Source organism: Macaca thibetana, chromosome X (assembly GCF_024542745.1).
Source record: "Macaca thibetana thibetana isolate TM-01 chromosome X, ASM2454274v1, whole genome shotgun sequence".
Lineage (NCBI taxonomy): Eukaryota > Metazoa > Chordata > Mammalia > Primates > Cercopithecidae > Macaca > Macaca thibetana.
The window spans coordinates 47,578,220-47,646,605 of NC_065598.1; the positions used below are offsets into that span (position 1 = coordinate 47,578,220).

General features: G+C 42.7%; 2 protein-coding genes across 7 annotated transcripts; one reads left to right on the plus strand and one right to left on the minus strand.

Moving 5' to 3' along the window:
- Positions 1 to 22,688: 22,688 nt before the first annotated feature.
- On the minus strand, positions 22,689 to 52,915 carry ZNF182 (zinc finger protein 182). Of its 5 annotated transcripts, none has more exons than XM_050775621.1 (6): positions 52,766 to 52,915; positions 52,364 to 52,558; positions 51,428 to 51,486; positions 31,113 to 31,239; positions 30,776 to 30,865; positions 22,689 to 25,636 (listed from the first exon to the last, which is right to left on the minus strand). In XM_050775621.1, the coding sequence occupies exons 3-6, from the start codon at positions 51,440 to 51,442 to the stop codon at positions 24,006 to 24,008; spliced, it is 1,863 nt and encodes a 620-aa protein (XP_050631578.1). In that variant the 5' UTR covers positions 51,443 to 51,486; positions 52,364 to 52,558; positions 52,766 to 52,915; the 3' UTR covers positions 22,689 to 24,005. The 5 variants fall into 5 exon arrangements, with proteins under 5 accessions (XP_050631578.1, XP_050631577.1, XP_050631576.1 ...); XM_050775620.1 differs by having other exon boundaries at positions 52,771 to 52,899; XM_050775619.1 differs by adding an exon at positions 36,406 to 36,540 and having other exon boundaries at positions 52,364 to 52,899.
- A 59-nt stretch (positions 52,916 to 52,974) lies between these two features.
- On the plus strand, positions 52,975 to 58,458 carry LOC126945655 (sperm acrosome-associated protein 5). 2 transcript variants are annotated; one of them, XM_050775754.1, is made up of 5 exons: positions 52,975 to 53,087; positions 56,496 to 56,726; positions 57,135 to 57,293; positions 58,088 to 58,166; positions 58,271 to 58,446. In XM_050775754.1, exons 2-5 carry the CDS (start codon positions 56,582 to 56,584, stop codon positions 58,365 to 58,367), a joined length of 480 nt encoding a protein of 159 aa, XP_050631711.1. In that variant the 5' UTR covers positions 52,975 to 53,087; positions 56,496 to 56,581; the 3' UTR covers positions 58,368 to 58,446. The 2 variants fall into 2 exon arrangements, with proteins under 2 accessions (XP_050631711.1, XP_050631710.1); XM_050775753.1 differs by having other exon boundaries at positions 53,001 to 53,087; positions 56,468 to 56,726; positions 58,271 to 58,458.
- The last annotated feature ends 9,928 nt before the right edge of the window (positions 58,459 to 68,386 follow it).

Sequence of the window (68,386 nt, forward strand, 5' to 3'; positions counted from 1 at the left end):
GGGATTTATCCTGGGATGGAAGGGTGATTCAACAACCTTCTAAATTAAATCAATGTGACACAATACATTAACAACATGAAAGAAAAAATAATCATCTCAATAGACACAAAAAAAGCATTTGACAAAGTTCAATATCTATTCATAATTAATAGAACAAAATTCTCAACAAGATGGGTATAGAGGGAACTTACCTCAAACAATAAAGACCATATATAAAAACCACACAGTTAATACCATAATCAATGGGGAAAACTGAAAACTTTCCCTCTAAGATCAGGTAGAAGTCAAAGATGCCAAAGCCACTTCTTTTCCACATTGTTTTGGAAGTCCTAGCCAGAGCAATTAGACAAGAAAAAGAAGTAAAAGACATCCAAATTGTAGAAGAAGTTAAATCATCTCTGTTTTTGGATACCATGATCTTATGAATAGGAGAAACCCTTAAAAAGCCACCCAAAATTGGTAGAATAAATACATGAATTCAGTACAGTTGCAAGATACAAAACCAACCCACACAAATCAGCTGTGTTTCTATCCACTAACAACAAACTAGCAGGAAAATAAATTAAGAAATAAACTCATTTACAATAGTGTCAAAAAGAATAAAATCATAGGAATAAGTTTAACCAAGGAGGGAAAGGTCTGTATGCTGAAAACTATAAAATGCTGATGAAAAAAAAATGAATAAGACACAAATAAATGGGAAGATATCCTGTGCTTATGGATTGGAAGAATTAATATTGTTAAAATGTCCATACTACCCCCAAGTGATCTACAGATTCACTGCAATCTCTATCAAAACTATAATAACATTTTCCACAGAGATTGAAAAAACAATCCTAAACTTTGTATGGAACCACAAAGGATGGTGAATAGACAAAGTAATCTTGAGAAAGAAAGACAAAGCTGGAGCATCACACATCTTTTTCTTTCTTTCTTTCTTTTTTGGAGATGGAGATCTTGCCATGTTGCCCAGGCTGGTCTCAAACTCCTAGGCTCTAGCAATCCTCCCACCTTAGCCTCTGGAGTAGCTGGGATTACATGCAGAAGAATGAAATTACATCCATATCCTACACCATACACAAAATATAACTCAAAGTGAATTAAAGACTTAATGTAATGCCTGAAACCATAAAACTCCTGGAAGAAAATATAAGGGTTTGCTCCTTGACATGGTTTTGGCAATGATTTTTTTTTGCTATGACACCAAAAGCACATGTAACAAAGCAAAAATAAACAAGTGGTACTACATCAAACTGAAACCTTTCTGCATAAAATATATACAAACTATATATCTAATATATTTAAGGAACTCATACAACTCAATAGCAAAAATCAACCTGATTTTAAAATAGGCAAAAGACCCAAATAGACATTTTTTTCCAAAGAAGACATACAAATAGCCAACAGATATACGAAAAGGTGCTCAACATCACTAATCATTAGGAAAGTGCAAATCAAAACCACAATAAGGTGTTATCTCACACCTGTTAGAATAGCTATTATCAAGAGGACAAGAGATAGCAAGTGTTGGTGAGGATGTGGAGAAAAGGGAACCCTTGCATACTATTGGTGGGAATGTAAACTGGTATGGCCATTATAAAAAACAGTATGGGTGTTTGTCAAAAATTAAAAATAGAACAATCTTGTGATCCAGCAATCCCACTTCTGGGTATATATTCCAAAGGAAATGAAATCCATACCTCAAAGAAATATCTGCACCCCCCTGTTTATTGCAGCATTATTCACAATAGGATAGCCAATACATGGAAACCCCTGTCGGGTTTTTCTCAACTTACTTTCAGTGACACCTTACTTCCATTTAAACCAATTCCTTGTAATAGATCAACCACTCCTTGTAATAAATCAACCAACTTTTAAGGTAACTGGACTCAATCTCTGAGAGACTTTTTAGATGTCAAACACAATAGGCCAGAAGAACAAAAAGCTAAACTCCGTATCGTATCATTCCTAAAGATGGAGATTGCTCTCTCCACTGAAACAATACTTGGGAATATTTTGTGAATTTTGAGTTTTAGAACTGATCTTTCACCAAAATGGAATTGAGAAAGTTTTGAGGAAGAGATGGTATATATTCAGAGGCTACCTCACTTTTGTACAACTTACCAAAAAGGCATATTATACAGACTCAATCCAAAGTTCTTTAGGTTTAGATCTACCTGAGGGTACCTATTACTAAAAATGTCAATGCTTGGCACCAGACCACTCTTGCTAAATGGTTCAACACATTATGATACTATTTGACACTCTATAGGGGTTATTTTATTTTGGTCAAAGACTGATCACTGGAAGACCCCTGATGACCAGTATTCAGGCTGGGTGCAGTGGCTCACACCTGTAATCCCAGCACTTTGGGAGGCCGAGGCAGGTGGATCACCTGAGGTCAGGAGTTCGAGACCAGCCTGGCCAACATGGTGAAACCCCGTCTCTACTAAAAATACAAAAATTAGCCAGGCGTGCTGGCAGGTGCCTGTAATCCCAGCTACTCGGGAGGCTGAGGCAGGAGAATTGCTTGAACCCAGGAGGCAGAGGTTGCAGTGACCCAAGATTATGCCATTGCACTCCAGCCTTGGTGACAAGAGCAAAACTCCGTCTCAAAAAAAAAAAAAAAAAAAAAATACCTTGGTCAGCAGTAGGGTGTAGATATCAGAGTAGGGTGATCCATCAGTGGATGTGTACTTGATACTGGCGAGGGTACGAGCTTCTCAGGTAAGAAAAGGGCACAGTAACAGAGTAAGGGTTAAAGTCAGAGGTCATCTGTGGCCAGGAATAGGGATCAGATTGTCCTTTGGGTATCGCTCAAGTGGTATTAGTGGTTCAGAGGTGATGAGTGCACGTCCTGCGTGTGGGGAACAGGTCCAGGTGTGTCCCATGGTACCTTTGGTGGAGGACGTGGGTGACAGATGAGGGCGTCTCTCTCTGCAGATGGTGGCAGGTGGTTTGCTGCTCCACAGGGTGAGGAGACACAGGCTGAGGATGGTCCTGGTGGGTGGTCCTCGCAGATCCTCGTCGAGATTGAAGGGAAGTGGCTCGGCTCTGCACTCTCCAGGAGGCAGAAGGTAAAGATGAAAGTACCAGCTGAAAGTTCCTTTGCTGTGGGAACTACATCAAGGCTCCTGAGTCTTGTGAAAGCCGGTAACTATCTCTGGTGTGGGCGTGTACGCCAGCAGGGGTGGCAGTGTCCTGTTGGCAGTCTCTTCATTTATTGTGAATTTCAATATGGTATAGTTATGGTATAGGCATGTGAAATAATGATCAGGCTTATGGGCAGGTTTTTGTTTTTGTTTTTACCATTTGGGGGGCTGTTTTCCTACAGGTTCTCTCAATAGCCCTTGTTTTAAAAGCCCAGAACTTTGGGAGGCCGAAGTGGGAGGATTCTCTGAGCCCACGAGGTCAAGACCGGCCTGGGCAACATAGCAAGACCTCATCTCCAATTCTTTAAAAAAATTAATAAATAAAATCCCATCATGTCTCTCTATGATATCTGCCTCTGTAGGGTAATGGGGTAGGTGGAAAACCCAAGCAATGTGATTTTGTAACATCCACTGCTGCATTTGTTTGTGGTGAAATAGGAGCCTCGATCTAATCATACACCTTGTGGCAAATCCAAATGCTGGAAAAGCTGATGCGCTAATCCCGCAATAACATAAATAGAGGCTGCTACCTTGCATGGGTAAGCCGATAGATGCCTCTGTAGGTATCCACCCGCTCTTCAGGTATATTTCACGTTCCAGCTGCTGCAGGGAGATGCCCAATGGAATTGATTTGCCAGTTTTGATGTAGCCCTTCTCTCTAAATGTTTCCTCCCACTGGTGGTCCCAATGTCTGGATTGCTGGCACCTGGTACGGTCCCTAGTGACTTTGTTTAAATGTCCCTCCGCTGGGTCAACTCCTCTCTTAACATATTTTCACAACCTCATGGTGCCCAAGTGCCTTGACCTCATGTGCCCATTGGTAGAAGGGGTCAGGTGGCTTGTTTCCAGGGTCTGAGGACTCGCCCTCCTTCGCAGCCCTGCCTGCTTGGCTGGTTGGGTTAGCTCATGTTTGGCATGGTGTCGCGCCTCCTCTGTGTCTTGTTTAATGTGAGCAGGGGTATGGTACACAACCATGGGCAGAGCAGGGTGAATTTGGCAATTTCCACCCCGCCTCCCGCCCCATCTCTTTATCCCAAATGTCTGGGCCTTGTATTTTCAGCCTTGATTCTGCTGACGCCCCAACTATGTAGTCAGCCCATTAGCCTCTGACCTGGTGCCAGTGAAATATCTTGGGAAAATATTTGCCAAGAGCACGGTCTGTTGCTAGGAGTATTGCGCACGGCTCAGCCCGCTGGCACTGGGGCCCCTCCCCCACATGGAAAGTAGACTGGTGGCCTGGGGTGGGGGCTGTGGGTGTCATTGCCTGACTCTCGTATTTCCTGTGTTCCCTCCATCTGTAAAGAAAGAGCGTTGCTTTTCTTGTTTTGAGAGTGCTGTGGCTTTCCTGCCTCTGGTCCTCCCCGAGCAAGGGGTGGAAGCATTTCTAGGGTTTGGCAAGTTTGCCTCACCAGCAGGGCATGTGGCAATTTGCTCATGGGCTTGTGGCACTCCAGGAGGGCCGAGTTCAGCCAGAGCCTGTGGAGCCCATGGAGCCCGTGGAGCCCGTTTCTATTTTGATCTGGGGTCCTCTGTTGCAGATTAGGTTTTAGGGGGAGCTTCTCCCACTGTGCAGGGCATACTAGGAATCTCGGCATACAGGGTGATGGACTGTGTCCCAGGAAGGGCTTCCGTTTCCAGAAGCACCCAGGGTGCTGCCAGGTGATGTCTCTCTTGTGGAAAATACCTTTGGGCTGAGGCTGGGAGCCGCCTACAGCAGAAGCCCATGGGTAGGTGCTTGCTTGTGCATTTGGGACAGACACTCTGGGAAGTAAATTTGGAGGCGGCTGGACCTTCTCACTTTGTGAGTCCTGCCCTCAGGGAAGGTCGGGGAGCTGACATAACAGCCTCCATGCGTTTGTGTGGTGTCTGTTGCTCAGGTCCCTGCTGGAGAGTGGAAGAGGTAAGGGAGACTCCACAGATAGCGCCCAGCAAATATTGGAAGTGGGGGATGTGCTGGTGCCAGAATCCAAACACGCCTGCCACAGTTGGGCGTCCTTGCCAGTGTGGGAGGCTGCAGCTCTGGGAACTTGTCTTTTACAGGATCGGGGACAGTTTGCCCTTCTGAGTTCTACACGTAGCTCCCGAATTCAACAGACTGGGAGGGGCCGTGGACCTTTTGGAGGGGCAGTTGCCCATCCCCTTGCAGTAAGGTACACACTCAGGACTGCAACTGCCTGTGGGACAGCGTCTTGGTTCCTTTCAGTGAGGAGGATGTTGCGGATGTGATGGCAAAGCCGAGCTCTGCTGGGTGTGCAGGCAGCACTCAGGTCCCGTGTGCAAAGCCTGTGTGCAACTGGGGACCGGGGTACTGAACAACCACAGAGGCGACCAGTATAAGGTGTCCTGTTGGCCCCCAAAGGGGAAGACGATTGTGGTGAGTCTCCTGGGACATTTTCACGGAATAGAACATGTCAGCAGCCTCTTCAACTCCAAACTATTTAGCCAGGTTATTTTGAATGTTGTCCTAAGGCAAAGATGTCTGGTAGAAGCGCTCTAAGCAAGGGGACAGCCTTGTTTAAGGCTCCGTAGTCTGGAGTTAGCCTCACACCTTAGTAGTGGCTTTCAGCACAGCTCGTACTGGGGAGCTAGAAGGTGAGAAGGTGAGATGGTAGAGTTCGTTCCACTTCCCTAACCAAGTGAGCGCGGCAGGACTTGCCTCCGCTACTATGGGGGCTACTATGGGGCGTGTGGACCCTCACACTGGCAGGGGAAGGGGCTTGGTTAACCGGCTCCCACCTGGCAGTGGCAGCAATAGTGCAGGACCCTTAGGCGGTTCTCTGAGGTCACCCGCTGACTGAGAGGGCCCGTTCCAGAGATGGGAAAAGGGGCGGATTGGGGACAACAACCAGGACAGAAACGTCTTTTAGCAACCCTGAGCCAACCTGAATAGGGAAGAGGGTGATGATGCTTTCCTGGTTCCTCCTCCCAAGCAGGCCACCTCCTGGGGAGGGCCCTTTAAAGCTGGAATGTTACCTGAGGTGAGGGAGATCCCAGCACTCCTGTTGAGAGCCAGCCTGTGGCATTGATTTGCTGGAGTCCTCCTGTAGGTGTTGACTTGCTGGAGGGCAAACCACAGTTGATGTGGTAAAGGCTGATTGTCTGCCAGAGGGACCTGCTTTCATGACCACGGGATCCGTGTGGGGCGGGTCCCTGTCCCTGGCAGAGATCAAGGCAGGTGCTGAAGGTGAGGCTGCCTCGGAAGTGGAGGCCTGCCACGGCTGTCCTCCCACCCTGGCTCGTATTGTGTTGTTCCACTGATTTATCAGAGCACGTCTGATTTGGGATCCTCTTGTCCCTTAGGGCTCCATACCACCCGTGATGGTGAACTGTACGTGTCAACTTGCCTAGGCCACAGGGGTGCCCAGACATTGGGTCAAACTGTTCTGGGTGTGGCTGTGAGTGTGTTTCTGGGTGAGATTAACCTTTCCCCGGAAAACTGAGTGAAGCTGACCTCCCTCCCCGATGTGGGGGGCCCCACCCAGCCAGTTCAAAGCCTGAGGCGAACAAGACTGCTGACCCTCCGTGAGTCAGAGGGGACTCCTCCTGCCTGAGTGCTGGGGCTGGGACATCAGTTTTTTCCCACCCTGGAGCATGAACTAAAACGTCAGCTCTTCCTCGGCCTCAAGCCTGCTGGCTGTCACACTGGACCTGCACCACCCACTCTCCTGGGTCCCCAGCTTGCCAACTACAGGTCTTGGGACTTGTGGGCCTCTGGATCCATGTGGGCCAATTCCTTGTAATAAATCCTGCATATCTCCACATAGACATAGACGTATCGCCTCCTGTTGGTTCTGTTGCTCTGCAGAACCCTGACTAATAGATGACCTCTTCCGTGCATCTCAGGGCTCCCACTCAACTGGGGGCCTGGCTGGTGGTGGTTTATTTGCACTACGAGGGTGCAGCCTCACCGGTGATGTTCCTTGTGATTTAGGCCAGGTGGGGCGTTGTCTTCATAACTGCAGGCAACACTGGGCTGTGAGTTTGTTCTCCATGAATTTCTGTTCCATCCAGGGCAGCCATGGCCTGGTGGATTGTTTAGCCTTAGCCATCACTGACAGAAACTACTGTGTGGACTCAGCATTCCATTCAGCCTCCTCAGACTACAGAGTCCTCATGCCGCGCCATCTGTCACCAGATAATCCCACTGGAAGGTGCAGAGCTGATGGAGGACATCTTTGGCCTCAGCTAACGTTTTCCATCGCTAGTCTGCCCAGGGGGTTGTGAGGCCTCGTGTAGTGTGGGCAGCTTTCCAAGCCACCACAATTCACAAAAATGCAAAATCCGTACTGACCAGGTGTATGTGGACTGTGGTGCAAAGCCTCCTGGGCGTCCCTCCCAGCTTTTGCGCTAACTGTGCAGAATCCTTTAGTAGGGAAGCCACTTTTCCATCCCGTCCTGGGGCAGCCAAGGCCTTCACTTCAGCCCCTGTCAGGTGGAGCTTACTTTCCGGGTTCCTCCTCCCAAGCGGGTCACCTCCCAGGGAGGGCCCTTTAAAGCTTGAATGTTGCCTGGGATGAGGGAGATTCCAGCACCTGTGTTGGCCACTGGTGTTGATTTGCTGGCGGGCAAACCACAGTTATTGTGGAAACGGCTGATTGTCTGCCAGAGGGGCCTGTTTCCTCTTTGGAATACATTCTCTGTAGCCAGGCAGTCGCTTTTTCATTTGGTTCCTGGGCTAGGTTCTTAAGGACAGGCAGGGCCTCCGGGTGAGACAGAGGGTGTCTCCTCCTCCAGATAAGAAATGGCCTCTCCTTCTTGACCCTCCCCTGTTGTCTCTTCTGTTCTTTTGACTTTGCAGGTGATCACTGGCAAAGGAGAGGGTCAAGTTCCTCACTGTCTCATGGTGGTATTGTGCCGCCTTATCCTCTAGAGGGCGCAAATCCTCTTCTCCAGGGTCCTCTCCTCCTGGTGGTCCCTGGAGGTTGGGCTCCCACCTCCTCTCTGTGAGGTGTCCTGGTGAGCAGTTGTGAGCAAGCCCAACACGCAGACCCTGGTTTGGATTCAATAGGACAGCCACCTTTTTTGGAGGGCCTGGAGGCTCTGGGACTTAAACTTCCTTGCCTTTGGTCACTTTAAGCAATGCTTTATCTGGCTTAGCCCAAGGGTTGGGTTATCGATATTCCTCTGCAAGGGGGCTACAAAGATGACATCCACAAGAGAATAACGGAACGTCACAACAGCTGTGGCATGCTAACTGCTTGTAAAGGCATCTCCCCCAGCTGTGCATATGGGAGTGGCCTCAGCCTGGCGTCTCTGCCTGATTAGCTCATGTACCTGCCATAGTGGTCCTCAACAATAAGCATGTCCTCTTGTCTCAGAGTACCCCAAATCACTGGCCTGGCCACAGGGAACTCCTCCCACTCTAGCCCATCCTGGGGTGAGGGTAGGCCACCTTCAGTCCAGAGATGTGTACTCCTCCCCTTTATGTGTGCCGGTCTACAGGCTTTACAGTGTTCAGCGCCTGCCTAGTGGGGCCTCAGGTGGGCAAGCTGACCTTCTTCCCCAGGCAGTACCACACCTCTGACCCCAAAAGTCAGTTCTAATGAGATGAATTCACTCAAATACTGGCATGACCATGTTAATGAAGCACAGGAAGAGACCACAAAAAAATAGTGTAACACAGGCCGCATGCAGTGGCTCATGCCTGTAATCCCAACATTTTGGGAGGCCAAGGCAGGAGGATTGCTTGAGCCCAGGACTTTGAGACCAGCCAGGGCAACATAGTGAGACCCTGTCTCTACTAAAAATAAAAATAAATAGCCAGGCATAATGGCGCACGCCTGTAGTCCCAGCTACTCAGGATGCTGAGGCAGGAGGATTACATGAGGCTAGGATTTTGAGGCTGCAGTGAGCTTTGAGTGCACTGCACTTCGAGTGCAGTGATCATGTTACTGCACTCCAGCCTGGGCAACAAAGCTAGACTCTGTCTCATAAATATAAAACTGAATAAATAAATAAATAGAGGCAGGAGAATAGACACAGTCAGTCCAAGACCCGCCTAGAGAGACTTAAGAGATTATCTCTAAAATTATCACAACATTCTTAGAGAATATAACACAGCACAGAGCAATGTCATGCCAAACTGATATGGAGGCATTCCAGAATTGAGCCCCAACTACTTGAAGCCATCCAGTATCGATCTGCCAAGTGATGATCCTACTGACCAATTCCTTGATCACTGCCAAAATCCCATCCTTATCACCCCATGTAGCAAGTTTGAAGATTTCAGGGCTGATCTAAGAAAAGACATAATCATGAGATGTCAGTATTACAAAACAAGCTGTGATTTGGGTGGCACCAGGACACATTGCACAAGAGGGGAAGTTCCCTACAGCAGGAGACCTCCTGAGGCAGTGGCATGGGGCCACTGCTCAAAAAGGGAAGACGGCAATGGAACTCCCGGTGGAGAAGGGAATTGGAGAAGGGGTTATGTGTTCAGGTGATGTGGCTCAGCAGCAAGATGGGGCGTCTGTGTCAGAGAACTCTGAGGGGCAGCAGCAGCTTGGTGTCTTTTCTAGCCCCAGAATTTGTTTTATCTATGGCTGGCAGAGGCTAGGTGCAGTTTGGCAGGGTATGCAAAGCAGGGAGGTTCTGAATGGCTAAAAATATTACTTGGGCTATATTTAAAGCAACTGATGTGTAAGAATTTGAATTTGGCACCAGCCTGCTGTGAGGAAGTGAACAACAAAGAGTCAATATACAGGGACCATCTTTGGCTTGTTTATGTAACAATCTTTAATTCTCACAGTATGAGGTAGAGATCAAGATTATTTTTTCCAAGGCTATTCAGTTGCTCCGGCACCAAAAGAGTATCTGTTCCCCATTGAATTTTACTGTGGCCTTTATTGTAGTTCAGCCAATAATCTATGTGTAGATCTATTTCTAGATTGTTTACTCTGATCCATTTATCTATTTGTCTATCCTCATCCCAGTACTTGACTGTCTGATTTAGGTCTTTACATTCTTTCAATAATATTTTGTAATTTTCTCTACAGTGGGTTTTGTATGTATTTTGTTAAATTTTTTCCTAGTTTTTTTTTGTACATTTCTTGATGTTCTAGTAAGTAGCCTTAAAGTTTCATTTTCTTATTATTGTTCCTGATACGTAGAAATATAGTTGTATGTACACAGTTTTATATGTTGACATTTTATTCAATGATCCTGATAAGTTCACTTATAAATTGTACTAGGTCATCTGAAGATACTTTTAGGCTTTTTTACATTCACAAAAATGTCATCTGCATATTATGGCACTTTTATTTCCTCCTTCCTATCCTTTACATTTTTAGTTTCTTTTTCTTGATGATTGCATTGGCCCTTTAATACAATGCTGAGCAGAAATGGTGATGGTAATAACAGATATTCTTTCCTGGCTCTTAATCTATGGAGAAACTGTCACTCATTCACCATTAACTATGACGTTTGCTGTAGGTTTTATATAGATACTCTTTATCAGATGAGGGGAGTTCTTATCGATTTCTAGTTTGCTAAGTTTTTAAAACATGAATGAAAATGCCTCTCCCAATCCCTTCATTCTGGTGGGTTTATAAATTTAAAACAATACATATTATTTTAAGGGCAGTATATTTGTGTCTAGGGAGAGAGAAGACTAAATGTTTGTGGCCAATTCCCCTTTTTAATTGGAAGACTTAGATTGTTTCTTTTTTATTTTTAATCTCCTTGTATGTGTAATAATGTTCCCTTTCTCGTTCCTAATGTTTATCTTTTTTCTTAGTCAGATGTCATTGACCTATTACTTTTAAAATCTACCCTAGTGATTTTGTTAATGAAACTTAATATTTTGTTCTGTGTGTTAATGTCTCATTTTATCCTTAATTCCTACTTTTTACATGATTTGGACTAATTTTGCTGTTTTTATATTAAATGTTTGGTTCATTTTTTTCTAGATTCCACTTATAACGTATGCAATGTGCACATTTTCAATTCAGTTTTTGCCACATTCTACATTTTTATATTTATATTATTTTATATTTAATGTGTACTCATTGTTGTTCATTTCTAATGTTCATACTTTTATTCTTGATTTTTTCTTTAATAAAATAATAATTTCTTTAATAAAATAATAATTTTATTAAAGAAAGAGACTTTCTCCATTTCTAATTTTTTTCACATTGTGCTTAAACAAAGTGTCCCTACAATTTGTTGGGATTCTCTTTGTGATCTTCTACTGAGTCATCTATGTTTGTAAATGTTTCCTGTGTATTCCTCATTGGATTTAAATATGTGTATGTATACCCATATCCATGTATCATACATAGATCAAGCTTAATAATTGTGCTATTCAAATGAGTCATTAGTTTCTGTCTAAGACATGTGTGATAATTTCTGTCTCTGTAATTGAGGGTTCATCACTGACTTTAAATCTATGCTGTTAGGTACATAAACATGCATTACCATCATGTCTTTTGATGAATGTTACCTTTTATTATTATTAAAATATCCTTCTTTGTCCCACTTAATGTTTTTGCTATCAAATTTTATGTCCATTTTTCACTGTTAGCATTTTCCTAATATTTTTTTGAGACAGGATCTTGCCCTGTCACCCAGGCTGGAGTGCAGTGGTGACACAATCTCAGCTCACTGGAGCCTCAACTTCCTGGGCTCAAGCAATCCTCCCACCTCAGCCTTCCGAGTAGCTGGGACCACAGGCATGCAACATCATTCTTGGCTGACTTTTACATTTTTTTGTAGAGATGGGGTTTCGCCATGTTGCCCAGGCTGCTCTCGAACATCTGAGCTCAAGTGATCTACCTGCCTCAGCCTCCTAAAGTGCTGAGATTATAGGTGTGCCTGGCCTTTTTATTTTTAAAGTTATTTTTAAAAATTATGAAATATTTCAAACAACCCAAAAAGTATAGAGAAAAGTAGTTGGGTAATGTGCAGATCACATGTTTGTGTCCCCTTCCCCTGTCCAACTCATATGTCAAAACCCTTAACGTTAACCTTAATGGGATGGTATTAGGAAGTGGGGCCTTTGAGAAGTAATTAGGATTAGATGAGGTCACAAGAGTGGAATCCCCGTGATGAGGTTAGTGTCTGATATGGTTTAGGTGTCTATCCCCTTCAAATCTCATGTTGAAATGTGATCCTTGATGTTGGAGGTACGGCCTGGTGGGAGGTGTTTGCGTCATGGGGTCACATCCCTCATGAATGGCTTGGTACCATCCTTGTGGTAATGACTGAGGTCTCACTCTATAAGTTCATGTGAGATCTGACTGTTTAAAAGAGCCTGGCATACAGAGTGATATAATAGACTTTAGAGACTCAGAAGGGGGAGAGGGAAGGGGGGCCAAGGATTAAAAAAAAAACAAACTATACATTAGGTAAAATATTCGCTACTTGGGTGATGGGTGCACTAAAATCTCAGAATTCACCACTATAAAATTCATTCATGTAACAAAAAAAACACTTGTACCCCAAAAGCTATTGAAATAAAAAAATAAAAGAGCCTGGCACCTCTCCCCTCCCCCTCTCTTGCTCCCTCTCTCACCATGTGACATGCTGGCTCCCCTTTACCTTCCATTATGATTGTAAGCTTCCCCAAACCCTCACCAGGAGCAGATGGTGGCACTATTCTTCATGTACAGCTTGCAGAACCACAAACCAAATAAACCTCTTTTCTTTATAAATTACTTGAGTCTCAGGTATTCCTTTATAGCAATGCAAAAATTGACTAACAGAAAATTGGTACTGAGAAGTGGGGCATTGCTATAAAGATACTTGACAATGTGGAAGCAGCTTTGGAACTGGGTAAGGGGCAGAAGTTGGAAGAGTTTGGAGGGCTCAGAAGAAGACAGGAAGATGAGGGAAAATTTGGAACTTTAACGTTAGAGACTGGTTAAATGATTGTGACCAAAATGCTGATAGATTGTGTTGAGTCTTGACAATGAAAAAAATGCTGATAGAAACATGGACAGTGAAGGCCAGGCTGATGAAGTCTCAGATGGAAATTAGGAATTTATTGGGAGCTGGAGCAAAGGTCACCCCTGTTATGCTGTAGCAAAGAATTTAGCTGCATTGTGTCCATGCCCTAGGGATTTATGGAAGGTTGAACTTAAGACTGATGACCTAGAGTATCCAGCAGAAGAAATTTTTTTTTTTTCTGAATGTGATTTTTTATTGTCAAGAGAGTAAAGAAGACATATTATGATTTGTGGATATGAACAAGTAATATGATCGAAGGAGATGACAAATATTTTCTCAGTCATATGTGATCTTTAGTTAAAGTTTTTTTGTGTGTTTGAGACGGAGTCTCACTCTGTTGCCCAGACTGGAGTGCAGTGGCACGATCTTGGCTCAGTGCAACCTCTGCCTCCTCCAGCAGAAGAAATTTCTAAGCAGCAAAGCATTCAAAAAGAGGCACATGGATAGATATGGGAGCAAAGAAATGACTTTAAAGTTGGAACTTATATCTAAAAAGGAAGCAGAGCATAAAAACTTGGAAAATGTGACCAGGCATGGTGGCTCATGCCTGTAATCCCAGCACTTTGGGAGGCAGAGGCGGGCAGATCACCTGAGGTCAGGAGTTCGAGACCAGCCTGGCCAACATGGCGAAACCCCGTCTCTACTAAAAATACAAAAATTAGCCGAGTGCGGTGGTGGGTGCCTGTAATCCCAGCTACTTGGGAGGCTGAGGCAGGAGAATCACTTGAACCTGGGAGGCAGAGGTTGCAGTGAGCCAAGATCACGCCATTACACTCCAGCCTGGGTGACAAAGTGAGACTCCGTCTCAAAAACAAACAAACAAACAACAACAAAAATAAACTTGGAAAATTTGCAGCCTGGCCATGTGGTAGAGAAGGAAAGTGCATTTTCAGGAGAGGAATACAAGTGGGCTTTGGAGCACCCGCTTGCTGGAGAGATTAGCATGACTGAAAAGGAGCCAAGTGCCAACAGCCAAGACAGTGGGGGAAAGGCCTCAAAAGCATTTCAGAAACCTTCGGGACAGTCCCTATCATCACAAGCCCAGAGGGCTAGGAGGAAAGAATTGTTTCATGGGCCAGGGCCGGGGCACCACTGCCCTGTACCACCCCAGGAGGCTGCTCCTCACATCCCCGCTGCTCCAGCTCTAGCCTTGGCTCAAAGGGCCCCAGACACTGCTCTTGCCACCATTCTAGAAGGCAAAAGCCATAGCCTTGGTGGCTTCTCTGTAGTGTTAAGCCTGTAGGTGCACAAAATCCAAGAATGAAGGAGGCTTGGCAGCTTCCAGTCAGATTTCAGAGGATGTATTGGAAAGCCTGTAGGGCCAGGCAGAAGCCTTCCACAAAGGTAGAACTCCTGCAGAGACTCTACTAGGGCAGTGCCAAGGGGAAATATGGGGTTGGAGCCCCCATAAAGAGCCCCCACTGGGACACTACCTAGTGGAGCTGTACGAATGAGGCCACTGCCCCCCAGACCCAAGAGTGGTAGAGCTATCAGTGGCTTGCACCCTGAGCCTGAAGGCACTTAACTCCAACCTGTGAGAGCAGCCAAGCCACAGATGCAGAGTTGCCCAAGGCCTTGGGAGCCCACCCATTGTACAAATGTGCCCTGGATGCAGGACATGGAGTCAAAGAAGGTTATTTTGGAGCTTTAAGGTTTAATGTCTGTCTTGCTGGGTTTTGGACTTGTGTGGAGCCGGTTGCCCCCATTTTTTGGCTGCTTTCTCCCTTTTGAAATGGAAATGTTTACCCTATGCCTGTACTACCACTGTATCTTAGAAGTAAATAACTTGTTTTTTATTTTTACAGGCTCATAGGTGGAAGGACTTACCTCACATCTCAAATGGAACTTTGGACTTCTGAGTTAATGCTGGAATGAGTTAAGACTTTGGGGGACTATTGGGAAGAAGAGTTGCAATGTGAGAACTCATTGCACATTTTGCAATGTGAGAAAGACATGAGATCTGGGAGGCCAGGTGGGCAGAATGATATGGTTAGGATGTTCGTCCCCTCCAAATCTCATATTTAAGTGTAATCCCCAGTGTTGGATATGACGTCTGGTGGGAGGTGTTTGGATCATGGAAGTGGATCCCTCATGGATGGCTTGGTGCCATTCTTGCAATAATGAGTGAGTTCTTGCTCTATGAGTTCATGCAAGATCTGATTGTTGAAAAGGGCCTGATACCTCCTCCTGTCTCCCTTGTGGCATGCTGGCTTCCCTTTACCTTCCACCATGAGGCCCTCACCAGAAACAGGTGTGAGCACCATGCTTCATGTACAGACTACAGAACCATGAGCCAAACGTCTTTTCTTTATAAACTACCCGAGTTGCAGGTATTCCTTTATAACAATGCAAAAACAGACTAATACAGTGTGCTTATAAGAGAAAGAGATTAGAGCTGTTTCTCTTAGCCATGTGAGAACACACGAGATGATGCCATCTGCAAACCAGGAAGGTGGCCCTCAACAGATTTCAGATCAGCTGGTGCCTTGATCTTGGAATTCCCAGTCCCCAGAACTATGAGCAATGTCTGTTGTTTAAGCCACCCAATCTACAGTATTCTGTTATGGCAGCATAAGCTGACTAAGACAGGTTCTCTCTGCCCAGTGTTGACAGATCTTTATATATTTTTTTGCCACATTTGCTTCAGATATATACACACACATATATATGTACATACATACATATACAGATATACACACACCATTATAGATAAATGCAGTTGAAGCTCCCTGTATACACCTTCCTTCTTTCACCTCGTTCTCTCCATAGAGTTCATTTCTCCATGTCTGATATTGGTATAAACATACCTACTTTCTTAGGTTAGTCTTTGCATAACATATCTTTCTCCATCTTTGCTCTCTACCTTTTTGTGTACTCATAATAAAGGCACCCTGCTGTCCTCAGATGCTGGAGACCAAGGCAGCACTACAGTCATAACATTAACAGATGAGCCAATACATGAGCCCACACATGTATCTCAAGCCCAAGGATTGGTGGCAGATCCTTTATAAGCCCAGAACATATCCTGTGCTCAATGTGAGCCTCACCCCAACTTGGCATGAGCACCATTCTAGTGGCTTCATCTCACAAAATCCTATGAAAGAAATATGGGACATGCAGCAAAAGCAATCTTCTTGCAGTACTAGAACCAGGTCCAGTGACCTATCCAGATGCAAGGGCCCAAGCTAGTCTTAGGCATTGGAGAGAGACTTAGAAAACTTAGAGGCAGGCCCTTGCACAGGGACTGGAGCCCCGACTTGTGGGTAGCACTGAAGAAAGCTATGACTCTTAAGGGTAGCACATGCTGTAGTCGGGCTTAGTCTTCATTTGCTCTGACAACCTTGGTCTTTAAAAAATTCTCTGGCTTCTTGGCCCCTCAAATCTCAGGTGCCTCAGCAGCTTTCTGATGACTCCAAATAGTTTTTGTCTTTTATCCAGTTGCTCTCAATAGGAACATTGGTATGCCAACAGCTTGTCTGTCATCACCAAAAGAAGTTTCTCTAATAAGATTTTTGTTTCTCCTCCAACGTGTAACAAAACCCAGATTGAGTGCAAGCATCCTTTGTGTAAACAGAGAAGAATAAAGATCCCATATATCTTTTTCTTATCACCCAGGGATACAGCCATCATGTGTTGTTGCAGGATTAGTAGCATTGGAGGATGAGGAATGAAGGTAGCTTTTAAAACCTCAGTCTGCAGTGGGCCGTCACGTGTTGATGCAGGGACCAGTGACATTGGAGGATGAGACTGAGGACTTCACCTGGCAGCAGTGGCACCTGGACCCTGCTCAGAAGACTCTGTGTGGAGACCTGATACTAGAGAATTAGTCAGCTGGTGTCTGGGGAGGGAAGACTTTCCAGGGTAATTTGGTATTTATGATTATTGTGTCTAGGTTGATCCCTTTGGCATACCATTGACATACCGTGTCTTTCTTAAAGGAAGTGGGTCTCTGGTCGTTAGGAAGTGGGTCTCTGGTGGTTACAGGACATGGATACAAGCTCCTCAGATGAAAGGACACCTCCACGTCTTCCCCCATTCTTTGCCTAGCTTTGAGAAAGAACCCTGCTTCTCTTCCTTGTCCTCAGGATCTCATCCCTGCCTCCTTCAGCTGGAGCAAGTCTTTCTAGGTCATCCTTCCTTTCCCTAACTTTTCACTTTCCCTCCAGCCACTTGTCATCAACTCCATTCCTTATGCACTCAGACATTTATAGATCTGTCGTTTTTCAAATTTGTGACTTGTACTTCTACTTCCTTTTCTCATTCTTGTGAAAGGCTCAGGTGTTTTCTACTTGTGTTATACAACCAGATTCCACCACACCCCTTAACTCCTCCTTTCAAGGATCTCCATTAGGTGGCCCTATCAGTTGTTTCTGTTCTCCCAAACTGAAGTTATGTTATTGTATTAGTCTACTCTCCCACTGCCATAAAGAACTAACTAAGACTGAGTAATTTATAAAGAAAAGAGGTTTAGGCCGGGCGCGGTGGCTCACGCCTGTAATCCCAGCACTTTGGGAGGCCGAGACGGGTGGATCACGAGGTCAAGAGATTGAGACCATCCTGGCTAACACGGTGAAACCCCGTCTCTACTAAAAAATACAAAAAAACTAGCCGGGCGAGGTGGCGGGTGTCTGTAGTCCCAGCTACTCGGGAGGCTGAGGCAGGAGAATGGCGTGAACCCGGGAGGCAGAGCTTGCGGTGAGCCGAGATCCGGCCACTGCACTCCAGCCCAGGCGACAGAGCGAGACTCCGTCTCAAAAAAAAAAAAAAAAAAAAAAAAAAGGAAAGAGGTTTAATTGACTCACAGTTCCACAGGCTGTACAAGAAGCATGGCTGGGGAAGCCTCAGGAAACTTACAATCATGGCAGAGGGTGAAGAGGAAAGAGGCACATCTTATATGGCTGGAGCAGGAGGAATAGAGAACAGGCAGAGGTGCTACACACTTTTAAACAACCAGATCTCACGAGACTTCACTCACTATCACAAGAACAGCAAGGGGGAAATCCACTCCCATGATCCAATCAGCTCCCACCAGGTCCCTCCTCCAACACTGGGGATCACAATTTGACATGAGATTTGGGTGGGGACATAAATCCAAACCATATCGGGTGTCTTTGTTTTCTAGTTGTTTGTTGCTGATGCAAAGAAAAACAATTTCTATAGTTTGAGCTTATATTTAGCAACTTTGCTAAATTCACTTATTAATTCTAACAATTTATCTATAGATACTTTGGATTTTTCTATGTACACATCATCTGCAGAAATTGAAAGTCTTATTTATTCACTTCCAGTCATTACTCCTTTTCTTTTTCTTGCGTTAATGCACTGCCTCCGACCTCCAGTACAATGTTGATTAGAAGTGAGCATACCAGGTGTCCTTGTCTCATTCCCAATCTCAGGAGGAAATATTTTCCATGTTACCATTAAGTTTTGCCGTGCTTCTTTTAAACACACCCTTCATCAGGCTAAGGAAGTTCTCTTCTATTTCTAGTTTGCTAAGAATTTATACTGTGTTGAATTTTCTCAAATCCCTTTCTCTTTAGAGAAATTAGTAATAGATCATATAATTTATTATGAATATATGAATTCATATATTCATATACATTCAACACAATATCATCAAAATAATAGGTTATATGATCTCTAAGAAAGAACATATAACCTATTAATTACATTGACTTTTTAAATTTATTGGCATATTTTCCATAATTCCCTATCCTTTTAATGTTTGTAGAATCTGTAGTGATGGATATTTATCATGGACATTTGAAAATTTGTATTTTATTTGTTGATCAGTCTAGAGTTTCTTGCATGTATTAATCTTTTCAGAGAACTAGCTTTGATTTTTGCTATTGTTTGTCCTCTAGAGGTCATGAAAACAAATGTGAAGGAGGAAATTCACAAGAAGTGCCAAGCATATATAGTAAGCTAGACACTTATGAGACATGAAGAAAATGCATAGGATGTGTAAAGTATAGATAAGCAAACAAGTAGCTTTTAGACAGGCAAAATTCATAAGATGTGTTATAGTTACCAAGCAAGCAACTTGTAAGACGTACTAAAGATAAATGGAATACATAGAATATGATAGAACAAATGAGTATATTACTTATAGATAGAAAGGGACAGGAACACCAACTCATAAGGTATCCTACCACCTTGGTTATATTATACTTAAATTAACCACCAACTGGTGACACTCAGTACTGTTCCATTGAACACAGATAAAACCCATCACTGTTCAGGCTAATTGGTAAGCTATAAGCTGAGGTAAGCAAGGTATGTCATTGACCTTGAGCACCTTCAGTCTGATTGGGGCCCTTTTTCAAACCTCAACTCTGGTCCTTGTAACCAATAAGGCTGATGGAACAGAGACAGACAGAGGCAGAGGCAGGGTCTATGAACATTCCATAACACAGGACTCAGGAAATGTAATCCTTCACCCTGTTTGTACCCTAAGTCTGTTAACTTACTCCATCTCTTTGCTTCTTCATGTGTATATATACACACATATCTGTCCTATACGTATATATACACATATATATGTATACATGTCCACATATATGTATACATATATGTGGATATGTGTATATATGGATATTTATATATGTATACATATTTGCATTTTTCAAAAAAATTGATTTAATAAGCCATGTGACTCAACAATTTTATTTTATTTTTTTTTAAGGCAGTCTCACTGTGTCACCCAGGCTGGGGGCAATCTTGGCTCACTGCAACCTCCACCTCCTGGGTTCAAGCAATTCTCCTGCCTCAGCCTCCCAAGTAGCTGGGACTACAGGCATGTGCCACCACGCCTAGCTAACTTTCGTATTTTTAGTAGAGACGGGGTTTCACCATGTTGGCCAGGCTGGTCTTGAACTCCTGACTTCAAGCAATCCACCTGCCTTGGCCTCCCAAAGTGCCAGGATTACAGGCGTGAGCCACCATGCCCGGCCTGACTCAAGCATTTTAATTTGGTCTGTGAGCCTATCTATTCTGAGACTTCTAGGGTAGCTTGCCTGGTCACATATTGAACACTATCACTGTATCAAGGGAATTTCTCACATTAACAGAGCCCAAAGGATAAAGTGGGAAGGGATCATAATTCACAGTTTGGAGTTTACCTAAAGAAACAGGACAATAATATGAAATAATTGGCTAAAATATTGGGGGCCCAGTATTGATCTGGGTGGTTATAGGGCCAATCAAGGGTCACGGGGCTGATCTTAGGAAACCAGGATAGTTTCGGGAGCCCTAAGAATAAGGTGAAGAAGGACCATAATTAATTTTATTTTAGACATTTTATCTAAAGCAGTAAGACAAATTAAGTAACCGGCATAAATAACGTGGGGGTGGGGCTTAGGGCTGGCCAAGGGGGCACAACAGAGCTGGTATGGGGGAGATATCAGGGACACCTCTTGCAGTGGGTCCTCTCCCCCTCTGAGTATATATAAGTAACAATGGCAAGGAAATTGTATTAGTCTGTTCTCACACTGCTAAAATACCTGAGACTGGGTAATTTATAAAGAAAAAAGGTTAAGTTGGCTTACTGTCCTGCATGCTGTACAGGAAGCATGGAAGCATCTGCTTCCAGGGAGGCCCGAGGGAGCTTTTACTCATGGCAGAAGGCAGAGGGAGCAGGCATCTTACATGGCAGGAGCAGGAGGAAGAAAGGAAGAAGGTGCTATACACGTTTACACAATCAGATCTCATCAGAAGTCACTAACTATATGGTACTAAGGCGGGATGGTGCTAAACCACACATGAGAACTCCACCCCCAACATCCAATCACCTTCCATCAGACCCCTCCTCCAACATGGGATTACAATTCGACATGAGATTTGGATGGGGACACAGATCCAAACGACATCAGGGATGGAACACAGAAGTGACATTCATTGAGCACTGTGTCCAGAACACAGGCTGATCCCATCCCATACACCTGTGGTCACTGCAGGGTCTTCAGCGCAGCTCCTCGTTGTGCAGAAACCCCAGGGATCACCTCCCACCTCCACCCAACTCCCCATCGCCAACAACGCAAGGTCATGCATCCCTAAGACCCCAAGACCCTATAACCTCTGACACCATAGATCCCCATCACTCACCCCAGAGTGCCTCCCATTCCAGCACAGTCTTCCCACCTTGACTGCCCGGGGTTCTTCCCCTCTTCACTCATTAGTGTCATGCCATGCTTTGCCACTTTCCTGCACTGCTCTTCACCCAACACCATTAACCACTGTCATTTACACTGTGCCTCATATCACTCCCAATTTCCTCCACTCTCCACTCACTCACTGCCACTCTACTCCCTCCTTCTCTCCCCAACACTACTCATGTTTACTTACACTCAACTGTTTCTTCTCCAGTAACTCACACCACTGGATATTTCCCCCATTTCACCCTACTTTTCCCTGTTCACCACCCTTCTGCCCCTCTTTACTCCATTCACTTCCCACTTTGCCCTTCGTTACCCTCCTCTCTCTTCCTCCAATCCCAATCCTTTTATTCACATGCTGATGTTCATCTCCATCCATCCCCGTCTTTGCTTCACTCACCTCCATTCACCCACATGTGGCCCATCAGCTTGCCATTTGTGTTCCAGGAAGCAGGAGTCCAAGATCTACCTGAAATGGTGAGATATGACCCTCACTCCCACCCCACTACAGGATGACCTTCAATGGACCTGAAACCCTAGGAACATTCTCTATAAGTAGAAAGGCAAAATAGCTTTATTTCCAGTGCCCTTGGGCATCTTTCAAGGAGACTGTACCAGGAGCAAGCCAGTCTGCCCCACATTTCCTCTCCCTGGAAAGGCAAAGAATGTGACATGTTTACTTTACATAGTTCATAAAGTGAGCCCACGGCTTGTTTCCTTGCAGTATTACTCAGGGAAAAAAGAAGGCCTGGAAGGGCACAGGCAGGGTCTCAGGTCTAACTCACCCACCCGTTTTGATAAATCCAAACATTGCCCATCCCTAGTTTTTCATAGCTTAAGTTGTCCAGTTCCAGCAAAGAGATGGCCCCAGTGAAAAGCCACAGAACCATGAGGGCCACAAATACAGTAATTCACAAGCAGGACCGCTTGTTCCGAAGCAAACGTCCTGTTATGTGGTCTTTGGCTATGTCCATTCAGACCATCACTCTCAATCTGTCTCTCACCTTAGAAAATATGTATCACCAGCACTAGTGCCACCTTAGAGGAGCAAGTTATTCAACCTCTCTATGGATTAGTGTTTTGCAGCACTTGTAAAGACCGTTTGTATGAATGATGTAATAAAAATCATTTCGTTAAGATATGGAAAGTCCTCGGTGGGCTTTAGTACAGGATCTTTTCACAGATGTCACTGTACATACTAAATATGTTCCAGTCTCAATCATTTTAGTGGTCCCAGCTGACCTGAGAATCACTTGATTTGGCAATCTCAGGAAAATAATGCCTATGTGCCTCTGGAATTGATTGAATAACTGTTGTTCTATCTGCTTGGTTATTCAATTGATTCACTAAAAAATAAACTCTACATTGAGCATATCTATATTAAATATTATAAAATCCTGTACCTAGACTGTGACTTTACTATAACAGTAGAACAAAATAGCTTTTAAAATGTTTTATTTTTGAAAAGGTAGTACATCCACATAGTACATAGTACATCCACATTTTCAAAAGCTATGAAAGGATACAGTTGTCTCCCTCTCAATTCCATCCCCACAGCCACCACTGCTCCTTCCCCTTCCAGCGTAATCAGGGTTACCAGGTTCTCGTGTCTCTTTCCAGAGATAACTTATGAATTCACAATTATGTACTTACCATTTTTCTCCTTTTTATATACAAATGGCAGCATATTATACTCACTGTCCTTAACCTTGTTTTTCCTACCTAATAACATAAACTGAAGGTTATCCCACATCACTACATAAATGGTATCCTAGTTCTCCTTATTTATTCATTGTTGTCTACCCAGGAGTAGGCTGTATGAATATACCACAATTTAGGGAACCAGAACCCTGATACGGTATCATTTAGACAGCTTCCAATCTTTTGTTTTCACAAACAGTGCATTAATGAATACTTCTGTATGTTCATCATTTTGTACATGTGTGAGTATGTACATTCCTAGAAGTGGAATTGCTGGCCCCAAAACCAAATGCATTTGTGGTTTTGATTACTTTTGAATCATTCCTCTTTGAATGAGAAGAGTTTTTCCTGGACTTGCTATTTGCTGGAGGTTCATGTGGGAAAAGAAACCAGGGCCACATTCCAAGCAGATCAGTTTTTTTTGACAACTGAGATTTTTTCCCCCCACGTTAGTTCTTTCTGACTTTACTTCTCCCAAGTCAGTAAACGGGCAGCTGTGGGGCTCTTCACAAGGAAAAGTCCCTTCTCTTCCCCCAGCACCCCCATAACTGTTTCTCCCATCAGTAGACTACTTTCTACAAATATGGCTTGTCTGAGTGACTCCTTCTCGAGGCCCCAGCCTGTTTCTCCTCGGACCCCAAATGGTCTAGGAAACATCCTACCTCCTACCTGCCCACGCACTATTACCACTGTTATATTTATGGTTCCACGCCTCGGTGTATATCCCAAACCTCAGCTAAGAGTCCTTACCAGTGCTGTCTCGCATCTGCAGCCTTGAGCACGCTCGCTCTGAAATCTCCTGCACCAGTGCTTCATTTCCTCTGCCTGTGGCAGCCCTCTTATCAGGGTTGCAGCTGTCTTCTAATTTTGTCAGATACAGAGATTACACTTCTGCTTTTTCTCCCGTAGCTTTTGGGTTATGACCGAGATGAAAAGAAGAAAGGCTGAGTTTACTCCCATATTTAAACCAGAAGTCGGAATATACTTTTCAAATGTGAATTAAATTGACACAACTTTCCTTCAATGTCCATAATATACACTGTTGATTAGCTCTCTAATGTGCCATGAACTTTGACTTCCGAGTGTGGCCTCTTCCATGGGCTTTCTTTCCTGTATGGGTTCGTTGATGTACAATAAGGTTTGATTTTTGGGTAAAGGCTTTCCCACATTCCGTACATTTATAGGGTTTCTCTCCAGTATGAGTTCTTTGATGCACAGTGAATGTTGACTTTTCTCGGAAGGCTTTGCCACACTCAGCGCATGCATAGGGTTTCTCTCCTGTGTGCGTTCTCTGATGTATTATGAGCTGTGACTTCTGGCTAAAAGCTTTCCAACACACAGGACATTCATAGGGTTTCTCTCCTGTATGGATTCTCTGATGTATAATGAGCTTTGACTTTTCTCTGAAGGCTTTGCCACATTCATTACATTTATAGGGTTTTTCTTCTGTATGAGTTCTTTGATGGATAATGAGATACGATTTCTGTGAAAATGCTTTTTCACATTCATTGCACTCATAAGGTTTCTCTCCTGTATGACCTCTCTGATGTAGCATGAGGTAGGACTTCTGAGAGAAGGCTTTCTCACATTCATTACATTCAAAGGGTTTCTCTCCTGAATGAGTTCTCTGATGTACACCAAGGTTTGACTTTTGCGTGAAGGTTTTCCCACACACATCACATTCATAGGGTTTCTCTCCTGTATGAGTTCTTTGATGCACAATGAGGGTTGACTTCTCATTGAAAGACTTCCCACATTCAGTACATTTATGAGGTTTCTCTCCCGTATGAGTTCTCTGGTGTATAATGAGAGTTGACTTATCACTGAAAGTTTTCTTACACTCATTACATTCATGGGGTTTCTTTCCTGTATGGGTACTATGATGTATAATTAGATCAAGCTTCTGTATGAAAGATTCTCCACATTTAGTGCATTCATAGGTTTTCTCTCCAGTGTGGGTTTTCTGATGGACAATGAGATTGGACTTCTGAGTGAAGGCTTTTCCACATTCATTACATTCATAAGGTTTCTCTCCTGTGTGAGTCCTGTAATGTATGATGACAGTTGACTTTTCTCTGAAGGCTTTTCCACATTCAGGACACTCAAAGGGTCTCTCTCCTGTATGAGTTCGCAAGTGTATAATGAGCTGAGATTTTTGGCTAAAGGCTTTTCCACATTCGGTACATCCAAAAGGTTTCTCTCCTGTATGAGTTCTCCAATGTACAATGAGGTGTGACTTCTTGCTGAAGGTTTTCCTACATGCAGTACATTCAAAGGGTTTCTCTCCATTTTTAATTCTCTGATGTAGACTAAGGCCTTTCTTTCGCCTAAGACCTTTCCCACACTCTTTATAGCCATAGGGCTTCACTCCAGGATTTGTTTTCTCATACTCAGTATAGAAGAATAATTTTGCACATCCATTATCATATTTATTTTCTGCAGAACGTCTACTAAATAAGTCTAAATTATCTACCATATTATTTCCAAATGATTCGTGTTTATCGGGTCTTTGTATTGAAGCAACAAGGTTTGTACTCAAATGAAGTATGTTTCCAAACTCATGACAGTCACGACCGCTCTTGGTGGTAACTGTTTTCTTGTCAGAAAATCCAACTTGCATCAGCAGACGTTTATCTTGGTCATCCTGATGTTGCCTCTCAATCTGTTCATCAACTTGACAGACTTCTAGAAAGAAGTACAATAAACCACCTTTATGCTTTGACATTATGGAACGGACCTTCTTTAGAATTATTCTGCCATATGAAAGCTGACACTATCATCTCATTTTATCAGAGTTCCTGGAGACAGAGTTTTTACTAAACTCCCACCTGCTGGTCTTTTTGTTACCAAGAACAATCTTACCCTGACACCTCAGTCTTTCTTACCTGTATTTATACATCACACCTGACTTCCATTAACTCTGGGAAACTTATACCCTTAATCTTCAGTTATCATATAAACTTTTTTTTTTTTTTTTTTTTTTTTTTTTAAGACAGGATCTCAGGTCTGTTGCCAGGCTGGAGTTTAGGGGCAAAATCACAGCTCACTGCAGCCTTGACCACCTGAGCTCAAGCAGTCCTCCCACCTCAGCCTCCTGAGTAGCTGGGACTGCAAGCACGAGCCACCACATCTGGCTAATTTTTGTATTTTTTGTAGAGACAAGGTCTCACTATGTTGCCCAGGCTGGTCTCAAACTCCTGGTCTCAAGCAATCCTCCCGCCTCAGCCTCCCAAAGTGCTGGGATTACAGGCACGAGCCACCACACCTGGCCAGTATTATATGAAGTCTTAACTGTACCTGACTTACAGAATTTCTGTCTAGGTGGAAATGCAACAGCATGATTCTCAGACTCATGTCTTACAATAGTAACACCAAATCCACATTCTCAATGAATGAAAGAAAAATATAGAATGATTAGCTTGACAAAAACAAAAAGCTAAAAATATTTGCACAATCTGGGTTCACCTGTGTATCCATCAAAGCTTCCATTCACAGTTCTTCAACACCACCTTCTCTGCTCCTGTCTATACTATTTCCACTAAAACCTCTGCCTATTCTGTACTCCAAACCCTTCTTTATGTTCCATCACCCACATAGCCCTGTGTTCTGTATTTTGCTATATTCAGAATCTAGATAACTTTCAAGAGGCAGGTCAGTCTTTTCTAAAAAGCTTACTCTGATCTTCCTATATAACTTAAATTTTTTTATTAACTTCTAAAGTAGTCAGTCATCTGTATCACTCATTTAAACAGTTAAAATTGCAAAGCCTTGCCCTTAATTTCATTTCATCAATTGCAAGCAGCACATTATTTCACATTTTAACATCTCTGAATTCAGATGCACCTTACAATCAATGTCATAGGTTAATTGGTGGCAATTTTTCTTTCTTAGTGGTATGTCTTTAAATCTATGGCAAGTACTTTTTGTACATATGGTGAGTTTTTAATCTTTTTTTACAGTTTACTTTTCTTCTTACTTTTCCCCAAATTTTTATATGAAAATTTTCAAGCATAGAAAAAGTTGAAAGAGTACAATAACTACTCATATTACCACTTAGATTCAATAGTGTTAATGTTTTGCTACAGTGATACTGAATTTTAACATGGATTGTGCAGCTGTGATTTTTCTTCCTGTGGCTTCCTTTCTTTGGCTAGCTAAGCATTAGTTCTTAGCCAGAGATGAACACAAAATCATATGAAGAACTTTTTACAAAATGCTCTCCATGGGACCCAAGCTCCACCAAAGATCTGCTGAATCTGAACCTTCTTAGGTGGTAAGAAGCAGTATGGCCCATGTGGTTAGGGTCCTGGGCTCTCTAGCCCAGGAGAAAATCCTGGCTCAACCTTTCACTTGGTCTGTGACCTCAGGCAAGTGATCTAAACTATTTGTATCTTACTTCCCCACCCATAAAGGAATTATAACAGTGCCCACCCAAATGGATGTTGAGAGAATTAAATTACTTACAACAGGGCTTGCAGGGTACACAGGAAGTGCTTTAAATTGTTTACCACCACTGTTACTATTACAACTACTACTATTATGATTTTTAAGAATCACTACATTACTGTAAAAAGAAAGAGTATCTTTATATATTTAACATGTTATAGAATATTAAGTGAAAAATGGTGAATAAAACTGTGCATACACTGTTACCTGAGGCAGGAAACAAAGGGAAAAACTGGGTGATGCTGGAGGTTATTTTGAGCCATAGGACAGGGAAGCTGAAGGGTTTTTAAAGTGTGGTGTGTGGTGTATGTGTGTGTGTTTGTGTGCTATGATATGGTATTAGTTTCATCACTTTGCTTCTTTTACAGCAAGGAATGAGATGAGATCATTTGCTAAAAGAGGGAAAAACAACTTGGAGTGGAGGTTTGAAGGAAGCAAGAAAGGTGTTAGAAGACATGGAATCAAACCTAAGTGTCCATCAAGGAATATCAATGGATAAAGAAAATGTCATCTGTTTACACAATGGAATACTGTTCAGCCATAAGAAGGAATTAAATATTGTTATTTGCAGCTACATGGATAAGCCTGGAGGACATTATGTTAAGTGAAATAAGCGAGGCACAGAAAGACAAACACTGCATGATCTCACTCATATATGGGAGCTAAAGGAGTTGATCTCATAGAAGTAGAGAGCAGAATAGTGACCAGACACTGGGAGGTGAAGAGGGGAAGAGAGGATAGGGAAAGGTTGGTAAATGGGTGCAAAGATATAGTTAGATAGGAGGAATAAGTTTCAGTGTTACATTGCACAGCAGGGTGTCTATAGTTAACAATAATATAGTGTATCTTTCAAAATAGCTAAAAGAAAAGATTTTGAATGTTCTCACCACAAAGAAACAAATGTTTGATGTGATGAATATACTAACTACCAAAATTTCATCATGACACACTGTATATATGTATCAAAACATCACACCATACTCCATAAATATGTACAATTATGTGTCAACTAAAAGTAAAACTTTTAAAAATGTTTAAAACACTGTGCATAGTAGGAAATGAATAAATATATATTCCTACAGGCTCATGTTGTAAAAAATGATGGAAGAATAAACCTTTAAATTTTAATAAAGATTACCTATGAGGAAGGAAGGAAGGGAATGGAATGGAAAGGGAAAGAAGCTGGACTTTTCTGAATATACCTTGTTTTCTGTATTGATTTTGGAACCAAGTAAATCTTTTGTAACTATTTTATATAATCATAAAGCAAAACTGAACATAAAAGATTCCTTAATAATAGTAAATATTCTTTCTGCTGCATTTGCTAATGACCATGCTGAAAAGTCTTGATTCTCAATGGCACCGAAATGATTCCCTCAATTCATTCAACTCGCTATACACAAGCAACAGTCTCAAGAAGAATACTAACAATACTACTGTCAGATGTAAGATTAATAAATTAAAAACATTTAAGCCCAAAATTTGATTTGGAAATATTAATTTGAACACATGAGATATGTTTTCTGTAAAACATTTATACATAATAGTTCCTAGCTCTGTCAATGAAAAGGCCTCGAAACAATTCTCTAACCTCTAAATCATGGGCTTAAAACATTATTTTCCACTAAAAAGAGCCAGGGTCCCTTGGAGAAATCACCAATTCTAGGTCAGAGGCAGGAAATATACAAATGGAGCCTGGGACATGTTGTAACACCAGAAAGCAAGGAAGCTACCAAAGACTCAGGAGCCAATTTGAAGGAGATTCCACCGGCCAAAGATGGGACAGTGTAATGTATAATACGGAAAATAAGACAATGGATTAAAACATAGAAATGTATACACCCATAAGTCCATAAATGATTCACAGAAAAGATATAACTTATTGGTCACCTTTGGATGATGCTACAAAATCAATTCATTATTTTGAAAACTAGTAAATAAATGGAAAAGCTCAATCACTGAGCCTGTCTTTTCTGTATGATATGTAACTCATGGTAGCCAAATAATAGATGAGAAGCAATTTCTCTTTATAGAATTATTCCAGTGGGGCCAGGTGCGGTGGCTCACGCCTGTAATCCCAGCATTTTGGGAGGCCAAGGCAGGCGGATCACAACATCAGGAGATTGAGACCATCCTGGCTAACACAGTGAAACCCCATCTCTACAAAAATTTAGCTTGGCGTGGTGACACACACCTGTAGTCCCAGCTACTCGGGAGGCTGATGCAGGAGAATTGCTTGAACCTGGGAGGCAGAGGCTGCAGTGAGCCAAGATTGCACCACTGCACTGCAGCCTGGGTGACAGAGCAAGACTCCGTCTCTAAAAAAAAAAAAAAAAAAGTTAAACATATAGTTCCTTTTATACCACCATATGGTATAATTCCAATCCTATGTATCTACCCAAAAGAAAGAAAAACATGTATCACCACAAAAATGTGTACATCAACGTACACAGCACCATCATCCATAATAACCAAAAAGTAGAAACAAGCAAAATGTCCATCAACTGATGAATGGACAAACAAAATGTGTTCTATCCTAACAATGGAATTTTATTCCTCCATAAAAAGGAATGAAGTACTGATACATGGTACAATGTGGATGAACCTTGAAAACACACCAAGTGAAAGAAACCAGACATAAAAGGCCACATTTTGTCTGACTCCATTTAAATAAAATGTCCAGAATAGGCAAAACCATAGAGACAAAATAGATCAGTGGTTGCCAGGGAGTGAGGGGAAGAGGGAAGAGAGAGTGACTGCTAGGGAGTAGGGGCTTCTTTTCAGTGTGATGAACATGTTCTAGAATTAGGTAGTGGTGATGGTTGCACAACTCTGTGAATACACTAAAAACTACTGAATTGTATACTTTAAAAGGGTGAATTTTATGGTATGTGAATTTTATCTCAATAAAGCTACTTTTAAAAAATAGATAACCAAGATGTTTTAGGAGAGCAAATCTGACAAATATCTAAACTGAACGAGAAGACTGGACTCAGGTTGTTCAATCTGAAATTAGCACATTAGAGTCCAGGCCTGTGACTAACGTGGGCCTGGCTTCAGATAAGTCAGTGACAGGTGACAGTCGTGGAAGTGGCAGGGCCAGGAGGTTGTGGCATTTAAAAGACACTTCCATATGGGACAAATGGAACTGTGCAGAAACTTGCAGGTAAGCACCAACTTACGGAGAGTGGCCTGGTGTATGGGGGACAGCGGGAGTGTCAGTTTTGTGTCTGAGGTGTTCATGTTCCTGTCCTCCAACAGTGCCAAGGGCCAGAACCTTTTCCTAAGATATTCCTGAAAGCCCTGTCAGAGGGCCTCACCTCTGACTAACAGGGTGGAACTTCATGTCCCCAGAGCCTGGGTCAAAATTCCACTTACCTGGAAAGTTCCAAAATGGGATTTTTCCTTCTGCCGGGTATTCTTCTACCTCCAACTTGAGGATGAGGTTTGGTTTGGTAACCTGCTGCCCTGTTGATGAGAAATGACAGTGATACCTCCTTGGCTTTCAGAGCCTCTGAGACAGAAGAAGTTACATATTAGGGGCAGCACAAGGAATCTATTGCTTGACATTATGGTAAAGTCAAACCATTTAACCTGCATTTTGAGCTTACAAACACTTTTTCAGGAGAGAAAAGGGGAAAACCGAGAAAGGAAATGCCTTCCATTGGATGCAATAATCATAAATAGCAAAATTACCTAAGGAAGCCATTCTTACCCACAAAGACCAAGTTGCTGTAGGTCTCCAGCATCACGTCTCTGTACAGGGTCCTCTGTGGCGGGTTAAGGTACTGCCACTCCTCCTGGGTGAAATCCACAGCCACATCTTCAAATGTCACTAGCCCCTGTAATGGTACATTCCTTTTATTTTAAAATGCTGACCACTAGGTGATGAGGATAAAATGCAGGGGAACTTCTGATTGGGTTCCTGGTTCATCATGACGACTCAATACTGGATGTCTATTTCATATCAAGTTAGTGATCTACTTTGTGGGAGAATCACAAATCATGGTAAAAAAAAAAAAAAAAAGTAAGTAAGAGAATATTTGAGACAATGCCATATCAGCACAAGGATAGACAAACAGTCCAGTGGAACTAAAAAGGGAATCCAAACATGTATAGACACCTGATTTATGACAAAGTTGGCACAGTAAAGCAGTAGGGAGAAGATGACCTTTTTAATAGATGTGAATGGGTTATTAGATATCTATATGGAGAAAACGAAATTTAACCCCTCTAGCCATACATAAAAATCAGCTACAGGTAAATTGTAAATCTAATGTGAGAGGAAAGTGTCTATAAAATAATATGGGAAAATGTTTTCATAAGCTTTGGAGTAGGGAAATAATTCTATAACAAAACATGAAAAGCACCCCTCATAAAGGAAAAGACAAGTGTTACAAGATCAAAAGTACTACAATGAAAAGGCAAGCCACAGATAGGGAAATTACTGGCAATCTTCATGAGGGAGAAAGGTATCGTATCTAGAATATATAAAATAGCCCCTTCAAATCAATAAGAAAATCACACACAAAAGAATGGATAAGAGAAGTGAACAGGTACTTCAAATCATACACAAAAGAATGGATAAGAGAAGTGAACAGGTACTTCACTAAAAAGCAAAACCAAATGATCTATGAACATAAGATAACGTACTCAACCCCATTCGCAATCAGGTAAGTGAAAAATTAAGCCACATTGAGACAGCACTATACACCCACAAGAAAGGTTATAATTAAACAGACTAAAATCACATAATATTGTGTTGAAATGAGAACTCTTACACACTATTAGCAGGAATATAAACTGGTATAATCGCTTTGGTAACAGTTTGGCATTATTTACAAAGGTTAATGGTTTGCATACACCATGACCCAGCAATTCTACTCCTAGGAAAATCAGGCACATGTGCTCTAGAAAATAAATATAGGGATGTTCATAGCAGCACTATTTCTAACACTAGATCACAGATAAAATCCAAATGTCCATCAACAGTAGAATGGGTAAATTGTGGCACAATCATTCAATGGAATGCTGTGTAGTAATGAAAATGAATGAACTGCATGCTGTGAAGCAGGTTCACTGTGCACTCAAAAAAGAAATTCTTTTTAACCTTGGGTTGGACAAGTATTTCTTAGATGTGACACCAAAATTCAAAAGACACTTGTTAAGAGATTAAAAAGACACAGAATGGAAGAAAATATCTGCAAATCAAATATCTGGCAAATAACTTGTATTGAGAATATATATTAAAAAAAACTTTCAAAATTAAAACAACTGGGCAAAAGAGATACTTCACCATGGAAGATAAACAGATGGCAAATAAGCACATAAAAAGATGCTCAACATCATTAGGCATGAGGGAACTGTAAATTAAAACCACAATGAGATACTATTACACACCTATTAGAATGGGGAAAAAACTGACAATACTAAGTGTTGGTGAGGATGTAGAGCAACTGCACCTCTCCTATCATAGGCAGGAATGCAAAATGGCACACGGCTACTTTGGAAAATGATTTTCCAGTTGTTTATGAAGTTAAGCATATACTACCAGACAACCCTGTAATCCCACTCCCATGTTTATTTACCTCAGTGAAATGCAAACTTAGGTAAACCCAAAACCCTGTACATGAACATTTATATAGCAGCTACATTTTTAATTATCAAAACCTAGAAACATATCAAAGGCTTTCCAACCAGTGAATGGATAAACAACCTGGAATCCTCCATACAATATAATACCACTTGGCAATAAAAATGAGAGAACTAATGATTTATGCAACAACATGGATGAACCTCAAATGTATTATGCTAAGTGAAAGAAGCCAGACTCAAAAGGCTGCATACTGCATGATTACATTTATATATTACATTTATGGGAAATAAAAACTACAAAGACTGAAAATACATCTATATTTTCCTTGTCAACAATACTACTTCCCTGGTCAGCAATACTGTGCATACTGTCACATCTCAATGTGTTGGGAGGGTGACATGAAGGTGAACAACAGAAGCTTCATGGCTGGGACCCTCTGAGACCTCACCCTATGCATCTCTCCCTTTGTTCTACTTGTATCCTTTTGCTATAATAAAACTGTAATCATAAGTATTTACTTTCCTGAGTTCTATGAGTCATTTTACCAAATTATTAAACCTGAGTGTATACTGAGAACTCTTAAGTTGAATCAAGGTGTGGAAGTGGAAGTGGCACCATTCACCATCACCCCTAGTGACCCACTAGCAAAAGTTTTGCTTCCTGTTCCTGCAACATTATGTTCTGCCGGCCTAGAGATCTTAGTTCCAGAGGGAGGAATGCTGCCACCAGGAGACACAACAATGATTCCCTGAAACTGGAAGTTAAGATTGCCACCTGGCCACTTTGGGCTCCTCCTACCTGTAAGTCAACAGGCTACAAAGGGTGTTGGCTGGGGTGACTGACCCACACCATCAAGATGAAATCAGTCTAATACTCCACAATGAAGGTAAAGAAGAGTATGTGTGGAATACAGGAGATCCCTTAGGGCATCTCTTAGTATTACCATGCCCTGTGATTAAGGTCAATGGGAAACTACACCAACCCATTCCAGGCAGGACTACAAATGGCCCAGACTCTTCAGGAAAGAAGGTTTGGGTCATTCTACTGGGTAAAACACCACAACCCACTGAGGTGTTTGCTGAAGGCAAGGGGAATACAGAATGGATAGAAGAAGGCAGTTATCAATATCAGCTATGACCACATGAGCAGCTGCAGAAAGGAGGACTGTAATTGTCATGAGGATTTCCTCCTTATTTTGTTAAAAATATGTCTGTGCATGTTTACACCTGTATTAAGAAAATATCTTCATTTTATTTCCTTTTTTCTTTATCATGTGACATAAGATTTATTGACTTCATATCAGCACTTAATTGTTGTTAAATTTATGTAACAGCATTTAGGCTAAGAATTAGTGTGCTTCCAGTTGTGACAGGAATAGCTGTATCGTGTTAGAAGTAATTATGACCTTATTATTGTCTTTACTTGAAGATTTATGTGTGATTTCAGGAGATGTGTACAGTTTTAAGTTGCCAAGGGGTAGACTTATAATGGTTAATATTGAATGTCAACTTGATCGGATTGAAGGATGCAAAGTATTGTTCCTGGGTGTGTCTGTGAGGGTGTTACCAGAGGAGATTAACATTTGAGTCAATGGAATGGGAAAGGCAGACCCACCCTCAGTCTGGGTGGGCACCAGGGCAGCCAGAATAAAGGGCAAAAGAAGGTGGGAGGAGCTGGCTTGCTGAGTCTTCCGGCCTTCATCTTTCTCCCATGCTAGATGCTTCCTGCCCTCAAACATCAGACTCCAAGTTCTTCAGCTTTTGGACTCTTAGACTTAGACCAGTAGTTTGCCAGGGTCTTTGGCCACAGACTGAAGGCTGCATTGTCGGCTTCCCTATTTTTGAGGTTTTGGAACTCAGACTGGCTCCTTGCTCCTCAGCTTGCAGAAAACCTACTGTGGGACTTCATCTTGTGATCGTGTGAGTCAATACTCCTTAATAAAACCCCCCTCATATATTCATCTATCCTATTAGTTCTGTCCCTCGAGAGAACCTTGACTAATACAGAAGTCATTGCAACATAATATACATAATGATTATAAAATAAAACAATATGTCAGTTTAGACCAAACATACCAGCCAAATCAATCAATGTGATTAGGCCTTAAGAAGGCTTATTAAAAAAAGATCTCCAGATTGACTCACAAGCAAGATCCGGCTGTATGTTGTATACAAGAAATACAACTAAAACAAAGTGATTCAAGAAGGCTAAAAGTAAAGGGATAGGCAATGGTCAACCAGACAAATAAATGGAAACAATAAGAAAGCAGAGGTTGAGATCCTGACATTATCCTTAGTCTAAAGATAAAAGGCATACAAACAAATTGTGTATTATATTCAGCAGGTTGGTTTTCCACAGTGATGTGGGTGCAGCAATTCTGACTCTACTTTATGTATACTGTAGACTGAACAAATGAGTGAATTATTGATGCTAGGAACCAGTGCTCTCACTGTTAAAGAAGGGAGATGCAAATATGCAATGAGGGATGACTAAGATTCCCAGGATGCTATATGAACTCAAAATATGTATGTATGTGTGTGTGGTGTATGTGTGTACACATACAGATGTAGACATATAGATGTAGATATATATGTCCATACACACATCTCTGTTCACTGAAAGGGCCTAGAAGTAACGATGCCCCAGCAGTAATGAGCACAGCTAGCACCCAGATTTTGGTTTCCAAATATAATTATCCATTAACAGGAACCAGAGCTCCTTGGAGAAATGGCTGATTCCAGGGCTAGGGCAAGTAAAGTTAAAGATGAAGGCTGGAACATCTTGTGCCAGAAAATAAGAAAACGCTCAGAGCTCAGAAATGGACCAAACCTACCAAAGCCTTAAAATTCCACTTTTAGGACTGATATAGTTTGGCTATCTCTCCCTTCAAATCTTATGTTAAAATGTGATCCCGGTTGGATGTGGTGACTCATGCCTGTAATCTCAGCACTTTGGGAGGCCAAGGTGGGTGGATGATTTGAGGTCAGGAGTTTGAGACCAGCCTGGCCAACATGGTGAAACCTCATCTCTACTAAAAATACAAAAATTAGCTGGCAGTGGTGGTGTATACCTGTAATCCCAGCTACTCGGGAGGCTGAGGCATGAGAATTGCTTGAACTCAGGAAGTGGAGGTTGCAGTGAGAGCTGAGATCATGCCACTGCACTCCAGCCTGGGCAACAGAGTGAGAGACTGTCTCAAAAAAAAAAAAAAAAAAATGTGATCCCCAGTGTTAAAGGGAGGGCACGGTGGGAGGTGCTTGGGTAATGGGGATGGATCCCTCATGAATGGCTTGGTGCCATTCCTTTGGTGATGAGTGACTTTTCACTCTATTTGTTCAGACAAGATCCGGTTGTTAAGGAGTCTGGTGCCTCCCTCCCCGACTCACGCTCCCACTCTTGCCATGTGACATACCTGTTCCCTCTTTGCCTTCTGCCATGAGTAGAAGCTTCCTGAGGCCTCACCAGATGCAGATGCTGGTATCATGCTTCTTGTACAGCTTGCAGAACTGTGAGCCAAATAAACCTCTTTTCTTTATAATTTTTTTTTCTAAAGAAAATGTTCAAAAAATTATAGGGATGTGTCAAAAGGACACAAAAGCCAGCTTAAAGGGACTCCCACAGGCCAACTCAGGGACAACTGAGCATAGAAATAATGACAGTAATATTCATTGAATAAAATAAAAACCCATAAAAATAAAAATTTTCTATTCCTGATTATAAATAAAGGAGATAAAGAAGGTTTGCCTCATAGTAAAATGACAATAAATACAGAAGAAATAATAAGAGTTAGAAAATTGTCATTTGGTACCCATCACAATAACTGATTCAGGCAAGATTCATCAATGGATATTAATACTAATAGGTGAAAAGTTTGATGAAAAATGGGACAATTATGTAGCCTCAAAGTATCATCCACACATTAGTTATTAATTACAAAGGAAAAATAGTAATGTTACAGCAGAAAAACGTGGCTAGTGACAGAAACAAGTGATCAGTAAGTTAATATCATCAAAAAAGAGACAAATTGGGCTGGGTGTGGTGGCCTCACACCTGTAATCCCAGCACTTTGGGAGACCGAGATGGGCAGATCACTTGAGGCCAGGAGTTCAAGACCAGCCTGGCCAACATAGTGAAACCCCACCTCTACTAAAATTACAAAAATTAGCCAGGCGCAGTGGCGCACACCTGTAATCCCAGTTACTTGAGAGGCTAAGGCGCAAGAATCTCTTGAACCCGGGAGGCGGAGGTCACAGTGAGCCGAGATGGCGCCACTGCACTGCAGCCTAGGCAACAGAGTGAGACTCTCAAAAAAAAAAAAAAAAAAAAAGACAAATTGACATCATTTGCCCCTGATGTGATACAACAAGGACACATCAGTTACACTGTTTTCCTGCCAGAAATGCACGAACTCAATCAAACCATGAGGAAACATCAGACAAATCCAAAGTGAGGGACGTTCTGCAATATGGATGGCCTATGTGCTTTAAAAATGTCACAGACATAAAAAACGAAGAAATGCTAAGGAAGTCTTCCAGATTAAAATATAAAGAATATATACTGCATAATAGTATTATATCAATGTTAACTTTCTGAGTGTGTTCAGTGTAATTTAATGATATAGGAGAATGTCCTTGCTCTTAGGAAATTGAGGAGTCCAGCTCCTGGCTAAAACTCTATGTGTGAAAAAGGTCTGACCAATGACAATTACAAAGACTTCAGCTGTCAGGCTTTGTAGGAGAAATCTGTCCCCACATCAGACTTGGAATATATAGCCAAGACATTATAGTCTTTAAAGAGACTTACAGTCCAGGACTCAGGCCCCTCTGGCCAACCCTACTCTTACAAATATCTGTATTCCTAGGCCAAGCACCTTCATTGGAGAATGATGATCATTATTTCAAATTTCTAGGTTTGTTTATGCCACTCCTGCTGATTATTGAGCCAGAGTAGCGTTCATCAGGAGGTCAGGTCAATTAGTCCACAACAAAATCCGAATCATAGCTGACAAATTCTCAGGCATTAAAAAAAACAGCTACTGACAAAATAATAAAAATTAATCACCAACGTCTACAAATATATTTTTGTTGATATCTACAATATCCATAAAAATACAAATCAGGTACCCTTCCCTAAATAATCTGGGCAACAGCCTTCCTCCAAAAATCTGGGTCTGGTTACTCAATAACAGGGTCTCAAAATAAGAGACTGATGGGCTTCTCACTAAAAAATTAATGGACAGGTACTAGGTTGTACAGGGCTCAACATACAGCCCCACTAGGGTCTGCACAGTGATGACTAACATAAAGACTATCTGAAGTGGCTAGCAGGAGTAAGCTGTCATTATGCTATTGCGTCTGCCATTAACTATCAAACTGTCACCCCCAAAATAAATGCATACATATGTGTGTATGCAGACACACACATACGCATATGTATACAGAAATAAAGTAAAAATAAATGTGGGAAAAGGTCAAAAACTGGTGAATCTAGATAAAAGCTATACAATTATTCATTGAACCATTCTCGCAACTTCTCTACAGGAAATGGCTAGCACATGTGGAAATTTGGTCAAGCTCATTAATAAATAAATGAAAGTGAGCAATCATCCATCAATTATATGATTGGCAAGGTATAAAAACACTGATAATACATGCTTGTGGGGAAAATATTCAGAAACAAGCATTCTGTTGCACTCTTAGTGACAGCATGACCTTTTTAGGCCTTTTTAGAAGATAATTTGGCAAGTCCTCTTAAAAATTAAAACAATTTCTTTATTTCAGAAATTCCAGTTATAGGAATCTATCCTACAGAAATGTCTCCACAAGAATACAGACATACACATTCATTCCCTTCCTAACTCTCTTTGTTAAAACAAAAATGGAAGCAACCCAAAATTCTATCAATAAGGGAACAAAAGAAAAATGATGGTTTACGCTTGAATTATAATTGTTATGGGTTGAATTATGTCCCCCCAAAATCTGTATGTTGAAATCCTAACTCCCAATGTGACTATATGTAGAGGGAGAGCCTTTAAGGAGGTAATTAAGGTTAAATAAGGCCATAAGGGTAGGTTCCTCATCCAAGAGGACTGGTGTCCTTATAAGAAGAGAAAAAGACACCAGAGCTCCCTCTCTCTCTCCCTGCACCCAAAGAAGAAAGGCCATGTGAGGCCACAGCGAGAAGACAGCCCTCAGCAAGTCAGGAAGAGCAGCCTCACCAGAAGCCAACCCTACTGGTGCCTTGATCCTGGACTTCCAGCCTCCACAGCTGTAAGAACACACTCTCTGTCCCCACTCACTGGCTAAGCATGTATGTCGTGGACAGCTCTCTGCATCCCATTGTCCCTGCGAGGTGTGCTGCCCTCTTCCATCTGGACCTGTAAGGAATGTGCTGCCTCTGTGACTTCCTGTGTTCTGTTGAGTTGCCTCCTCTGCATCTCACTTGCCCCACACACCCAAACCTAACTTCTCTCCCAGTCAGGGCTCTCCTAGAGAGTGGCTATCTTGGTAGGAATAAGCTGTACCCAGGTCAGACAAGAGCCACAAGGGTGTCTGCCAGAATAAACAGGTTTCCTGGGAGAGGAACACCTGGTCATGGGTCAGACACAGGCACTAAGCCGCTCACCAGGATAAAGAAGAATTCTCTGAAAGGCACATGTGTCAACACGCACAACCACATTCCCTGGAGCCCCACCAGGATGGGGTTAGAATTTAAAGCCAAGCATATTATTAGAAGGTTAGAACTTTCAGGCCAACCCCCAGATCTCTAGGGAGGGGACAGGGGCTACAGACTGAGTTAATCACTAATGCCCAGTGATTTAATCAATCATGCCCATGTTATGGAACTGCCATAGAAACCCCTCAATGGCAGGGTTAGGGAGCTTCTGGTTTAGCGAACACACTGTGTTGGGAGGGCGGCACACCCAGAGAGGGCATGGAAGGAAACTCTGTACTCTTCCATCCCTTGCTCTATAGAACTCTTCCATTTGATTGTTCCTGAGTTGTATCCATCATAATAAACTAATAATCATAAGTGCTTTCCTGAGTTCTGTGAGTTGTTCTAACAAATAACTGAACCTGAAGGGTACCTGGGAATCTCTGAATTTGTAGTCAACCAGGCAGAAACGCAGGTAGCCTGGGCACCCCACTCATGGCTGGCATCTGAAATGGAGGTAGTCTTGCGGGAATAAGCCCTTAACTTGGACGTTCTGCACTAATTCTGGTACTTATGTAGGAATTTGAGGAGGACACAATTCAGCCCAGTAACAATTTACAAAGATTTGTAGCAGCCAACACAAAAATGCTCCCATGATTACAAGTTCTTCTGACACAAAATCTCAGCAAAGAAACAGAAGTTATGAAACAGAGAACAAAATGGAGATTATAGAACCAAAAAATACAAGCAAATAAAAACTCACTGAATGAGATCAATAGTTTAGTGGTGATGACAAAGGACAGAATCAGTGAACCTGAGAAAAGATCAATAGAATTTACTCAATCTGAAAAACAAGTGAAAAAAAACTGAAAAAAAAAAATGAAAAGAATCTCAGGGACACATGGGACTATAACAGAAGATCAAACTTCATATCATTGCCATTCCAGAAGGAGATGAGGAGAAACAGAAGGCGGTTACAAGAGTATTTGAAGAAATAATACCTGAAAACGTCCCAAATTTGGCAAAAGACATAAACCTGCAGATTCAAGAAGCTGACCAAATCCATAATTCATGCCAAGACATGACAAAATTAAGCTTCTGAAAACTACAGAAACAGAAAAAATTTTGAAAGCAACCAGAGAAAAACAATGCATTACTTATAGGTAAAAAATCAAAACAAAAAATAACAACAAAAAAAAAATTTGAATGACAGCACATTTCTCATCAGAAACCATGGAGGCTAGAAACAAGTGGCATATTTTTCAAGTGCTAACAAAAAGGGACTGTCTACCACCAATTCTATATCTGGCAAAGTTATCCTTCAGGAATGAAGGGGAAATTAAGACATTCTCAGGTGAAGGAAAACTAAAAGAATTTGTCTCTGGCAGACCTACTCTTAAGAAAATGCCTAAAGGAAGTTCTTCTAACACAAGGGAAGTGATAAAAGAATGAATCTCAAAGCATCAAGAAAGAACCAGGAACAACAGAGCAGAAAAATGACCAATTCTATATAAATACATAGGGAGGAGAAAGGGAATCAGAGGAAGGGGTGGAAAGAATGAGAGACAAACTTCCCTGGGGACTTTTAGCAAACTGTGAAGATGAGTCCCCTCCTCTCCAGAGGGTGATTTAACCAATCATACTTTTTTATGTGTGTAAGATGGAGTCTTGCTCTGTTGCCCAGGCTGGAATGCAGTGGTGCGATCTCTGCGCACTGCAACCTCCGCCTCCCGGGTTCAAGCAATTCTCCTGCCTCAGCCTTCTGAGTAGCTGGGATTACAGGCACCCGCCATCACACCTAGCTAATTTTTGTATTCTTAGTAGAGACAAGGTTTCGCCATGTTGGCCAGGCTGGTCTTGAACTCCTGACCTCAGGTGATCCACCTGCCTCGGCCTCCCAAAGTGCTGGGATTACAGGCGTGAGCCACCGTGCCTGGCCAATTGTGCCTTTTTATATTCACATCTTTTTTAGATTCCTGAGTAGTTTTTGTGCAACCGTTCCATCTGCAATGAGAGAGTTCCATTTCTTTTGTAAGACCAGCAGAAGAGGCTGGGCGCAGTGGCTCACGCCTGTAATCCTGGCACTTTGGGAGGCTGAGGCGGGCGGATCATGAGGTCAAGAGATCAAGACCATCCTGGCCAACATGGTGAAACCCCTTCTCTACTAAAAGTAAAAAAAAAATTAGCTGGGTGTGGTGGCACGCGCCTGTAGTCCCAGCTACTCGGGAGGCTGAGGAAGGAGAACTGCCTGAACCCGGGAAGTGGAGGTTGCAGTGAGCCAAGATCATGCCACTGCACTCCAGCCTGGCAACAGAGCAAGACTCCATCTCAAAAAAAAAAAAAAAAAGACCAGCAGAGGAGAAAAAAATCCCACAATGAAACAACAATAAAAAGATATGTGAGTGCACAGCCAACCTTCCCATTGCTTGCAGAATCTGCCTGGCAGTTCAGCAGCATGGCAACTATGGTTTGTCAAAGGCCCACAGTGATGGTGGTAAAACGCAGCTGAGATGGCAGACAGGTTTGGGGCAGTGCCTTCTGGCTAGTGCGAGGCAACTGGAGCACACAAGTACATACCCAAGATCTTGGTCCTGTGGGCAGTGCAGTATGGCACAAGCAAGATGGAGGAAGCACATTCTACCCTGTCTTTCCCAATGAATACAAGTATAGAACTTGGACAAAGGCCAGGCGTGGTGGCTCACGCCTGTATTCTCAGCACTTTGGATGGCCGAGGTGGGCAGATCACCTGAGGTCAGGAGTTGGAGACCAGCCTGCCCAACATGGTGAAACCCTGTCTCTACTGAAAATACAAAAATTAGCCAGGTGTGGTGGTGGACACCTGTAATCCCAGCTAACTGGGAGGCTGAGGTAGGAGAATCACTTGAACCTGGGAGGCTGAGGTTGCAGTGAGCTGAGACTGTGCCACTGCACTCCAGCCTGGGCGACAGAGCAAGACTCCGTCTCAAAACAAAACAAAACAGAACAAAAACTTGGACAGAACACATGAACTAGCAGTTTCATGACTCTGAAAATTTAAAAAAAAAAAAAAAAAAAAAAAAAGGAGCAAGTAGATTATGGGAAAACATCAGAATTTAAAGTACCACTAAATGGACTGTGAGTTTGCCACTTATTCTCTGGTATCTCCCGGCCCAGGATCAAGGCATTATCAAACCAAGAAGAGAGCACTGAGAAGCAGAGAGAGAGAGAACTCAAGAAGCAGCCCTCTGGATCTGGCTTGAAGAGTGGTAAAAAGAACCAGGCACAGTTGGGGAAGTGTGTAGCATAGCACAGTAAGTAGAGTCTCAGTTTTCTGTCAGGAGGATGGACAAGGAGGGCCACAGGGAACCAAAAAGTACACAGGAAATCATGGAGAGGAGGAGTTCACCCCATACAATCATTTATCCACTCCCGGGCTCACCCTCAAGCTGTGCATGGATGGATCTAATCCTAAACAGAAAAGCGAACACTTTGAGAACTGAACTAAGGGACAAACCACTGCCCGCCTCTGTCCCAGAATGGCCACAGGGTCACACACAGACAGGACAGGTCTGAATGGCACTGCATAGGTTTGAAAACTGAACTGACACTGAAACCACAAACCACAGAAGGCTGATTAGAACGTGCAGCCGGAACTCAACCAGGCTGACTGACTATCACAAACAAAAACATCAACTTTCTCCTCAGGATTTAAACATAACCCCAACTTATAACAGCATCTTCAAAATGTCCAGGACACGATACAAAATTACATGGTACACAAAGAACCAATCAAATCTCAACTTGCATGACAGAAAACAATCAATAGACACCATCACTGAGATTACACAGATGTTGGAATTATTTGAGAAAGTATTTAAAATAGCTATTATAAAAACACCCCAAGAAGAAAGGGCAAACACTCCAGGAACCAAAAAAAAAAATAGAAAGTTTCACCAAAGAAACAGAAGATATAAAGAAGAACCAGGCGGGTGCGGTGGTTCACACCCGCAATCCCAGCACTTTGGGTGGCTGAAGTGGGAGGATCATGAGGTCAGGAGTTCAAGACCAGCCTGGGCAATATGGTGAAACCCCGTCTCTACTAAAAATATAAAAATTAGCCAGGCACGGTGGCAGGCGCCTGTAGTCTCAGCTACTTGGGAGGCTGAGGCAGAAGAATCACTTGGACCCAGGAGGCAGAGGTTGCAGTGAGCCGAGATTGTACCACTGCACTCCAGCCTGGGCAACAGAGCGAGACTCTGTCTCAAAAATAAAATAAAAAAAAGAACCAAATGAAAATTTTGAAACTGAAAAAGATAATAACTGAAATAAACTCTCAATTGATGGACTCAACACAACAGAGATAAGAGAAAAGAGCAAGTAAGCTTCAAGGTAAACCAATAAAGATTACCTAATCCCAAAAATAGAAAAAACACTGCAGAAACATGAACAGATTCTGAGACCTGTGGGACAATACCAAAAGGTCCAAAATTCACGCCATCAGAGTTCCAAAAGGAGAGGAGAAAGAGGATAGTACAGAAAAATATCTGGAAGAAATAATTCCTGAACACTTTCCCAAATTTGGCAAAAGACAAAAATCTGTATGTTCAAGAGGCTCAGCAAGTTCAAAACAGGATAACCCCAAAGAAATCCACACTCAGACACATCATCACCAAACTGCTGAAAACTAAGGACAAGTGAAAAACAACATATCATTTACAGGAGAACAACTATTTAAATGACTGTGGATTTCTCATGAGAAACCAGGGCATGCAGAAGAAGTGGAACAGCATTGTGAAAGTTCCAAAAGAAAACAACAGTCCACTGAAAAATCTACAGGCAGTAAACATCTCCTTCAGAAATGAAGGTGAAATGAAGACATTCTCAAGGAAGGAAAACCAAGACTATGTTGCCAGCAGACTTGCTCTGAAACAACTGCCAAAGGCAGTTCTTCATAACAGGCAAATGATATCAGAAGGAAACTTAGGTTATGAACAATGAAGGAAGAACATCAAAGTGGTAAAAATCTGGGTAAATAGAATAGATTATCCTTGAGTTCTTTAAAATACATTTGACAGTTGGAAGAGAAATAACATTTTATGGTAGAACTTTCAGTATATATGAAAGTAATATTAATACATAAGACAACAAAAACATAAAGGGGAGAGGGAAAAGGGGCTTATAAGATGGTAAGGTTCACACACTCCACTTAAAGAGGTAAAATATTGATTCTAAGCATGTTGTGTAAACTTAAATATACACAGTAATTTGCAGGGCAACCACCAAAAAAAAAATATGTAACTCTGTAAACAGATATAGTAAAAAACACAACAGACAAATAAAAATGCAATCTAAGAAAATGTTCAAATAACCCAAAAGAAGGCAGAAAATGAGAAACAGAGGAACAAAAAAGGGAGAAAAACCAGAAAACAAGTAATAAAGTGGTAAATACCTAAATCCAAGAGCATCAATAATTACATTAAATGTCAATGGACTGAATGTACCAATTGAAAGGAAGAAATTTTTAAAATGGATTAAAAAAATATTACCCAACTGTTATGGACTGAATTGTACTCCCACCTACAAATTCATACATTGAAGCCCCAACCTGCAATGTGACTGTATTTAGAGACTGAGCCTTTATAAAGGTAATTAAGGTTAAATGAGGTCATAAGGGTGGGGGCCAAACCCAGCAGAACTGGTATACATATAAGAGAAATGGACATCAGAGCTTGCTGTGTGTGTGTGAGCAGAGGAAAGGCCATATGAGGACACAGCAACAAGGTGGCCAGCTGCAAGCCAGAAAGAGTGCCTGAGGCTAAAACCAAATCAGTCAGTACCTTAATCTGGGACTTCCCAGCTTCTGGAACTGTGAGAAAATTGACTTCTGTTGTTTAACCCACCCAATCTGTGGTACTTTGTTATGGCAGCCCGAGCAGACTAATATACCTAGCTACATGCTGTCTAAAAGAATATCCTGGTGGGGCGCGGTGGCTCACGCCTGTAATCCCAGCACTTTAGGAGGTCGAGGTAGGCGGATCACCTGAGCTCAGGAGTTCGAGACCAGCCTGGGAGACATGGCAAAACCTCATCTCTACAAAAAATTAGCCAATTGTGGTGGTGTGTGCCTGTGGTCCCAGCTACTTGGGAGGTTGAGGTGGGAGGATCACTTAAGCCCGGGAGGTCAAGGCTGCAGTGAGCCGAGATCATGCCACTGCATTCCAGCCTGGGTGAGAGGGAGACCCTGCTAAAACACACACACACACACACAACATACTTCAAATATAATAATACAGGTAGGATAAGAGAAAGAATGGAAAAAAGTATACCACTGAAATACTACCAAAGGAAAACTGGAGTGACCATATTTAATAACAGCCAAAGTAGACTTCAGAGCCAAAACTCATCCAGGATAATGAATGACATAAGGATAAAAAAACTCACCAGCCAAGCACAGTGGCTCACACCTGTAATCCCAGCACTTTGGGAGGCTGAGGCGGGTGGATCACCTGAGGTCAGGCGTTCAAGACCAGCCTGGCCAACATGGCAAAACCCCGTCTCTACTAAAATACAAAAATTAACTGGGCGTGGTGGCGGGCGCATGTAATCCCAGCTACTTAGGAGGCTGAGGCAGGAGAATCACTTGAAACCAGGAGGGGGAAGTTGCCATGAGTCAAGATCGCACCACTGCACTCTAGCCTGGGTGACAGAGCAAGACTCCATCTCAAAAAAAAAAAAAAAAAATTAATTAATTCACCAAAAAGACATAACACTCCTAAAAGTGTATGCATCTAACAACAGAGCTTCAAAATATATGAAGGGATACTGATACAACTGACAGGAGAAACAGGCAAATCTGCAATAATAACTGTATACTCAATACTTTTTTCTCAGTAACTGATAGAACCAGTAGACAGAAAATCGGCAAGAATATAGAACTAAACACCATCAACCAACTGTATGCAATTGAGATATACAAAACACTCCTGTAAAACAACAGAATATACATTCTTTTCTTTTTTTTTTTTTTGAGACGGAGTCTCGCTCTGTCGCCCAGGCTGGAGTGCAGTGGCGTGATCTTGGCTCACTGCAACCTCTGCCTCCCGCATTCAAGGGATTCTCCTGCCTCAGGCTCCCAAGTAGCTGGGACTACAGGCACGTGCCACCACGCCTGGCTAATTTTGTATATACATTCTTTTCAAGTGCACATGGAACATTCACCAAGAAAGACCATGAGTCAGAAAACCAAATTTAACAAGTGTAAAAGACCTGAAATCATACAAAGTATAATATGTTCTCAGACCATAATGAATTTTTTATAGTAATAGATAACAGGAAAATCTCTAGGTACTTGATAAACATCATTCTTCTAAATAATATATTGGTCAAAAAGGAAGTCTCAAAGAAAATTAGAAAATACTTCAAACTGAACAAAAATGAAAATACAACATATGAAAATTTGTGGGATGCAGCTAAAGAAGTGCTTAGAGGAGGCCGGATGTGGTGGCTCACACCTGTGATCCCAGCACTTTGGGAAGCCGAGGCAGGTGGATCACCTGAGATCAGGAGTTTGGGACCAGCCTGCCCAACATGGCGAAACCCTGTCTCCACTAAAAATACAAAAAAATTAGCTGGGCGTGGTGGTGGGCGCCTGTAGTCCCAACTACTCAGGAGGCTGAGGCAGGAGAATCTCTTGAACCCCGGAGGCAGAGGTTGCAGTGAGCCGAGATCGCACCACTACACTCCTGCCTAAGCGACAGAGCAAGACTCCATTTCAAAAAAAAAAAAATCACCATATGATCCAGTAATGTCACTCCTGGGTATATATCCAAAGGACCTGAAATTAGTATGTCAAGGAGATATCTACAATCCCATGTTTACTGCAGCATTATTCGCAACAGCCAAGTTATGGAATCAACCTCAGTTTCCATCAGTGGATGAACGGATAAAGAAAATGTGGCATATATACACAACGGAATATCATTCAGCCTTTAAAAAGAAGGAAATTCAGGCCAGGAGCAGTGGCTCACGCCTGTAGTCCCAGCACATAGGGAGGCCAAGGCAGGCAGATCACCTGAGGTCAGGAGTTCAAGACCAGTTTGGTCAACATGGTGAAACCCCATCTCTACTAAAAATAGAAAAATTAACCGGGCATGGTGGCAGGTGCCTGTAATCCCAGCTACTCAGGAGGCTGGGGCAGGAGAATCACTTGAACCTGGGAGGCGGAAGTTGCAGTGAGCCAAGCAGCCTGGGCGACAAAGCAAGACTCCATCTCAAAAAAAGAAAAAAGAAGGAAATTCTGCCGTTTGCAACAATGGATGAACCTGGGGAACATTATCCTAAGTAAAATAAGCCAGGCACAGAAAGATAAATACTGCATGTGCTCACTCATATGTAGAAGCTTAAAAAGTTCTCACAGAAGTAGAGTTGTTCTCATAGAAGAACAGTGGTTACTAGAGGCAGGGAAGGGTTGGGGGGTGGGTAGCCAAAGGTTGGTTAACAGATACATAAGTAGAGCTGGATAGGAGGAATAAGTTCTAGCATTCTACAGCACTGTAGGGTGACCATAATTAACAACAATTTAGTGTATATTTTCAAATAGCCAGAAGAGAGGCTTTTCAATGTTCTCAATACTAAGAAATAAATGTTTGATATGGATATGCTAATTATCTTGATTTGATCATTACACATTGTAGACATTTACCAAAACATCCCAGTATACCCCATAAATACGTATAATTATTATGTGTCAATTTAAAATAATAAGGCCGGGCACAGTGGCTCACGCCTGTAATCCCAGCACTTTGGGAGGCCGAGGCAGGCGATCACCTGAGGTCAGCGGTTTGAGACCAGCCTGCCCAACATGGTGAAAGCCCATCTCTACTAAAAATACAAAAATTAGCCAGGCATGGTGGTGCATGCCTGTAGTCCCAGCTACTCAGGAGGAAGGCAGGGGAATTGCTTGAACCTGGGAGCCGGAGGTTGCAGTGAGCCGAGATCACACCACTGCACTCCAGCCTGGGCGACAGAGCAAGACTCCATCTCAAAAAAAAATTTAAGGCCGGGAGCAGTGGCTCATGCCTGTAATCCCAGCACTTTGGGAGGCCGAGGCGGGTGGATCACGAGGTCAGGAGATGGAGACCATCTGGGCTAACACGGTGAAACCCCGTCTCTACTAAAAATACAAAAAATGAGCCGGGCGTGGTGGTGGGCGCCTGTAGTCCCAGCTACTCGGAAGGCTGAGGCAGGAGAATGGTGTGAACCCAGGAGGCGGAGCTTGCAGCGAGCTGAGATCGCACCACTGCACTCCAGCCTGGGTGACAGAGCGAGACTCCGTCTCAAAAAAATAAAATAAAATAAAAATTAAATAATAAAATAATAAAAGCAAAAAAAATTATTAACAATTGGGGTTAGAACAATTGGAAATCCATATGCAAAATGAACCCTGACCTAATCCTCACACCTTACACAAAAATTAATGCAAAAGGGCCAGGCGCAGTGGCTCATGCCTGTAATCCCACCACTTTGGGAGGCCAAGGTGGGTGGATCACCTGAGGTCAGGAGTTCGAGACCAGCCTGGCCAACATGGTGAAACCCCAACTCTACTAAGAATATAAAAATTAGCCAGGTGTGGTGGTGCATGCCTGTAGTCCCAGCTACTCGGGAGGCTGAGGCAAGTGATTCTTATCACTTGAACCCAGGAGGTGGAGGTTGCAGTGAGCCGAGATGGCGCCGCTGCACTCTAGCCTGGGCAATACAGTGAGACTCCATCTCAAAAAAAAAAAAAAATTAATGCAAAAGGAATCATCTATCTAAATGTAAAATCTAAAACTATAAAATTATAGAATAGGAGAAAATCTTCATGACCTAGTGTTAGGCAAAGTTCTTAGACATGACACCAAGGGCATGATCCATAAATAAATGATTCATAAATTGGAAATTTTCCAAATTAAAAAGTTTTGCTCTGCAAACAACAATGTACGAGAAGAAAAGGACAAGCAATACACTTGGAGAAAGCATTTGCGAACCGTGTATCTGACAAAGGACCTGTATAAAGGATATATAAAGAACTCTCAAAACTCAACAGCAAGAAAATCCAGTTGAAAAATGGGCACAAACTTTTGAACAGACATTCATCAAGAGGATAGACCAAAAGTAAATAAGCATATATAAAGATGCTTAACATCTTTAACCATTAAGGAAATGCAAATTAAAATCATTATGAGATAAACGACTACATAAAAAATACTGACAATACCAAGTACTGACAAAAATATGAAACAATTGGAACTCATACATTGCTGGGAGAAATGAAAAATGGTTCAACCGCTCTAGAATTTGGCAGATTCCTAAAAAGTTAAACATACACTTACCATATGACCCAGTAATCCAATATTTACTCCGCAGAAACGAAAACCTATGTTCACACAAAGCCCTGTGCATGATTGTTTAAAGTAGCTCTACTCATAATTGCCAAAAACTGGAAATAACCCAAATGTCAACAGGAGAATGGATAAATACACTGGGGAACATTTATACCATGGACTACTATTCAGCAATAACAAAGAAACAACTACTGACACACACAACTTTGATGAATCTCCAGGGAATTGTGCTGAGTGGAAACAAACACAAAAAAATCCCAAAAGGTCACATACCATACGATCCACTTCTATTACATTCTTGAAATGACAAAATTCCCAAAACGGAAAACAGATTTGTAGCTGCCAAGAGTTTAGGAATGGGTATGGTGGAGGAAGGGTAGTGGCTATGGCCGTAAGGGACAACTTGAGGGATTCTTGCGATGATGGGGCTTGACCATATCAGTGTCAACATCCTGACTTTGATATTGTACTATGGTTTTTGCAGGATGTTATCATTGGGGGAATCTAGGAAAAGAGTACACAGGATTTCTCTGTATTATTCTTTCAATTGCATGTAAATCAATCATCTCAGAAAGAAAAGGTTACATAATACATGACACCCCACTTATATGACATTCTTGAAAAGACAAAACTATAGTGACACAGAACAGACCTGCCACTGCCTGAGGTTACAGGTTGGGGAAGATATGACTATTAACAGAGTAGCATGAAGGAGTTTTTTGGGGTGATGAAACTATTATCTGTCCTATAGATTAGTTACACCAATCTAACAGAAAAATCAATTTCACTGTATGTTAATTTAAAAAATAAAAATGTTTAAAGTGAAAGAAAAAATATGGTGGGTTGCAGGTATCTGAAAAATTTTTGTCTCTTGGACAGAAGATAATTCAAAGTCCAACTAAGAAAACTGCTTCAGGAAAATCATTGGAAAGACAAGCAGGTTCCCTAAGAGATTTCATTCCCAAGTTACATTTTGATGTGGTATCTCCAGCTCACTGAGGAAAGCTATAGGACATATCTGCAGGAAAGCATTTGTCACCAGGCTGTGGTTGAGGGCAACTGCACTATCCACATGAAGACCCAGCAAAGAAATACCTTTAAACACAATTCCAGGCAACCTTGACTTCCCATGAAGGCTGTGTGCTCTCTCCTGATGAGTAAGGTGAGCCAAGGTACTGCTTATGTTTCCTTTGGCTACCAGAAGGCTCAAAGAGAAACTGACAACCCAACATCAATATCTGTTACACCCTGAGTCCTGCACACCTCTACATTCTAACTTGGCCTTGATCTGTTGTCTCTTATTTTGTCTAATCCTAATCCTTATTTACAAATACTTTCCTATTTTATGGCAGGGATTTCCACATATTTCGCTACATCCACAGTAAAATAGAGGAATGAAGAAACAGACAACATACTTACCTGGGGTTTGGCCATTTCCTGCTCTTCTTGGGAAAAAGCAGATATGTGTAACGGCTGAGCTGGAACAAGTGGAGAAGAGTAGAGCAGATGAGGAGACCCCATCAGACTTTCAGTGCCCAGAATTAGCTGCCTAGCAATCCCCTCACATCAGCTGGCCATCAGACTGCTCTCTGGAACCAGAGTCTGGGCAACCATGTGATTTTAACAATCTATGTATTATTCACTCTTCATGCGAACATTGAACACAAAAGGTTTTATACACACATATCTTAAATTGTGTACTGACCTATAAAGTGTATTTCTAGGTATTTTCCTTAAGGAAATAATTTATCATAATGTATCGTAATTTCTCTGTACGTACCCACGTCTCAGCATTGATTTTAATAATGCCAAACTTAAACGATCCTCTATGACACATAAGGGATTAATAATAACAAAATATAAAAGATAAAATGCTACAAAGCTGTTAAAAGCGTTATATGGAATTGTACAGTATCTATGCACTTTGTGGTACATATATCTCAACTAAACGTTTTTTAAAGGTGTACAAAAAAATCTTAAGCTGAATTACATTAAACTTTTATATGAAAACAAAGTAGGTTTTAAAACTGTGGGAATCCATTTTAAAGCTATATGTTAAATGTTTAAAAGGCATACCCCTATACACACCAAAAATGTCTAAAAATGGACATTTAAATGCGTGGGGGAAGAATTAGTTCCTTTTGATTTTCTTTTCCTCTATTTCTGAATTAATCTATACTTCAAATGTTATTTATTAAATGCCAAAAAAACCACACTCTAAAACTATTGTCCCAATTACATTTTACCCCCATCTCCCTCAGACCCCGCACCTACCCCTCCTCCCAGGTCCCCAACTCTGGGCGAGGCCCGGGGTCAGGTGAGACCTCGCAGGTGCCTCTCCTTCCTTCTGCTCACCTCACCGGGGCCGCCTTGCCCAGGAGCCGGAAAGAGGCCTTCAGGTGCGGGGGTGCAGGTTCACTTCGGCCGGAGCATTCACACCAGGTCCCCACCTCGGGGCTTGGGCAAGGGGATAGAGCAGAGGGAGGAGCGGGGCGCGTCTAAAGAGGGGCCTGAGGGATGGGCATGAACCCTTAGGGGCAGGTCACTGTGCTGGAAAATGTGTAAAAGTCAAAGTTTAATAAGCTCCATTCAATCCTGCTTAGCCCCCATAACTTTGTTCACCAGCGAGCCCCTAGAACCTCGTCCACTGACCTCTCGGTCTCGGTCCCCCATCACTCAACCCCCAGCTCCCTCTTTACTCATCCCGCAGAACTCCCCATCACTCGGCCCACGACCCCTAGCACTTGCCCCCTCAACCTCACTCTCTCTGGATAACAGATTTTCTGCTCGCTGCTCAGGAGACCGTTACAAAGCCCGGCCCCAACAAGCACTTCCGCTTCGGGACCGACTCTTTGGCACCGCAGCCTAAAGTGCTGCAGCGGTCGGTTCTGCGCACGCTCAGTGGCGCCTTTGAGACCCCGTCCGCCAATAGTCAACATGGGGCCGCAGCGCAGGCGCAGAGGGAAGGTAGTCTTGCCGGTGACGTCACTCCTCCAGGCGAGAGGGCCGCGGTCACCGTGTCTTTTTGCTTCTGGGGCTGCGTCGCAGAGCGGGTGTTTACTTAGTTCTGCAGAGGCCGGTACTCCTAAGACTTCAGACACCAATTTTCTTACGGCAAGGCGGGGAGGGGAAGTGCCCAACTAAGGAAAAGATTCTAGCAGGCGGCAGTTTCGCACTTTGAACTTTGAGGGCAGCAACAGGGTTGCAAGTGTAAAAGAACGGGATGGCGGGGTCTGTGGCTAAATTGCTCTGCGTGCACAAAGAGTAGGAGGTAGGGAAAAGCCACTGGCTTCATCCAGTGGCCAGGACTGGGAGTTTACGTTGTAGCATTTGAAGGACGGTAGGTCGGTATGCAGACAAGCTGAAAAATAAACGGCGATATGGGACACACACACCAGGGGTGAAGGGGTGTATTAAGTGGTGGCTAACAGGTTGCTTTTTCTGAATGAGTAGACAGTGTCAGTGTGTTGGGAGTGTAGGAGGTGTAGGCTGGGGCCAGGTGCTGTAGGGCCTCCTTGGCCAGGGAGCTCATATTTCATTCTGGACATATAGGAAACCATAAAAAGGATCCGATTTGTAAAGACCAGTCTGAAGCAATCTAACATTATATAGTAACGTTAAAAATACACATATATTGGGCTGGGCGTGGTGGCTCATGCTTATAATCTCAGCACTTTGGGAGGCCGAGGTAGGCGGATCACCTGAGGTCAGGAGTTCAAGACCAGCCTGGCCAACATGGTGAAACCCTGTCTCTACTAAAAATACCAAAAATTAGCCGGGCTTGGTAGCGCGCCTGTGATCCCATCTACTCGGGAGGCTGAGGCAGGAGAATCACTTGAACTCGGGAGGAAGAGGTTGCAGTGAGCCATGATCACACCACTGCACTCCAGCCTGGGCAACACAGTGAGACTCCATCTCAGAAACAAAAAAAACAAACAACAACAAAAAGGAATGGAGCTTCCCAGCAGACAAGACAAAGAAAGAAAGTAAAAAAGGAACTCACATCTCTTGCTCCCTGACACAGCAGCACCTCCTGGGTATACAAGTTATCCACGCTCTCAATGCATTAGGAGGTAGAAAATAGAAAGGGCTGGTCCTTTAGGGCTCATCACAGTGTCGCCCCTTCTAGCACCTAAACGTCATCTCCAACCACCTTGTACACACACACCTACACAAAGGAGGAAATCCTTTAGGGTTGGTGGGAGTTGGGGGGCAGAGGAGCCAGTGATACAGCGCCTCAGAAACTATCCCAGGGCCCACGGTGTGCATGCACAAGCTATGTGAGGCTAACTTTGCTGCTGCAGAGCGAGGACTCCCACTGTCTGTCCTGGGTAACCTCTACCATCAGTCCCTACAGGTATGACCTCCTCATACAGTAACCTAAGCAGCAGGTAGCTAGGTGAAGGAGAGTGAGAAGCTGATAGGTGGCTGGTCCCACCACAGAGTCTGCATGATATGACATTCCCATTGAAAGACAATGAGAGAAGCCCCCACGTGGCTGGCGAGTTATCATTACAATTGCTCTTAAGATACATTTTATCAAGACCACAAAAGCCTTGCCAATTGTGAGCAGTCATTTTGGACCACAGGCAGCAGGTGAGGTTGACAGAACAACAGCACAAAAGGAGCCAGGTCTCTGGTGACCTTGGAGCCACCACACTAGGCCTGGATTACCTGCCTCCAAAAGAGGAGTCTGCTTCCCTCCTCTTGAAGCCACTGGTGTTTGTGGTGGGATTGGTGCGTGCAGCCAAATCAAATCCTGTGCAATCCATCAGACTTTTCTGTGTTGGCCAATGTGAGTGTCAGCGAACAGGAGACACATGGGACTGGTGGGTGAGGAGCATGAACAATGGTGACTGAAGGGCAAATTGGGAGTAAATGAGAGCAAGGAGAGGCAAAGGGCAATGGAATGGAGGTGAATGAACACCAGAGTGGAGTGGATGTGGGCCAAAGTGAGGGAATGACTATGCATACATCAATTATGAATGAATATGAGATTATGATGAGATTAAGTAAATGCTGGGAAATAAGGCACAGTCTCAGTAGAAAAAAGGTGAAAGTGGGAACAGACTCTGAATGGGGCAACTGAAGGGGGTGAATGTGAGTGGAGTTTATATGAGTACTAAGGATTAGAGTGTGAATGAATGGTGGTTTTATGAGGCACAAGATGAATGAAGAGAGGGGAATTTAGGGAGACAATAGGAGTGAATGTGGGTAATGTGGGATGGAAAGGGAAGAATGGGGTGCGGGAAGGACAGAATAAAAGAGTGGAGATGGAGACATGGTAGAATGTGAAGCAGGCCGAGTTTGAGTGCGGGTGCTATGAGGGAGAAGGGTGACTAGAGATGACTGGGATTAGATGGGCGTAATACAGGGTAGTAGCCCAGGAACGTGGGTGTACAGGGATCCCAGTGGGAATCGGCAAATATGAATGAGCTGAAGAGTGCGCATGAATGGAGATGATGTTGGGCAGAGTGAGAGGGAATGAAAGTGAAGAGCAGAGGATGGGTGAAGGTGGGTATTGCGAGGCAGAGAGTGGAACTCACCTTTACTTGGGTGAGTAAAGCGAGGAAACATGGGGAGCCCGATGTGAGCAAAAGTAACGAATTTGAGGCACAGTGTGACAGAATGTGGGTACTGGGAGGCAGAATATGAGCAAGAAGAGGGTGATAGGGGTTACAATGGGAATAGATTTAAATGAATGAGGCAGTGAGAGGCAGAGTAAAAGTAAATGGAGGCAATGAAGAGAAAACTGAGAAAGAACAGTGACCAAGCGTAGGCTAAGTATATGTGGGTAACTTCACCTAGTGTTTGGGAGTAATAGGGACAGAGCTCCAGGAAATGGGGGTGTTCCTGGGACAGCATCTGAGAGAATAGAGGTGAAGGAGGGGCAGAAAGGGAATGAATGGGGGAAATAATGAGGCCCCGGGTCAATGAAAGAAGCTGAAGGCTGGGCCACGTGCGAGTAAGCCAGAGTCATTTGATGCAGGGGTGGGAAATAGAGATAAATATAGGAAAGGAAATGAGTCTGAGCGAGAGTGAGTGGGGTGAAGAAGGAATATGACATGAGAGAATTTGGGTAATGCTAAGTAGACTGTGGGGAATTGTGATAATATGAGGCCTAGTATGGGTGAATATAAGTGGCTGAAAGGCAGTGTAAGTGAATGGAGGAACAAAAGGCAGAATGAGAATGAAGTTGAAAAAGCAGGCATAAGAATGTATATGTAATATGCCATTTGTAATATGAAACGTGGGGCACATTCCAGTAAATTAGGATGGAACAGCACTTTAAGTGCAGAGAGGTGAACCAAGGATGAGTGCTATGGTTTGAATATGTCCCTTCCAAAATTCAGATGTCAGAAACTTAATCCCCAATGCAACAGTGTTGGGAGGTAGGGCCTTTAATCCCCAATGCAACAGTGTTGGGAGGTGTTTAGGCTTCTGTGCTGTGTGTTCCAGAATCTACCACTTAGACCTTTGCTCATAGAGCCCAGAGTTCCAGAATGCCCCTAATTCCGAACACCACAGGGTGAGTCTGGAGCAAGTCACCTGGGAGGGCTTACAGGTGCCATAATGCAGGCCTGGGGCACTGTGGTAGTGACCTTGGCCACACTGATGGTTGTCACTGTGGATGCCAAGATCTATGAACGCTGCGAGCTGGCGGCAAGACTGGAGAGAGCAGGGCTGAACGGCTACAAGGGCTACGGCATTGGAGACTGTGAGAATCCCAGTTGCCCCTGAGCCACCCACCACATTCAGACCCAGACCCCCCTTGTCCTTTATCACCTCTCCAGGCCAGGGCATGAGCCCTTGAGTCACTCCCTGACTGACTATGCTGAGTAGTTTAACTAACTCTAACACCACCACCGTTATGGCCTTCACAACCATCACCTCCATCTCTGCCATCAACACTATCACTACAATCAATATCACTGCTGTTACCATCATGAATACCATCGCTACCACCATCACTGACGTCTCACCAGAATCACCAACATCACCACCACTAAACCAAGATCACCACCCTCACAACTGAGATGACAACCATCCCTGTCCTCCCCCCATCCTATCCTTCCCTATTCCCAGGCTCTATACCTACTCCTTGCCTCCCTTCTCCCTGCCCCAGGGCTGTGCATGGCTCATTATGAGAGTGGCTTTGACACCGCCTTCGTGGACCACAATCCTGATGGCAGCAGTGAATATGGCATTTTCCAACTGAATTCTGCCTGGTGGTGTGACAATGGCATTACACCCACCAAGAACCTCTGCCACATGGATTGTCATGGTAAGTCAGCACTGGGGACACACTGAAGCCCTGCTGGGCCCTACTCTCCCACACTTGGAGGGCAAGGTTGTTTAAGCCATAATCTCCTGCAACAAGAGAAAAGTGATGGGAAAAGGAGAAAAGTTGCCTGAGCAACTTTTGGTTGTTTAGGACAGAAGAGCTCAGAGCTCAGAGCTCCCAATCCTCACCCAGAAAGGACACTGCAGTTTTCTTAGACTCAGGAAACAGGAAACTTACCTCCATGTGGAATAGAGATAGAGACTGTCCTGATTTGGGGTTGAAGTTACCCAGGCCCCGAGGAAAGAAGCAAATGTCTGATTCTAGAAACAGAAACAGATAACCTCCATGCAGAAATGACAGAACTTTCCAGATAAGACTGGTGTTGTTGAGGACAGAATAGCAGTTAAAGTTGTTCAGTGTTGGCCAAAATGGCAGTTGAGGTTGTCCAAGACAGGAAAAAATGGAGACTGAGGTTATTTGGGGCCAGCCCAAATGGAAATTGAGGTTGTCCAGGACCAGATAGTATGGGGGTTGGGATTATTCATAACTAGCCAACATGACCATCCAGATAATCCAGGATCAGTCAACATGAGTTAAGGTTGTACAGAACCAGCTAACATGGTGATTAAGATCATTTATAACCAACTGACAAGAGAATCAAGGTCATCCAGAATCAGCCAACATAGTGGTTGAGGTTCTTCAGGCCCCAAAGAACCCAAAACCCCTGGGCCCTCCATTCACTGTTACCCTATCCCCAATGCACTAGATCAGCATGTCCCTCTCTTCCCCCTCAGACCTGCTCAATCGCCATATTCTGGATGACATCATGTGTGCCAAGCAGATTGTGTCCTCACAGAATGGGCTGTCTGCCTGGTAAGTTCATGGGGATGACCCGGACTGTGGGCAGCCAGGGATAGTGTCACTGCCACCCCATCAACCTGTCCACTTCATGCTCTCTCTTTTCCTTCATTTCCCAGGACTTCTTGGAGGCGGCACTGTTCTGGCCATGATTTATCTGAATGGCTCAAGGGGTGTGATATGAACGTGAAAATTGATCCGAAAATTCATCCATGACTCAGATTCGAAGAGACAGATTTTATTTTCCTTTCATTTCTTTCTCTTGTGCATTTAATAAAGGATGGTATTGATAAACAATGCAAAAAATGCTGTGATGTCTGACTCTCTTCATTTATTCAATGCCCGGAAGTACCCTTCCATCACAGTATTCTGTCACTTCCTCCATATATTCAAAGCTCTAATTAAGAAATACCAGATCACTCAGGGTGGGGAAGGAAGGGAGGATAGTGTTGTGAATCAAGAGCATGTGTTCTCCTGGGTTCAAAAACCATCTCTACCACCTACTAGCTGTGTTGCCTTGGAAGAGATACTTAATTTCTCTGTGCCTCAGTTTCCTCATCTGTTAAATAAGGATGATAATAATAGTAACTACTTGATGGGGTTATTGGGAGGATTAAATGAATTAGTATTTGTAAAACGCATAAAGTGCTTGGTACATAAGACAGTTATAGGTTTGGAGATAGAGGAGTGGGATGGGAGAGATGAAAATTGGCTTCCCTTAAAAAGAATCAGTCTCTTAAAACGAATCAGGGTGCGGTGGCTCACGCCTGTAATCCCAGTACTTTGGGAGGCCAAGCCAGGCGGATCATGAGGTCAGGAGTTTGAGACCAGCCTGGCAAATATGGTGAAACCCCATCTCTACTAAAAATACAAAAAAAATTTAGCCGGGTGTGGTGACACGGACCTGTAGTCCCAGCTACTCAAGAGGCTGAGGCAGAAGAATTGCTTGAACCCAGGAGGCGGAGGTTGCAGTGAGCCGAGATCGTGCCACTGCACTCCAACCAGGGTAACAGAGCGAGACTCTGTCTCAAAAAAAAAAAAAAAAAAAAAAAAAAAAAATCACTCTCAGTTCAGGTCACTACAGGGTCTTTATTTAAGGCAGATACAGTCTCTTCAGGGGAGAATTAACCCAAAAGGATTGTGCTTACACAGGAAGCTCAGTGGGAATTAGGAGTTAAAGGTACATTTTCCTGCATCCTGCCACACAACACCATTCTTCCAGCCCCCCAGGCCCTCTTTCATGATCGAAGCCTGAAGTTTCAAATGACAGAGCGGGAATGTAGGCAAAACATTCAATGGACATGCATGGTAATAATTTCTTCTTACAGAATGCCTGAGTTTCACTTTGTGTCTTGAGCAGAGAATTTAGGAATTTCAATTTGCCATTCTTTGCAACGACCAGCACCTTTGGAAGCAGCCACTCCCATAAGGAAGCAGTCCCTCATGTTCTTTGTACTCTTTGGTTGGGGTGGATACTCAAGTACCTGAGGCCTTGAAGTGTTCACTTCAACCAAGATAATCACAGATGATCATGAAAACAGCTAGCTGTCACTGCATGCCAAGGAATGCCAGAGCCCCCTTCCTTAATGCCAACTGGATTTCCCCTGCCTTGTGCCCCAACGAGCCTAGGTAATCAAATCTCACATCTCCCTATGGGTCCATAAAGGGTGCCAACGCTTTGGATACTGATTTCTTGTTTTTTTCTTCTTTTCTTTCTTTCTTTTTCTTTTCTTTCTTTTTTTTCTTTTTCTTTTTTTTTTGAAATGGAATCTTGCTCTGTTACCCAGGCTGGAGTGCAGTGGCTCATTGCAATCTCCACCTCCCGGGTTTAAGCGATTCTCCTGCCTCAGCTTCCTGAGTAGCTGGGATTACAGGCACCCACTACCACACCCAGGTAATTTTTGTATTTTTAGTAGAGACGGGGTTTCACCATGTTGGGCAGGCTGGTCTTGAACTTCTGACCTCAGGTGATCCACCCGCCTCAGCCTCTCAAAGTGCTGGGATTACATGGCCTGAAGTATATTTTTAATTGCTGTCCTTTAGTGGCTATTTTTAAATCTATAGCTACCTATCATTTGATAAACCCTTTTGTTCTTGTATCGCACTTATTCTCCATTATGACAAAACAGTGATTCTTAATACTAGTAGATTTTATTAATTTTTCTGTGAGAGTTTGTTATTAAATCTGGAGACATTTTTCCTAAGTATCATTTCCAAGGACTATGCTTATTTAATTAATTAAATTGGGTTTCCCTTAATACCTGCGGCTAGATTTATGGTGAGGTTTGGCTTCCAACTGACAGCCCTCATATCTTCAAGGCCTCAAGATGTGCCTCTCTAGCTGGTCATCAGCTTGCCAGGCTTCTAGAAAGAATAATAATAATCCACACTCTAGCCTGTGAATACAACTTTGTCAGAAGCAGGTCTCTGGTGGGACTGACTTTTCTTTCAAGCCTATATACCAGTCAGAAAGAAATTCCAAGTACATTTCTTTCCTACACTCTGAGCTTGAGAAAAAACAAACAAACAAACAAACAAACAAACAAAAACCCAAGTTGCTGTAATAGAAATTGGAATGGGAAAGTGATGATAAATATAAGCGAATTTTATTGTTTAAGAAAAATACTTTAAAACTGGGGAGAGGCTAGGCACGGTGGCTCATGCCTCTAAGCACTTTGGGAGGCCAAGGCGGGTGAATCACTTGAAGTCAGGAGTTCGAGACCAGCCTGGCCAACATGACAAAAACCCGTCTCTACTAATAACACAAACACACACACACGCGCGCATACATGCACACACACACACACACACACAAATAGTCATGCGTGGTGGCATGCACCTGTAATTCCAGGTACACAGGAGGCTGAGGCATGAGAATCACTTTAACCCAAGAGGCGGAGGTTGCAGTGATCTGAGATTACGCCACTACACTCCAGCCTGGGCGACAGAGTGAAATTGTGCTTCAAAAATACATAAATAAATAAAACTAAAATAAGGGAGAGAAGGTAAAAATAGGTTTAGGGAGCCATGAGCAGGGGGAAAGGGAGATTAGAAGGATACCACATCCAGGATTTGTGGGGAGAAGGACTCAAACAGAACGCAAAGAGCCTTTTAGGAAAGCTGGAAGCAATTGAGGTGAACAAGAGAATAAGCAGAAGGACGAGGCCAGATTGTGGTGAGGCTAGCTCTTCACCATCTCACTCCAACATTACTGTGACACAATAGCTCACAAAACTAACAATTTGCAGTTAGCAATATCCTTTAAGAAGATATTTCTGAGCTTTCAAAGATGTCCAGCCCTCACTGACCCACTGCAGTATCCTTCTCATCACTTCCCTTCTTTCTTTCTTTTCTCTCTCTCTCTCTCTTTCTTTCTTCCTCTCTCTCTCTCTCTCTCTCTCTCTTTTTCTTTCTTTCTTTCTGACAAGGTTTCATTCTGTCACCTAGGCTGGAGTGCAGAGGTGCGATCTCAGCTCACTGCAACCTCCGCCTCCTGGGTTCAAGCGATTCTTGTGCCTCACCCTCCCAGGAAGCTGGGACTACAGGTGTGGCCACCACACCCAGCTAATTTTTGCATTTTTAGTAGAGAAGGGGTTTCACCATGTTGGCCTAGCTGGTCTCAAACTCCTGACCTCAAGTGATTCGCCTGCCTCAGCTTTCCGAAGTGCTAGGATTATAGGCGTGAGCCACTGTGCCTGGCCTGCTCATTTCTTTCTTATCTGTACAACTCAAACTTGGGACTTCTCTGTCTGTGATCCAAAGTCCTCCCTCCTCCAAAGAGGCAATCACATCTGGTTTGGTCACAGGATACCCTGTAACAGAAAATGATACAAGACTTGGGCACGTCTGTGTGGGCTTTGGGATCTCAAAAAGTTAGAAAGGTACATATTCACGAGGGTAAATTTCACATGGGAGATGAAAATAGAAACACATTGTTCAGTCTAGGAGGGATTAAGAATCTTTAATCCCTAGAACCTGAGGTCAAAATATTGAAGCACTTCAGAGATGGAAAGTTATTCTACTAGATATACCATGAATTACTCAGGGAAGCCATCCTCACCCACAGAGACCAAATGGCTAAAGTTCCATAGTATCACATCTCTATATCTCTCTATAGTTCTCTAGCATCACAGGGTCCTCTGAGGAGGACCAATCAGTTCCACTGCTCCTGGGTGAAATCCACAGCCACATTGTCAAATGACATGATCCCTGTAATTGAATGCTTCTATTCAATAGGTCGGATAAAAATCAAAATGATAATACTTTCAAAAATAAAGAACATATTCTTCAGAGAGAATATTTCATTTCAAAAAGGACTTTTTCATTTGAAATGAAGTATTTCATTTCAAAAAGGGCTTTTCTGAGATATTTGCAATACCTATCTACAGCAAAGGACTTTTATACTATAGAAACTATAAAGAACTCCTACAAACAATAAGATAAATATAGATAGATAATCCAATAGAAAAACCAGAAAAAAAGATTTGAACAGGTAATTCACAAAAGAGAATACCCAAATGGCCAATACATATGTAAAAAGGTGCTCACCATCACTAGTCATCAGAGAAAGGCAAACTTAAACCACAATGAGATACCACTATATGCCAACAGAAAACTAAAATTAAGACCAACAATCTTCAGCTTTCCTGAAAGGCTTTTTGAATCCTTTCTTCCTTCCTTCCTTCCTTCCTTCCTTCCTTCCTTCCTTCCTTCCTTCCTTCCTTCCTTCCTTCCTTCCTTCCTTCCTTCCTTCCTTCCTTCCTTCCTTCCCTCCCTCCCTCCCTCCCTCCCTCCCTCCCTCCCTCCCTCCTTCCTTCCTTCCTTCCTTCCTTCCTTCCTTCCTTTCTTTCTTGAGACGGAGTTTTGCTCCTATCACGCAGGCTAGAGTACAGTGGCACGATCTCGGCTCACTGCAACCTCCGCCTTCCGGTTTCAAGTGATTCTCCTGCCTCAGCCTCCGAAGTAGCTGGGATTACAGGCGCCTGACACCACGCCTGGCTAATTTTTGTATTTTTAGTAGAGATGGTGTTTCACCATGTTGGTCAGGCTGGTCTCAAACTCCTGACCTCGTGATCCGCCCACCTTGGCCTCCCAAAGTACTGGGATTACAGGCGTGAGCCACCCCACCAGGCCCAGCTATCTGCATTCTATTTGAGTCTTTCTCCCCCTAAATCCTGGATCTGTTCAACCCTTCCAATTTCCCTCCAAATGTTGGCTGGAGGTAGAGCAACTGAAGCTCTCATACATTGTCGGTGGAAGTAAAATGGTGTAGGCACTTAACAGATTGGTAGAATCTAATAAAGCTGAACATCTAAATTAACATCTAAGTTAGTTTATCTAACTTATCTGCAAGAGGTAGATGATACACCTAACCTAGGATTCAGCAACTCCACTCTTAGGTATATACCCAGTGGAAATGCACACGTATATTCACCAAGACATGCACAAGAATACTCACAGAAGCATTATTTGTAATAGCTAAAATGGAATATCCAACAGCAGGGGAATGGATTAACAATTGTGATATGTTTATACAAAAGGAATAGTGAATAGTATGGAAAAAGAACAGACTACTGACACATAAAGTAACAAGGATGGATCTCAAAAACATTATGGTAAGTAAAAGAAGCCAGATCCAAAAGAATAATAATGTGTGATTCCATTTATACGACATTCAAGAACTGGCAAAAATAATCTATGGTGGTAGAAATCAGAAAGTCGTTAGCCGTGAATCAAGCGATAGTGATTGGAAGTGGCATGATGGAGGCTTCTGGGTGGCTTGTCATTTCCTGCTTTTTGATCCAGCTATGGGTTACAAAGGTGTTTTCACTTGGCAGAAGTTCATTAAACCGTATACTTTATACGCTTTTCTCTGTATGTTCTGCTTCAATAAAAGGTCTGACCCAAAACATTTTCATCTAAGTTAGTTTTCCCTAAAAGGTTTTAAAAAACAGTAAGAGGGTCGGGCACAGTGGCTCACACCTGTAATCCCAGCACTTTGGGAGTTCGAAATCAGACTGGCCAACATGGTGAAACCCTGTCTCTACTAAAAATACTAAAAATACAAAAATTAGCAGGGCATGATGGCACGCGCCTATAATCCCAGCTACTCAGGAGTCTGAGGCAGGAGAATGGCTTGAACCCGGAGGCAAAGGTTGCAGTGAGCCAAGATTGCGCCACTGCACTCCAGCCTGGGCAACAGAGTGAGACTCTGCCTGAAAAAAAAAAAAAAAAAAAAAAAAAAAAAAAAGCAAAGCAAAGAAAAGAAAAAGGCTGGGCGTGGTGGCTCATGCTTATAATCTCAGCACTTTGGGAGGCCAAGGGAGGTGGATCACCCGAGGTCAGAAGTTCAAGACCAGCTTGGCCAACGTGGTGAAACCCCGTCTCTACTAAAAATCCAAAAAATATTAGCTGGGCGTGGTGGCGCATGCCTGTAATCCCATCTACTTCGTAGGCTGAGGCAGGAGAATCACTCGAACCTGGGAGGGGGAGGTTGTAGTGAGCTGAGATCGTGCCCTTGCACTCCAGCCTGACCAACAACAGCTAAACTCCGTCTCAAAAAAAAAAAAAAAAAAAAGTAAGAGAAAGATTTAAAACTCCCACAGAAAAAAAAGTAGCATTTGTCAACTTCATTGACAAACACACACAAAAGAAATGAGATATTTTCAACTATCAAATGGCAAGGATTAAAACCATGACAAGAAGATTAGAAAGGGTATTTTCATTCATTATTAGTGGGGGGTGTCAACTTGAACTAACTTTTCAAAAGGCAATTTGGCAATGTCTATGAAAGTTCAAAACGTGCCCACCTTATGAACCAGACATTCTAGAAATGCTCACCACTGTGTACAAAGATAGATGACAAGATAAAAAAATAACAGATACTGCTGAGGTTGTAGACAAAAGGGAATGCTTATACACTGTTGGTGGGAATGTAAATTAACTCAACCACTGTGAAAAGCAGCGTGGCAATTCTTCAAAGAGCTAAAGAGAGAATTACCATTCAACCTAGCAATCTCATTACTGGGTATATAGCCAAAGGAATATAAATTGTTCTACCACAAAGATGCATGCATGCATATGTTCATTGCAGCACTATTCACAATAGCAAAGACATGGAATCAGCCTAAATGCCCATCAATGGTAGACTGTACAAAGAAAATGTGGTGCATATGCACCGTGGAATACTATGCAGCCATCAAAAAGAATGAGATCAGGCCAGGTGCACTGGCTCTTGCCTGTAATCCCAGCACTTTAAGAGGCCAAGGTGGGAGGATCATGTGAGCCCAGGAGTTCAAGACCAGCCTGGATGACATAGCAAGACCTCATCTCTAGACTTCGTCTCTACAAAAAACAATAATAACAATTTTGAAAAGAACAAGATCATGTCCTTTGCAGCAACATGAATAGAGCTGGAGGCCATTATCCTTGACAAACTAACACAGGAACAGAAAACTAAATACGGCATGTTCTCACTTATAAGTGGGAACTAAATGATGAGAACTGATGGACACAAAGAGGGGAACAACAGACACTGGGGCCTACTTGAAGGTGGAGGGTGGGACGAGGGAGAGGATTAAAAACATAACCATTGGGTTTAGTACCTTGGCAATGAAATAACCTGTACAACAAATCCCCGTAACATGAGTTTACCTATATAACAAACTCGCACATGTACTCCTGAACCTAAAATAAAAGTTAAAGAAAAAGACAAGAGAGATCACTGCCGCACTGTAGCAGAAATTACACAGAAGTCCTTCAATATGGGGCTGATTAATAAATCATGATACATGCATACAAGAAAAAAAAAAGCATCTCTTAAAAATATCACTATGTCCTGATACTGAAATACCTTCCATTAACAAGTGTTCATTAAGTCGGGGCTATTCCAGCTCTAAGTTCCAGTGAGCAGCTGTGCAAGCCCATGCCATCTGCTTATCCACTCTGGTACTCAGCTTCCTTATCTGTAAGAGGTAGATAACAATGGTACCTACTTCCTAAGGTCATTATGAGAACTAAAAGTGATCACGCATATATAATGCTTCGTAAGGTGTCAGGTGCAGTGTAAGTTCACTACATGTTGGCTCCTGTTGTGTCACTTCTATTATCATTATCATTACTACTGTGACCATTATTAATATTATTCTGGAAAGGGCAAATGGAATGACAAAACAGTTTTACCTAATGAGCAGATTTTAGCAAAAGGAAGACATTTACATACATATATATTTATATGTGTATGTAAATATAAAGAGAAAGAACAAGGGGGAGAGAGAGGTGTATAGGTGGAAATTAACCAAATTCATCAGAAATTGGTTATTTGGAATGAGTGGTGATATGGGATTATAAGTGAATTTCCCCTTTTAGATTGTATATTCCTCAAGAGTTTGGATTTTTGGTGTGCCACTTCTAAATCACTTCTGTAGCAAGAGAAAAAAATGACAAAATAATATAGACTTTCTTAAAAAGGGCAGAAGGGAAAGTACTGAACATGCTTAGGGACATCATGAATTCTGAGCCTAAAAAGGAAAAGGGCAGACCTTCGGGTTGCTCAGGCTGTTCTGAAACCCCAGATGTGGAAAAACTACATATAGATTAGAAAAGAATTTGAAGGGCATGGGGTTTACTGATTCTTCCTGATGATCAAGGTTTTATCCATATACTGAGCCAGAACATAAGAGGTATTTATGCAGACATGACTTTGATTTCCTGAAGAGTCACATCTTTTTAGTTCTGCTTTAGCAGGACACCTTTGGTTCACATGAAGACATATTTTAAGTCACAGCAGAGCAATCCTATCCCTGTATTTATCACAAGATTGCTGATAAGGGACTTGGCTGATGCATCAGAGAACTGTCTTATCAAGGAAATCTTTGCTTCTGAGGAAGTGGCTTACTTTCTCTGTATGGGTGAGATAAAGAAAGCAAATGAGCTTTTTCCCCCTCTACGTTGTGGCTTCTAGGAAGCTCAGAAAAATAACTGTAGCTCAACATAATTATGTAGAATCCTATGATATATATATAGACATTTCAGCCTGGCCCTGGTTTTGCTCTACTTCCGTATTCCTTTTTATGTGTTTATCCATTTTATGGTATTAATAATAATATAATAATATTAAACTCATGTATGTGCTAGGCATTGTTGTAAACACTTATATTGACTCAATTGATATACACAACAACCATACAAGGCAGGCATTATTATTATTATCATTAACATCATCATCCCCATTTTACAGTTAGGGAAACTAAGGCACAAAGAGGTTAAATGACGGCTCTGCCCACAGACCACCAGCCCTCTCACTTCCGTTCTATGTGAACTCTGCCCTGCCTCATACCCTGCTCTGATGTTAAGATCTGAATTCCTATTCGGGCAAGGTCCCCTTGTGTTTCCACAATCAGTCACAACTTCCTCTGACAGCCACCTTTTTCCGACCTTTACCCAGGATTAGGTACTGCCAGTCACTATATTTGCTCATGCACAGTACCGTTCCCAAAGCCATTGGCACTAGCAGCCAAAGTTGTTTTGTGGTTTTCTTTAATTTAAGGATTAAATTTTTAAAAATTGTACATATTTGTGGGGTGTAGAGTGGTTATTTCAATATATGCATACAATGTGTAATGATCAAATCAGGGTAATTAGCATGTGCATCGCCTCAAATATTTATCATTTCTTTGCGTTGGGAATATTCAAAATCTTCTCTTCTAGGTATTTAAAAATGTACAATAAATTATTGCTAACTATAGTTATCGAACAGTGCTATAGAACACCAAAACTTTTTTGTTCCTTAACTGCAATGATTGTACGTCTTTGGCTGGCAAGAAAAATGGCCGTGCCAGTAAACCAGCTTGTCAAGGGAGCAGGCATCTTTAGAGCCCTTACCATTCCGTACAGGAGAGTAATATGCCTCTTAAGGTTTGGAAAAGATAGAACTCCGAGAGGACTTTGAAGACTTGGCGATAAAAGTGGGGCCCTTTGTGCAAAGTTAGTGACGGGCAAATTATGGGCGTGTATGGGGTGTTTCAAGAGAACGGGTGTGTAAAAATGTAGAGTTCAGGACCACAGACCCCTCCGCTGGGAGATACCACTGAGGAGATGGGGGAGGCCTGAAATGGTACTGACCTCCCCGGTACCTATCGCCGGGGAGAAAGGATGCAGAGTCGGTGAAAATACATTCCTCCCTCTACAGGTCAGTATCACTGGGCAGACAGGGAGAACGTGTGGAGCTGGTAGTT

Excerpts from the sequence above, each read along its gene's own strand:
- ZNF182 (XM_050775619.1), bottom strand. The coding sequence starts at position 36,477 with ATGATACCAGCATCTGCATCTGGTGAGGCCTCAGGAAGCTTCTACTCA. Across the intron at positions 31,240-36,405 it reads AGAAGGCAAAGAGGGAACAG|GGGCTAGTGACATTTGAAGA; the intron begins GTATGTCACATG and ends GTACCATTACAG. Across the intron at positions 30,866-31,112 it reads CAGCAACTTGGTCTTTGTGG|GGCAGCAGGTTACCAAACCA; the intron begins GTAAGAATGGCT and ends TCTCATCAACAG.
- LOC126945655 (XM_050775754.1), top strand. The coding sequence starts at position 56,582 with ATGCAGGCCTGGGGCACTGTGGTAGTGACCTTGGCCACACTGATGGTT. Across the intron at positions 57,294-58,087 it reads CTGCCACATGGATTGTCATG|ACCTGCTCAATCGCCATATT; the intron begins GTAAGTCAGCAC and ends CTTCCCCCTCAG. Across the intron at positions 58,167-58,270 it reads CAGAATGGGCTGTCTGCCTG|GACTTCTTGGAGGCGGCACT; the intron begins GTAAGTTCATGG and ends TTCATTTCCCAG.